Source organism: Rhineura floridana, chromosome 11, assembly GCF_030035675.1.
Source record: "Rhineura floridana isolate rRhiFlo1 chromosome 11, rRhiFlo1.hap2, whole genome shotgun sequence".
In the NCBI taxonomy this organism is placed as follows: Eukaryota; Metazoa; Chordata; class Lepidosauria; order Squamata; family Rhineuridae; genus Rhineura; species Rhineura floridana.
Window position 1 is genome coordinate 15,100,898 of NC_084490.1, and position 72,089 is coordinate 15,172,986.

Genomic DNA, 72,089 nt, shown 5'->3' on the forward strand with positions numbered 1-72,089 from the left:
TCCAATCCTTCACAAAGCTCACATGAATTAAGAACCTAAGAAGAGCCAAGAGAATGAAGCCAGTAGCCCATCCGGTTCAGCATCCTCTTCTCACAGTACCCAACCAAGTGCCCATAGGAAGCCTGCAAGCTGGACCTGAGTCAGTGCAGACAATACTGCGCTAGATGGACCAACAGTCTGACGCAGTATGAGGCAGCTTTCTATCAGAGCTTGGAAAAGTTACTTTTTTGAACTACAACTCCCATCAGCCCCTGCCAGCATGGCCACTGGATTGGGCTGATGGGAGTTGTAGTTCAAAAAAGTAACTTTTCCAAGCTCTGCTTTCTATGCTCCTACAGTTTCCAGCAACTGGTATTCAGAAGCATACTGCCTCTGACCACAGAATTAGGAGCTATCACCAGGACTGTCGGCTGGCCAGAATATTTTAACCTGAAATATGCTGACAGTGACACAAGGATGGTGTCAAGAGCAGAGCTTGGAAGATTACTTTTAAAAAGTAATAAATTACAGTTACATGGCCCAAAAAGTAGTAATTACCGTTACAATTGCTCTGAAAGTAATTGATTACTTTACTTTTACTGAAAAGTAATCACTACAATTGCATTTTAGTTACTTTTTTTAAAAAAATGCCTACAAGGTGGTGGCCTTGGCTGCTGCACATCTAAGTAGCCTAAAACAGCATTAAAAACAAGAACACACACACAGAGGGTAGTAGAATACATTTTTATCTGTAAGATTAACAGAATGGCATAACAGAATCTCACATCCCCCCACCCCACTCCCAGCAATGATGATACCCCAACACACATATAATTCACCTGAAATCAAATGTTACACTTGAAATGCTGCTTTTACAATACATTTCTGTGATGTCTCAAAAGAACCAGATGCTCAAAGAGCATGTCAGACAAGGCAAGTCTTTTTACGGATTAGGTTGCCACCAGTACTGAACAGGCGTTCTACTGCGGCACTTGAAGGCATGCCTGTATTGTGCTGCAAGAAACCACGCAGCACCCCTTTCAACTAAAACACATCTTGATCAATATGGCAATCCCCTATCATCAAAGAAAAATGCAAACTTTAGTCCTTTACTAGTTGCTTTGTAATTTTTTTTGTCAACAGTATAACTTAGAGGTAACTTAATACCAATGAGTAAGTCCCATTGAACTCATTGGGTAGACATGTATGCACAACTGAACTGTCAGAAGCAGAACTTAAGAGACATAACTTAGGTAAACAGAAAATGCACATATCAAAAGTAATCCACCAGCATAAACGTTATCCCTTCTCCTGCAATGAAACATGTGATCTTGCCCAGCATATAGTGAAACTATGGAATTTACTACAGCAAGAAGCAGTGATGGGCACCAACTTGGATGGCTTTAAAAGAGGATTAGACAAATTCATGGAGGATAAAGCTATCAGTGGCACCTAGAAATGATGGCTATGTTCTATTTCCACTGTCAGAGACAGTATACTTCTGAATATCAGTTGCTGGACATACAAGAGAGGAGAGTGCTGCTTGTGCACTCAGGTCCTGCTTATGGGTTCCCCTTTAGGGTATCTGATTGGCCACTGTGAGAACAGGATGCTAGACTAGATGGGCCACTGGTTGGATCCAGCAGGCTCTTCTTATGTTCTGGTATGTGCTGAAACAAACAAAAAAAGTTACTTGTGGGGCCTAACATCAGGGATAGCCAACGTGGTGCCCTCCAGATGTTGTAGGACTACAATTTCCATCATCCCTGATAATTGGTTATGTTGAATTGAATTTATTTTAATTCGGTCCAAGACCAGTAATTTAAGACGAACATAAATACAAACATATAAAATACAATTTACCCAGGCCTAATACCAAGTAGTAAAACGATTAAAACAAAAGTTAAACTGATTGGACCAAGCTCTTCCTACGAGTCAGACCCACACTTCACCATTTCTGCTACCCTTAACACGCATACCTGTGGCATCTTGTATGTATTTAAGATGTTGGCCATCTGTATAATGTTTTGAGACGTGAGCCCACCAATGACAGCCACATGCTGCTGCTTCCTGTCACAGTTGTAATTGGGACGATTCCCCTGTCCCCGGAAGAGAAGATCCAGAGTTTTCTGGGAAGTTATCAATGCATTAAAAGCATTGTCATAGATTTTGAATTCCAGGGTAGTGTTGGGTAAGATATTGACATTCCTGTTGATCTCATGAATGGCAAAAACAAAGGCAAGGGCGTGCTGGTAGTTTTTAGGTATCACCCTGCAATGAAAATCTCATACAATCTCACAAAGTGTTATCAAAGGGAAAAAAGCAAAATTTAGTTCCCTGAAATTTCAGGTGCAAAGTCAAACTCAAACTCTTCTTTTTGCTTTATTTTTCTGACAGGTAGAAATTCTTCCATTGTAGGAATTGCGAGCTATTGAATTTTGCCTGTTTGGCAGCTGTGAAAGGCATTAGATTTATCTTTCCAAACAGTGCTATGCTTACTAGACAAATCTTATGCAGTTCCCATTTTGATGATAGAGGCCACAGCAGGGGAGGATATGTCCGCATAAATGAGAAAGGTTTTTGTTGTTGATGATGATGATTCACTCCCCAGGAGTTATACAGGCACCTCTGTGGATGTGCTCTGTGCACACCCAGGATTAAGCAGTGTGACTAGTTACATTTGCACAGTAACCAATGTACTGCCTTCCAGATGCTGCTGGACAACTCCCATTAGCCCCAGCCAACATGGCCAATGGTCAGGAATTATGGTAATTATAGTCCAGCAACATCCAGAGAATGCCACATTGGCTCTCACTGCCTTAACATGAGCACCAGCCACATAGCATTGACTATTAAAATGATTGTGCTCCAGAAGTGGCAGAGATAGGAGCATTTTCTGAGAAACTCAATATCCCACATGCTATGACAAGCATTTCCCTCAGAGGGAGACTGCCCTCTTTCCACTTCAATAAATTGTAAACTATTTTATTTTCTCGGTGGTGATTTTAAAGTACCTAGTTGTGCTTTTAGATCTTATATGTCCCATTCACACCTATAAATCATCAGCTGTTGCTACAGTCACCAAGTGAGGGGCATTCATGTCTGAACAAGTGACTTACCATTTCTTTTCAGAGGGCTTTGGTTTCGTTGTAAAGCTGGGAAAGAGCACTTCATGTTGTGTTACAGACATAAATCCCCCAATGATAACATCACCTCTGGATCTAGGTAAGTCATGTTGCACAATTGCTTGCTCAGAGCACATAGAATTCCAGCTCTTGCAGTAAGTATGAGGGAACAGCATGTGGAATAAGGGTAACAAACTCATTCTGAATACCAGCAAATTTGGGGCCAAATCCCAGCTATTTACCACCACTACCACATATGTGACCCCCAGTGTGATTATGAGCAGCATCTAGACAGGAGCTACTGAAATCCACCCACAAATGACCAAGCAGCTTTTACCAAGACTTAGGCTTTTGGCCTAAAACACAAAAATATCAAACACTCCATTAGACTGGCTCAGATTTACTTGCTATATCTCCATGGCACATCTTGATTTTGAACAGAGTCTTTAAAGACTAAGTGTAGCATAACTTAATCTATTTAAACTGAATTTGGCTGTGTTATTGATTTGCAAGTGGCCTCTGGCTACATGAGGATTTTCCACTAGCAGAGTTCAATCATAATGATGGTGATAATTATGGGTCAGGTAATCATATTCCCAAAGCCAATACATCCCTGCACAACTAGAGAAAACATTTAATGTGATCTAACATTGCCTGTGTTTACTCTTCTTCAGGGCAGTGACAAGATTCTCTTGGAATATTTGGAACTTAAACTTCTGTGTGTGCGTTGTGGTGGTGGGAAACTGGATTTTTGTAGTTAAAGGCATTCATAGATAACCAGTCCAGATTAATCATAATCAGGGCAATTAATTTATATTTGTTTATTTAGTAAAATGTATATACCACTTAGTAAAGAAAAGGAGACATAAAATATTTATCAAAATAGCAATAAAAAACAACTTTGAAACAGTAGACGTAATGAAATTATCTACATATGCTGTAGATAAAACAGTTTCTAAAACAAAAGTACAGAATGAAATTACATGTCTGGGCAGGCTTGGGGAAAAAAAGGTTTTAGCCACCATCAAAAACAGTACAAGAAAGGTGCCCACATAATATTAATAGGCAGAGAAGTCCAGAGAATAGGTGTTAGCACTGTAATAGCTTTCAACATCAAACCAGATATTTCTTCTCACGCCTCAAAGAGATACCTGAAACCTCAGGTACTCTTCTCCCAAAGCAGCTAAACTGGGTCCTCTTCTCACTACCGCTATGATATTGCATCCTCTACACTTGTGTTTGGTAAACATTGGTCTGGAACCCACAAGTGGGCCTTGGGCCACTTTCACGTGGAACTCAGTGCCATAGCCTGACTCACCTCCAAGCCTTTCCTTTGGACCAATGACATCACCAGGAACTCTTTGCATGCTCAATAAAGGTGGCACGGACGTTCAGAGCTGGGGGAAGGGAAAGGTCCAGAGGAGGTGTTGAAGGGAGTTAGAAAGTGAGATAAAAGTTTAATACTTATTTTTATTATATGATAATAAACAAGTGGCAAAGAATTCAGCAATTGCGGCCATACCCATCTCTTGTCTATTTCATCCTGAGAACTCAATACCATCTCCTCAACAACTGTTTGCATTGAATTGTTTGCATTGAATTGTTTGAAAGGCACTTTGAGGGTAGAGTTGCTGGCCTCCATAGTAGTCTTGATGCCCCATCCACATCTACTGTAGTCCCCAATGAAGTGTCCAGTGCAATGTCTACTGCAACTTCTTGAGAACAATTTCAGTTGATGCAGCCTGATGACGTAGACAAGGTGCTTGTGATGATGCAGCCAGCAATGTGCCCTCTCAACCCTTGCCCTCTTGGCTTATTAAAGCTGCCAAGGGGTTTGACCAAGTGGATATGGGGTGTGGTCAACACATCGTTGTGGGAGGGAGTGGTTCCAGCTGCCTTGAAAGAGACGGTGATCCAACCGCTCCTGAAAAAGCCTACCATAGACCCATTGGTTTGTGACAACTACCAACCAGTGGGTACCCCCTTTTTAGGGAAGGTGATTGAGAGGGTTGTGGTGCAACAATTGCAAGTACTCTTGGATGAAAAAGATTATCTTGACCCACCCTGGCCGGGGTTCAGGCCTCGTTATGGGACCGAATTGGCCTTGGTCACCATTTATCAGGAGAAGGACAGGGGGAGTGTGATCCTGTTACTCTTACTTGATCTCTCAGCAGCTTTTCATACCATTGACCATGGTATCCTTCTGGGTCAACTTGGTGAGATAGGTATTGGAGGCACTGTTTTACAGTGGTTCCAATCCTATCTGCAAGGTCATTTTCAGGTAATAGCATTGGGTGATTGTCTGTCAGCCCCCTGGCAGTTGTACTGTGGGGTGCCAGAGGGTACCATCTTGTCCCCCATGCTGTTTAACATCTATATGAAGCACGTGGGAGCGGTCATCAGGAGATTTGGGGCAAGGTGTCCTGTTCAGAGCTGAGGAACGCAGGCGCACACTGTTCAGTAAGGTTTTCTCTTTTTATTAACATTGCATAAATCTTAAAAGCCTTACAACTCATTCAACTAACTACACTTTCTAGGACAGCCTTTCCCAACTTGTGGGCCACCAGATGTTGCTGGACTACAATTCCCATCATTCCTTGACATTAGCCATGCTGGCTGGGGCTGATGGGAACTGTAGTCCAGCAACATCTGGTGGCCCACAGGTTGGGAAAGGCTGTTCTAGGAACTATTTCCCTGATGCTGTCTAAACTTCTGGTCACAGAAGTTGACTCAGCACCCTCTCCTTGTCACCACTCACTTAAGCAGGTTTCTCTTTTGCATGCAAACATTTGCTCCTTCGAATCACTGGCTGTTGCTCTTCACACCTCTGGATTCTATGAGAGTGGGGGAAGAGGGAATTTGGAGGTTAATGGAAATGGAGATGGGAAAGATCTCCAAAGCAATCATGGCTTTCCTCTTGATGCTCAGGTATTTTCAGACAAAGGGCAATCAAACATTGCAAAACACCAATATGCTGTAGGTCAGGGTATGAAAACCTCAGGCTTAATCCACACTATAGGAATGGGAGGGGATCGGGTTAGGGGGCATTGTGATGAATAGGTTGCTTTGGCTAATCCTGCTAATTTGACATATTGAAAGGTTAATGCCCTAGTGGCAGCTCGTTCTAGCACTGGTGTGGGAAGGTGCGGGAAGGGAAATAGGTAAGGACAGCTAAGTGGCCCCCTTAGGCACCTTTGGAGGTGATTGGCGGTTCCGGAGGCCTGTCTGTCAGGGCTGTTACAGCTTGAGGCCAACTTATCACATCTACCCAAGGGTTATCCGGCCCCAGGTGGGGATGATGTAGGAAGCCCCCCTACTCACCTACAAGGTGTGGCCGGGGTAAGGGGTAAGCACATGGGCTTGCCCTTGCCCCAGGAGGGGCTGGTCGCCCGAGAGCTGTATGGCAAGCTACTTGCTTATAGACAGTTCCCGCACCTAGGTTTCCCTCTGCAGGTCACTTTAAATTGGGTTTATGTTTGTTGTAATTTAATAAAGTGGCCCTTGTTTAACCCAAGCTGATGTCTCTGTGTTTTATTTCGCCCCTCAACTGCAACTGATGGAATTTGTGAGGGAGATATTCAGCAAAACTCTGCATTCACCATGTAGAGTAATCATCCTGCATGCATTTTAAGTTTCTTGTGAATAAGCACAGTCTGAATTGTGGTGGTCCTGACTCTACATTTTTCATTAATACAAACCTGAGCCAACCAATCGAACCACTGCACTGGTCAAATTTTAATATGTAAATCTTATAATACATATATATATACATTCCAATTTCACATTCTTCCTGATCATTTATATATATATAAATTCCAATTTCACATTCTTCCTGCTGTTTTGAGGGCAGTTGTCTTGCCATCCAAATCCAAGATGCCCTGGGTTTGAGAAATCTACCACTGAGCATCAGTATCCTCCGAGACATGCACACTTTTCTCTGACAGTGAGTACTAATTAAAATAAATCAATAAATGTGATCACAAACTGTCTAAACTAAATACACTTTTTTATTTCCTTATGAGTTGTTCTCTTCTATTCAGATCAGGCCTCAGTATAATAATATAGCATTTGGGGAGGAAGATGCAACTCAGCAATCCAGCACCAGAGGTCAAGATGGAGAAGATCTCCACAGCCACCATATATTTCCCTTTAGAGCTCAGGTAGCTTGGGACAAAGGATAGCCAAACACTGCAAAACACCAACATGCTGAAAGTGATCAGCTTAGCTTCATTGAAAGTATCAGGTAACTTCCTGGCAAAGAAGGCTACAGTGAAGCTGATGATGGCCAGAAGCCCCATGTAGCCCAGGACAATGTAGAACATGATGTCTGAGCCTTCATTGCAGCGCACTAAAATCTGATTTATCTGAGAATGTGTGTCTAAATCTGGGAAAGGGGGAGATGTGGCCAGCCACATAATGCAGATGCCAGTTTGAACAACAGTACAGAGAACAATAACCAATACTGTCAGCCTCTTCCCAACCCATTTCCTCATCTTGTTTCCTGGCTTCGTGGCCATGAAAGCTAGAACCACAGTGATAGTTTTGGCCAACACACAAGCAACAGCAATGGAGAAGACGATGCCAAAAACTGTCTGACGCAGAGGGCATGTTGCCTTCTCAGGCCTGCCAATGAATAAGAAGGAAGACAGAAAGCCAAGCAGTAGGAAGGATAAGAGGGTAAATGTGATGCTCTGGTTGTTGGCTTTGACTAAGGGAGTATTCCAGTGCCAAATAAAAGTTCCCATAACCACAACTGTTACCATGGAAAACAAAATAGCAAAGAAAGCCAAAACTACCCCCAAATTTTCTTTATAGGATAAATAGATGAGACGTCTGGGTATGCATTGATCATGTTTCTTATTTGGATACAGATCTTCTGGGCAGTTCTCACAATGATCTGCATCTGAAAGACATAAGGAAGGTATCAGTGCATCCACAATACACGAATATTAACCATATTTATTTGTGATGTACCAGTCCTTGTGTGTGCAAATTCTGGTGGGTCATGAGTTTATGAAGTACAGAATTCTCCAAATTTAGAGTTTGGTGAGTTTGTACAAAATCATATTTGGTGTAATCCCACCTCTATTGTTCTTCTTACCAATCTCAACTGAAATCCTGCCTTCAGGGCACTGAATGCACTCATAGCAACAAATTTGCTTTCCCTGCTGGACAATCCTGCTATATCCAGTGCGGCAGCTCTTTACACATCTGGCATGGGGCGGCATCTAAGAACCATAAGAAGGATGCATATCATTGTAAAAATTGCTGCGATTGCTTCATCACTTTGGAACTGAACAGCAGAAATGTCCAGTCAGACACAGAAGGATAGTTCTTTTAAAAATAAAATAAAATATGGCATTACTGTTTAGAAATATGGGCCATGGAAAGCTGTGAGGTGGATGGACTTCCGGGAAGGGTGACTTAGCCTGTGCCTGCTTTTGAGACGGGCTCCTGCCTCAAAAGAAGCTTATTCAGATATATCAGTCAGTTTTTTCTTTTTTTTTGACTGATTAAACTTCTCCCGGGTAGGGAGAAACGAAGAGATTAACCTCAAAGCCTATTTTTGTTGGGACGACCAGATCTCATTAATTTATGGGACGAGGTCCAGCCGACGAAGGTGGGACGGATTTTCAACAGCAAGCTCTATCTGATAAAGCGAACGTTCACCTTATCTTCTAAGAGAGAACGCACTAACAGGCAAGCACCCTTCTTTCTATATTTTTCTTTTACTTGACTTAAATTGTTGCTGTTTAAAAGAGATTTGCCAGATTGATCGGTTTTTGACATCTCACTGGGGAGCCATAACTTCTCTCTGCTACGCACTAATTAATAGCTTATCTCTGTTTTTGTTGCAAAAAGCTGTCCTGGATTTGCATTCTAAAGATATACACAGAAGAGGGATTTCTATTCCAGATTTTTATTTTGAAGAATATTATATTGTCTGAGACTACTCTCTTTTTGGTCTATTTTATTTTATTTTATTTTGACGAATCTGTTTTCTGACGACTGCCATTAATTGTTTCGATCCTGGGAACTGCATTTTGTTTACTTAACTATGGAGAGATAAGGCTGTCTGCTCTGTTTATACTGTGATGTCACCAAGTTTGGAGTATTAACCCAATTGTTGCTGAAATAAGAAGTGGTTTTCCTATATTTTTCTTTTAAAATGGCAATTAAGAAAGTGGCTGAGAATCTGGAAATAACTATGTTTCAGAAAATAATGGATGAGATTGAGATAACGAAACAAAACCTGCGACAGGGTTGTAAGGAGCTGAAAATTGAATTGAGTAAAATGACGCAGGAGATTAAAGATATAGGGGTCCCTGTGAGAGAGGTGACCCTGGAAGGGGTCCCTGTGAGAGAGGAGACCCCGGAGATTGGAACAAACGTGGAACAGGAAAAAGATTTGGAGTCTATGGACTTTAGAAATAAAATCTATTGTTTGGAGACACAGGAGATTAAAGACATAGGGGTCCTTGTGAGAGAGGAGACCCTGGAGACTGGAACAGGGGTCCCTGTGAGAGAGGAGACCCTGGAGACTGGAATAGGGGTCCCTGTGAGTGAGGAGACCCCGGAGATTGGAACAAACGTGGAACAGGAAAAAGATTTGGAGTCTATGGACTTTAGAAATAAAATCTATTGTTTGGAACTCAATGTTATCTCTGAAGAAATTAATGAAGATTCTAGAGATAAAGTTATCAATGGCATGGATAATCTTCTGGACTGGAATGATGTGATGGAGCCCAATATAGAGGAAATCTATGGAATTAACTGCAGCCATGTGACAATGGAAAAACTTTCAAGAGATGACCCAGTGTATTTTGAAAAAAAGAACAGAGATATGATTTTACAGCAGTATTTCAGCAACCTATTCAGAATGGATGGCAAGAAAATATTTGGGATAGAGGTAATTCCCATCAGACTCTTACTATATGACTATGGCTTTGACAGCAAGATTATTATGGAATACTGATAATGGAAGATTGGATACTGAAATTACTGGACTTAACAAGACTACTGAAGATGGAAGATGGAAAATGGAACTAATAGGGATAATAGAACAATGGCTACTGAAATTACTGAACCTAACAGATTCTGATGTGATGGATTAATTGAAATGTTTATTTTGACTATGGTTATGACAATAAGATTATCATAATTAGTAATGAGATGGGTTAATCGATATGCTTATCTGGAAAAAAAAATTGATAGATATATTTCTTAAAGAATTGAAACCTCTCTTTGACTTTTTGTGGAAAGAATAAAGTAATGTTTATGAGATTTGATGATTAAGTAAGATAACTATTGGAGGAAAGTGATTTTATAATATGACTTAAGAGACAGGATTGTTATATATTATAGACTTATAACTGATCTGATCTTTGACAAATGGGAAGTCAATATTTTACTTTTTATTTTTTATTTTTATTTTTATTTTTTTATTTTTTTTTTTAACTATTTTTGATTTTGTTTTTTGTCTTTGAATGTTTTATGATTTTGTCTTGTATGTTTTATGAAAATTTGAATAAAAATTATTGAAAAAAAAAAAAGGAAAGCTGTGAGGTGGATTTAGATCAATACTGAACAAGTCTGACTGCCATTCTGCTCTCAACAGGGAGTCACGTAGACAATAGAGAATAGTGCTGTTGCAGTGAAAATGTGCCAAGGACACTGATATTGCAGGAATGGAGGGAGGATGGATGGTACAGGGGGGTATAGCATTATTGTAGCAATGTAACTGTTGCCATGCTTGTGACGGAAGAGGTATATAACTGTCTGTAACTAACCACCATTTTGAGGAAGAGAGTAGAGGCCTGTGCTCTACTCTGGCTAAGCGCTTAGCTAAATAAACAACCTTAAAACAGGCTTTGGCTTCATTATTAAATCTCCTCAAAAAGAACTCACTCGTAAATTCCACGACAGCTGTATGACATTAAAACGTACAACTGGTTCATTAAGGTAAGTGCTGTCTATGCCAGTCTTCTTCAGCCTTGGATCCCAGATGTTAGAATGCAAAATAAAGTTTCAGTTTCTAAAGTTTCAACTCCCATCATCCCTGACTAATCTGGCTGGAGATGATGGGAGTTGTAATCCAACAACATTTGGGGACCCAACATTGGGGATGCAATGGGTCTAGACTGAGTCTTAGGAGCTTTCCAAGTTTTCAGACAGCATTCTTACATTCTGCATGCAAAGTACCTGCCTTACCACTGAGCTATGGCCTCTTCCATTAGAAGTATTTCTGCCTGAACAAGGATTTGGGCCCTCAGAATAGTAGTCTGGTGCTCAACCAAGTCTGCTACCCATTTCTCACACTTTTCTCACCTGTTCTTTCTGTTCACCCTTTCCTCACAATTCATCAACATTTCTGTGTCCCTTACATCATTCCCTCTGAATGGTGAAAGTCTGGAATCTATATTTTTCACACTTCAGGCTAGGAAATGTGTCTGTTCTGCATATAGATCATCCTACAAGATTATTCCCCTCCCCCCCAGAGAGATTTATTGGGCAACATAGTCATGTGAGGAAAAAAGCTTTAATAAAACTGGATTAATTATTGTTCCAGGATGTCATATGTGGGAAAAGTAGACTACAGATACAGGGATGATGACAGAGAGAGAGAGGCACTGCACATCATACATTACTTTGCTGCTTTTGAGAACTGTAGTTCATTCATGGGGTAACATTTGAAAAGGACATTCATATATAAAATCTAACATTTTAAAGCCAAAATAATTTAAGAAATTCCTTGAAGTTTCTTTTCTTTTTGTGGGGGTGGAGAATTTGGCACTAAATAAGGTTAATTTAGACACATATACATTATTCAAATGTTACACCTACATGTGCATATCAAGATGTCTCAAAGGACAAACATAGCTGATTAGCAGGGATCCACTATCACATATCAAGAGAAGATAGTTCCTCTTGCTTTCAAAAGAACTCACTATTCACATTCCAGAACTCTGTTAGTATGACTGTATTCCAGAATACTTTAGTGGTATCTCTAGCAACAGAGACAAGGGTTCAAGGATCAAGACCCATGACAGGCATCTCACAATTCTGAACTCTCACAGAAAACAAAATTTCCCTTTTGATCTCAGATACTAATAGCAAAGTGTTCTGATTACAGAATGATTCACACCTGCTGAAACTTGTGATTCCACACAACAGCACTCCCATTAATGGTGAACTCTTTCCCAGGAGGAGCCTGGGGGTCCATCGTCCCAACGCGCACTCTCTTAAAAGATTGATTAGGGAATGTGACCATATTGACAATATCATATCCAGATGCCAAGTCCCAATTATCATCAAACAATATCTCATCTGCTGCAGTATTGTTAAAGCGAACATTCCTCAGGAAAGCATGAAGCTACAAGGAAAAGAAAAATATCAACTGGGTTAATATTATATCTTTGGAATCTCCTGACATGATTTATGGCCCTGCAGAATTAATTAATAGTAAAAGGAGGGTGTAGAATCAGTGGGAGAAGTGGAGAAATCCCATTCATTAATTTCTTTTTCTACTTTCTCCAAATAAGCAATGTAGCCCATGTGAAACACCCATTCCAGATCTCTCATCTTAGTTCTACCTAAAATTGGGGATGCAGCTTTGCTCTTCCTCTCCTTTGTAATCTCTATCTGCAGCAATGGTCTATTTTCCAGGTCATAGACATAAATCATAATGTTGCCCAACTGCAAGACTTGTAATTTCTTCTTTTTCTAAGTTCCCCCCAATCTCCTTGTTTTTGGAGGCTTCTGTATTAACTCCTTACTTAATCTGGATACGGCACTGTTATGTTTAAACCTTGTTAACAGTTTTTGCCAGAGGGCCAGAATTTTATTAGGAAAATTTATGGGCAGGGATTAAACGAAGAAATTTAGTTTAGGTAATAAAATCATCTTTACTGCCTTAGTATGTTTTAATATAGACAACTGCACTGTTCTCTACCTCCTTATCTCTGTCTTACAATTTTGAATAGCCAGGTGCAAGTTCAGTTGCTGTAATTTATTCAAGTTCTTTGAAATTACTACTCCCCAAATACTCAAACTGCTTATGAAAAAGTAGGATACTGCCTCTGGCATATCGCCAAGGCAGAAAAACTGACTTACAAATTGTGGTTAGCAAAGAGACAATCATCACCATTGGACTTTTCTGTGGCATTGGACATATTTGTAGTTAATATTGGATAGCACAGATCCACAACAGGAGAGACAGGGGCATTCTGCAGGTTCTGGGACAAGGACTAGAATGGGGGATGAAATTTCAACATTGGAAAATCCTACTTCTTACATTGGGTTGTACAAATTATTACTGCTATATATTTTCTTTGAACTTAGCTGTATTGACATGTGTAGTGCCATCCTATTGCTTTTTTAAAAAAAATAAAAGGAAAACAAATCAATATATGCTTTAAAAAAGGGAATACCAGTAATGAAGCAGACATTTTTTCTAGACTTTGATTATATATTTCATTGTTTTCATTTCAGTATTACTCTATGTTACAAATGTAGAAGACATTCTTTTTAAAATAGCTTTGAGAATATCAAAGTATGGTATTTAGGAAGGCTAAAACATATAGCTGAAACAAACTACACTTTCAGAGATCCATTACTAACTGCACCATTTAAACCAGTAGCTTCTCCATAGTAAACAGTGGCTTCTACTGTTAAGAGAAATCATGTCTTACCTTCCATGGCTGAATTTTTGGTAGATTCCATCTCTCTACATTTTGAATTGATTTCTGTTTGGCTCTTGACTGCATGGCGTGGAGAGCATGTGCTACAGCATAAACAGCATTGTAAATGCTGTAACTCTGGCCAGACATCTCCATTTCAAATACAAGTTGAGGGAGGCTCTCCAGCTTCTCCTCCCCAGTGCAGGTGCATTCATTTGTTGAATATAGGTTATATTTTGGGAATGAACAGGTAAAAACAGTATACCAGAAATTCTGGATGAAATATATTGAAGAATGATGTGGATTTAAGGAATCAAGAAAGTCCTGAAATCCTGGCACCTTATTGCTGTGAAGTGTGAAAGACAGGGTTCCATTCAAGCTTTTTGGTGTGAATTTTCCTGAACTAAAAGTAACTGTGACATCCCACTGGGCAGTTATGATCCATACTTTCTCCATTGGTAGGTCCAAATGTATTTCATAAATTCCTAGAATGATTCGCAAACCCTCCATAGACTGAACATCCCCATAGACAAGAACTACATTGATGTTGTTTAAGAAGAAGGATGCAGTTATTTCTCCCAACTTCTTATCAGCAGATTTAATATTTAATGTTGGAATTGTTTGTGTAAAAGCAATGCAAATGTCATTCTTGAACAGCCTTAGTCTCAGGGCTTGAAGAAACATTTCTCCGTTATCATCATCTGATATGATGACACCAATCCAATTCCATCTAAAATAGTCCAGAAGGTGAACGATCCCATCAAACTGAGGGGTTTCATTTGGAACCATCCGAAAGAGAGGGAACTGAATTTTATCACCCAACACTGGGTCATAAGAGCCATAAGTCATCTAAAAGGAAAATGCATTTATAAAAAGTTAGAAGTGTTTCTTTGTTATTATTGCAAAAAATCAACATCTCTCATTACATTTCATCTTATGCTGCAAATACCCTTTATAAACATAATGTATTGAAGGATATGTTGATTAATTTATTTAAATAGTCTAGTCCTCCTAATTCTCTTCATCAAATCAATGCCTAGTTGAAGTACTTATTAAATCAATCACTAGTGCAGTATTAATTTATTCCAATCCATATTCTCTAAAATGTTACCCAGACTTCAAAATCGTAATTCTATAATTAGCCCACCCATAACACCCAAGTAATAATTCCATAGTTAGTACTTCAGTTTAGCAAGGTTGGGATATAAATTTAATCAATAAACAATATTAATATTTTAGGTCAAAAGTTACATGTTTAAAAGGGACTAATGTGAATGCAGACTGAATAAAGAGATGAAAAAGTCCAGTTATCTATTTTGAATTCTATGGCTGGGGTAAAGCACAGCTTGGCAGAATATGGGCTAGCTGAGAATAGGACTCTACTTAGTGGAATGAATAGAGTCGCTTAATATTAAAAGTTCTGACAGGGCACAAATAATGTGTTGGAAGGAGACTGTCTCTGAATAGTTACCTAATGGCTTCCTCTATGAATCAATACAGAGAATCACACCTGTGGAAACTTGTAAGTATTTAAGATGTTGGCCATCTGGATGGAGTTTTCAGAGGTCAGCCCACCAATGACTGCCATGAGCTTCTCCACCCTGTCACAATTGTAATTAGGGGGATTCCCCTGTCCTGCAAAGAGTAGATCAAAGGTGGTCCAAGAGACTCTTGGTGGATTAAAAGCATTGTCATATATTTTTGAGCCCAGGGTAGTGTTGGGTAATAGGTTGTCATTCCTGTTGATTTCATGAATGGCAAAAACAAAGGCAAGGACATGCTGGTAGTGTTTAGGGATTAACCTGCAATGAGATGTTAATGTAGTCATATATCCCTACAACTTTATGTAAAAAATAAATAAATGTGCATTTCATTTCCATAAAAATCTAGTTGCCAAAGAGGTAGGGGAAGAAATTCTATCAGTCCGCCTTTAATACCAAATTTATCAAAACTTTACTTTCTGAAACAATCTGAAAAGTGAAACACGGAAATCCTTTGAAATTTGCACATGCCCAGATTTTGTGACGCAGTTTCCAAACAAGCAATGTTTTCTTTAAATGTATTAGGGGAAAGTGTATAAAAATTAATATGTGAAAATACCATACACAAATTAGTCAGAACTACATACACAAGTATATTTATTCAGAAAAAAATCACACCAAATGGTAAATAATTTTAATGAGTATTTAATTTTTTTAAAAAAAACCTACAGATGGCTGCAGAAATGTGGAGAACTAAATTTAAGACTGGAAAAATTAGGAGATCCTTCCAGACCATATAGGTGGGAAAACATATTTGAAAGATATGACAATATTGTCAATTTCTGCAGAGGGAGTTGCAGCTGACTTCTTGTTGTCCTGGTATAACACTCTGTCTTGTACAGCTGCATACAATACGTGCTAGGGATAAAAGGATCTATCATGTTTAGTTCTCTCAGTTTCTCATTTCTCCAATTTAAATTCAGTTCTCCACATTTCTGCAGCAATTCCCTATTTTTTAATTTAAAAACTTCATGAAAATTCTTCAGCATTTTAGTATGAATTTCTCCTAACACATTTTTGTATGCAGTTTTGACTAATGTACACATTTTTGCAAGCAATCCATTTTTGTTTTATTTTCATAAATGCATTCATTTTATTTTATGCACACTTCTACACAATATATGCATTTTATAAACATTGCTGGGTTGAAGAACTGCACTGTAAAATATAGAGATGTGTGAATTTAGAAAGATGTGTATTTTAAGGTTCTCATTGTGTTTCAGAATATGTGGATCTAAAATATTCAGCTTTAGGTGTGTCCTGATTCAAATTTCTCCCCCATCCTTAACGTCTACTCTTAAAAGAAGCAGGAGTGGAGTTCTGTGTAGATGCCCTGGGAAAAGGAATGCACTGGAAAAAAACTCAAGTAAATAGGCTGGCCATATCAAGCCTTTCCCTCTAGCTGTACTTACAGCTTGGTGGAAGCCTGGATGGGGAGGGGAATATTACAGAAGTCAATGAGAGCTATAGAGTCATAGGGAGCTGCCTTTTACAAAGCTGATAATTGGTCCAACTAGTTCAGTGCTGCTTACTCTGGTTGGTCACAGCCTTGCCAAGTTTACTCGGGGATTTCAAGGAATACCAGGCCTACCTGAATGTGCTATGGAGTTGCATGTGCTCTGCAGAGCTTGGAAGAGTTACTTTTTTAAACTACAACTCCCATCAGCCCCAGCCAGCATGGCCACTGGATTGGGCTGATGGGATTTGTAGTTCAAAAAAGTAACTTTTCCAAGCTCTGTCTGTTAGTAAACTACAGCCCTCTCCCTATTGTGCACAGGGTGCAGGTTTGTAGCCCATGAGATTAGCAGAAGCATTGCCTACAAAGCACTTCCATGTACAAGAGATGGTGAGAAGTCACATTTTCTGAACAACTCCGAATTCTGGTGAGCTGTGAAAATTCAGATTCCCCAGAGGGTTACTGTCTTCCTTCCAACTAAAATTCAAAAAGAATTGTTCTCCTTAAAAAGAAAAACTTTGAAAATGCCTATTTTGACATTTGCCTTATAATCATCAAACCTAAAGATCTAATATTAAATGGCTAAAAGTATTAACATATTCTGTTGAAAAGCATTGTCTTTGATGTGGTATCGAAATTTTGATTGTGGTGTTGGACCTTAAATGGCCCATCCACACAAGTAAATCATTACTGAATGCTGAAGTCACCAAGCGATGAACTTTCAGCAGCTGTCAGTCTAAATCATCACTAGAACGGCTGAAATGAGCATGATCTAGTGTATATTGGAAGTATCTAATGCCCCAATGAAGCCCCTTTAATGTTTCAAAGAGTTACATACCACACTTTTGTCCTAGGAGTTGAGTATACTGAGCGTTCTGTAAAATTGTATAATGAAGTCTCCTTAGGAATCACAGTGGATACAAATTCACCAATGATAATATCATCTCTAGAGCAGTGAAAATGATCTTGAACATTTGGTTGCCAACTGCACATGGAATTTAGAGTCTTGCTGAAAGTTGGAGATGGGAGGAGTAGAAAGAGTACAAGCAGCCAAAGCACTTTGAGTGCCAACAACCTTTGAGCCCAATCACAGCTGAGGACCTGCATTGTCACCTACACACCTTCTGTGTAATTATAAGTAAAGTCCAGTTGTAGAAAATCAGCGAGAAGGGAAAAAACGTACTACTTCCAAATCAAAACAATCTAGATTGTGCTTTGGAGTTAAAGAATATCACTCAGAAAGGACAAAACCGTCTTTACAGACATATAGATTTCAATCTGAGCTTTATGGTGGATGAAGCATTAGAAATTCATTTGGCAGAGCTCTTCTAGCTTGAAATGAAACTCCTTTGTCTCTGTGCCATACCCATTTAAAAAGAGTCTTTATAGACTGGCTGTGACTCAGAAGAAACTATTGTTCTGAATTTAGCTGTTATTCTTAACAATTCTCTCTGATGCCTCTAGCAAGTAATAGCATGTCCAGATGAAGATAAGTTCAATTATAGTAATTCCGATAATTATAATTCAGATAATCACATTTCCAGAATTTCTCAGGTCCCTGCACAACTAGAGGAAATTTGCTTGTGTGCTCCCAACATTGTCAATGTCATTACAGCAATGATAGGACTTAATTAGCCCTATCATAGTGCATACAGGGTATCAGCCTTGGCTTCTGAACTGATGATTACTGGACTAACAACTGTTGCATGAAACAGTTGGGAGTACTAGAGATCAACAAGCTGAATAGAAAAAATAGGTGTTTTAATTTATTTATTCCTTATTATTACATTTATGCCTACAGCCATACTACACTGAACATACCTGATCTCGTCTGATCTCACCAGCTAAGAAGGGTCAGGCCTGGTTAGTACTTGGATGGGAGACCAACTGGGAATACCGGGTGTCGTAGCCTTAGAGGAAGGCAATGGTAAACCACCTCTGAATACCTCTTACCATGAAAATCCTATGAATATATCCAAAAAAATTCATTGGGCTGCCATAAGTCATAATCGACTTGAAGGCATGTAACAACATCAATTACAGATATATCTTGCTTTTCCTCCAAGGAGCTGAAGGTGGTGTACATGGTTCCTCTCCTCTCCATTTTATCCTCATAGGTTAGGCTTAGAAGCACTGAGTGGCCCAAGGTCATACAGTGAGCTTGAAAAAACACTAGAGATCCACTTCTTTCTTCTACACCACCTATTCAAGATTGGGTAGCGAGGGAATGAGTCCACTTTTCAGGACCCATTCATCTGTCTCCCATTTACCAGGCTGTGGGAAGGGAATGAAGATGAGGAAGACACTCATTCACCCCTCTTGCACTCACTAGTCATGAAGAAGGAAGGAGTGTGGGCAGGATTAGGGTGGTGGTAACAAGAGCATGATCAAATCAGTGGTGATGGTGACACTGGAGGGCATCTTGTCCAGGGCCCTATCAAGCTTGGAAATGCTGCCATCTGCCTATCAATTTAGTTCCCCATGCTATTCAATCTCTACATGAAACTGATGAATGCGGTCACCTGGGGATTTTGATGATACTCAAATCCTTTTTTCCCTTTTATTTTCAGACAAAATAAAATGAACATACATAATAAAATAACCCACACGATTAGTCTAATAAGCTTACGGGGAGTGGGATAAATAAATAGAAGTATTGTCAACTAAGTTTTACTTAGAGTTGACCCATTGAAATTAATAGCCCTAAGTTAGTAATGGTTATTAATTTCAGTGAGCCTACTCTGAGTAAAGGTAGTTCAATACAACCCATAGAAGAGGCATACATTCTGTTCATACATTGATAAAGCTGTGAGTGCTCTTTAAAGTGTTTCCAACAATATATGGCATGCCAATCTCTTCTTGTTGTTGATGATTCACGTAGGGATGTTAATGCGCTGAATCATTGTCTGGGATCAGAAATGAAGTGTATTGGAAGAACAATAAACTGAAGCTCAATTCAGAAAAGTTGATGCAACAAATGGTGATCTGGACTGGGAAGTGGTGTTCAACCCAACGTGGAAGTGGCTCTTTGGAGCCTGTAACTACTCTTAGAGTCACCTTTTCCCTTAAGAGGCTGGGGGACATCCTCTGTGGTTTGTGGCACCTTTTCCCATTTGAGTCTGGTGTGCCAATTGTGACCTCCTGTGGAAAGAGATGGTCTGGACACAGTTATCCATGCCCATGTAACATCTTGCTTGGGGTACTGTAATGCATTTTATGTTGGGCTGCCTTGGAAGATTCGGAAATTTCAGTTAGTCTAAAATACAACAGCACAATTAACAAGAACTGGACTATGGGACACGTTACCCCAAATCTGAAATAACCATATTTACGGACACAATTCAAAGTAGGAACTCATAACAAAATATTGCAGTATATTCTAAGTCCCTAACAGCATTGCTCCTACTCAGGGCTTCAGGGCATGCTGGAACACTGAAGTAATATCTAGGGCTCATAGAACATAGAACAAACATTCTCCCCCCCCCCAAAGGGTGAATGTAATGTAAAGGAAAGTTTTTTTTAACCTCATGGCATTCATTCTTCCCCCAACACCAATGACAGATGCAGTAGTTTTGGGCTAGGTGCCTTTAAAAGTTCATTATTATCTTATGATTTCATGGGCAGTGATTTTATCATGAAAATGGTGCACGTTGTAGCAGTACTCTTTTGGAAATTAGCCTGCAGAAATCCAGAAGGATTGGTGCAGGGGCTCAGGAGTCCAGAGGGATTGGTGCAGGGGCTCCTGCTGGGTGGAAGGGAGGGATATAAATCAAATAATAAATAAATAAAATAAACAGCTTTAAGCTTGTATTCTTCCCAACTGGCACCGGAAGTCACAAAAACGAAGTGAAAAGGTGATTTAAGAGGAGCAGATGTGTGCAACATGCGGAACAGAGAGGCAGAAGGACTTGAACATTTAGAATTTCCCAGTGATACACCATTACCAGAACCAACAAAGTACACAGAATGGACATGAAAATGATACATTATTCCAACAACCCTCTCCCAAATCACTGTGAATGGAGAGCCCGGGGAGGGGGCAAATCATTCCTTCTGCTAGACATAGCAGTTGCAGCAAAGTTCTCCATCCCTTTTCTCCCACCCTACTGTTTTCCTTACATGACATGAAATACTTCTTGAACACTTGGTGTCTGCAGTTCTTTCCAAGTCTCTGTTGTGCCCTTAATCTCTTCAGATGTTCTTGCTTCAGTTTGGGTCATTTTGGAGAAGTCCTGAAACTGTTCTAATGGCATGTTCCAAATATGTGATTTCTCCACTGCACACTTTTAATATAAGTTAATGTATTTTGACTGGCTCTGTAAATTTTCAAACTGATAGGCACTCAACTACCAGAATTGACTATTGAAGGGTCCAAGAGGTATCTGTAACAAAATGGTGCAGTGTATCCCCAACACATAGGCCATGTCTTTAGCCAGCCTGGAAGAAGGAGCCCAGCAGTGTTGTCCAGGTCATGGGGTGATTGAGAAATGGGGAGGAAAAAGGGGTACCACCTCCCTCTGAGGCATTCCTCTGCTGCAATATATAGTCCAAGAAGGATGCGTGTGTCAGGGAGCCTGGGCCTGGCAACCAAGAGGTCTTCTGTATCTTTAAAAGTTGTGCAGAGGGAAGGGAGAATTCCACCTTGTGGTTTTTCCCATTACAGGGTTGCAAGAACACCTGCACTTTGCTGACTTTCTCTTCTCCTAAAGGTACAGGATCAGTCTCAGGGATTGAACCTGGCAACCCTATAACTAGCCCTCCTCCTCCCCCCTGCATACCTCCATCCACTTTCATAACTCCCCTTACCTACTATCACTGGGATTGCAGCCACATGCATACATTCTCCTAATATATGGATCTTATACACATTTTGACAGTTGTCCAAGGGCCAAAAAGATTAGCCACCTCTTTTTCACAGATGCACACCCTCTTTGTCATACTCATTGTAGTATTTATTACCTGTCTCTTTAAGATCAGGCCTGGACTATAACAGCAGTTCTCTTTCCTTATATTTATTTATGGGTGTCTGCTTCTCTATTTACACAGGCGTGGATGAGTGTCTTCGCTATGTGAGACAAGCTTACATCTTGCCTGCCCTAAGACAAATAAGCAGCAAGAATCCAGGTAACTGTAAGAACCTTCTTTATTCAGGAACTAGAGAGAGAGAGAGAGAGAGAAACAGATCCACGCACCTAAACCAGTACTAAGTAAATGAAGGAGAAAATTACCCTTGCCCAAGGATGAATCCATGCAGATCATACATAATGCAGGCCTGTTCAAGCATACCCTGGAAACACAGAGTGACAGGGTGTCTGGAAGTTCTTCAAATCATTTTTACTTGTAAAAAAAATTGCACATACCTATGCTGTGGAACATGCAGCCAAATCCAAGTGGGTGCTAGAAGCCCTGCTTCCCACTGAAATGAAGTAGAGCTCAAAAGGAAACACTGTGGTAGTTGCATGCATGTATGTATCTGTGCTATATGCATATATTATTAAATTTATACCCTGAAATTTGAATATATACTTTTTTGTCTTAATATATATATATATTCTAAAATACTTGTTTCAAAAAAATCAGAAGGATTATTATAAACATATAGGGTTGAATTCAACTAACATTTACTCAGAGTAGACCCACTGAAATTAATATCCGTGATGAACTTGGGTCCATTAATTTTAATGGGTTTAGCAAACTATCTATATATAACCTATAGGATTTGGCATTAATTTGATTGTCTTATCCATACAGTTATTGTTTGTCATTATAACTTTGCCATTCATTGTTTATCTGATTAATGTGCTGGAATATCACAGAAAATCCCAACTATCTGCCCCAGTTCTAGTGCCAGTTGTTCCTGATTATACTTTTCCAAGTACTAAAACTAAATGTTAGTTACTGCTAAGTGATCTAAACTCATGTCTGCTTTTCTTTTAAAAAAAATAGCCTTGCATGTGTTTCCTGTCTGTTACACTGTATTTGCATTCATTTTTGAATAACAAACTATTCTCCACCTTTCTGATTTATCATCAGGGCCATTTTCAGTAAAATATGTAATATAACATAATACAAATTTATTCAAATAAGCTAAAACTGCATCTCTATAAAAGCAACATTAAAATAAAACTGATCAGCACAAGTAAAAAGCCTGGGAGTGAATCCAACAAAGTTATACTCAGAGTATACTGTGATGCGTCCTTCCCTGGCTCTCCCTGTCAGGTTCCTACCTACTCGTGGTTACTGCCTGTCTCTACGCACCACCAGGGACTCCACCAGTCTGGACCGCTCTCTCTTATGATTTCTCTCCCCGCTCTAGCACAGATCTCAACAGATCCCCCTGCTAGGCAACCACCAGTAACGTCCCAATACTAGTATTCCCAGAGACTCTGAATACTGGTATTGTTATTCTCTTCACCGCTGCCACCATTTGTTACAGTTCCCCTTCAGCCTTGGTCATTACCTTACCCTCCCTTCTGGTCTGTGAAACCCCAGCCAAGGATCAGGCCTTTGGTAAACCAAATTAAGTATTTATTACAGATAACAAAGCTAACAAGATTAACAAGATTTCTTCTTAAGGCACATAAGCATATGGTTTTACTCAATACTAATCCGAACTCCACCTCCCTCCTGGTAAACAACTCTCTAAACCCCACCAAGCAATCCACTCTTTCTCTTCTCCCCCCAGATTCCACAATTCACCACCTCACATTCCCCCAGATTTACCTGTCATCCTTTCATTTATACTGTCAGCCATTTTAAACATTCAGCCAATCATCAAGCATTCTATTGCCCATTCACTCCCCCTCCTCTTTCACTACTTACCATGTATACTCTAAACAACCAGCACTTACCATATATACACTAATATATAGGAACATCACATTTCCCCCCCCCTTAAACAACGGCAGAGTATTATTCCTATTCCAGGATTTATACGTCGCGTTAACAAATAAAAGTCTCTATGGGGAAAATGTCTTTCTTTGTTCCTCTGTCTGGTCACGTCACTGCAGTCCCAGCCACTTGCCTGGAAAGTCCATCGGCCAGTACATTGTCCTTGCCTTTGATGAACTGGAAGTCCACTTGATAGTCCTGTAGGGCCCAGGACCACCTCTGCAGCATAGTGTTATGGTTTTTCATAGTCTGCAACCATAACAAGGCCCGATGATCCGTAGTCACTGTGAATCTTCGTCCCCACACATATGGGCGCAACTTGTTCAGTCCCCACACAACCGCTAGGCACTCCTTCTGGACCGACGAATAGTTTTTCTCCCTCGGCGTCAGCTTGCGACTCAGATACGCACTGGATGTCTGGTGCCTTCTCTCTCCTGCAGCAAGACGACTCCCAGCGCGAGGTCTGACGCATCTGTAGCCACAATGAATGGTTGCTCATAGTCTGGTGCTATTAATATGGGTCCTTGGCACAAGGCTTGCTTCAGCAGATCAAAAGCCTTCTGACATTCATCCATCCATACCACACGCTCAGAACACTTCTTCTTGGTCAATTCATGCAAGGGGGTTGCTATTTCCCCAAAATTTCTCACAAACTTCCTATAAAAACCAGCCACACCCAGAAATGCCCTTACTTGTTTTTTGGTTAAGGGGATCAGCCACACTTGTATTGCCTCCACCTTGCTCCATAAGGGGGTGATTTTCCCACTCCCCACCTTATGTCCTAAATAGATTACTTCCTTTAGTCCAAACTGGCATTTCTTAGCTTTTATTGTGAGGCCTGCTTTTCTTAAGGCCTCCAATACTGTTGTCAGGTGTTGGACATGCTCAGGCACCGACTTGCTAAAAATGGCCACGTCATCGATATAGGCCACTGCAAAATCTGACATGCCTCGCAACACAGTATTGATTAGCCTCTGAAATGAACTTGGTGAGTTCCTTAGTCCCGTGGGTAAGGTCACAAACTCATATAACCCATCTGGTGTACTGAAGGCAGTTTTGGCTCTGGATTGCTCATCTAGTTCCATTTGCCAAAATCCTTTACAGAGATCTAGTGTAGAGATAATGGTTGCTGCCCCCAATAACTCTAACATAGCGTCTACCCTAGGCATAGGATACGCATCTGGGACAGTAATTTTATTGATTAGCCGATAATCAATGCAAAACCTTGTCGTTCCATCTTTTTTCGGAACCAGGACAATACTTGAGGCCCAGGGACTGATGGATTCCCTGATCACTCCTAATTCCAGCATATCTTCCACCTCCTTTTTGATCTCATTCAAAACTTTCCCATTCACACGGTACGGAACAGATCTGATTGGGGCATGATCTCCAGTATCAATGGAATGTATAACTATACTGGTTCGGCCAGGTTTGTTGCTAAAGAGATTCCTATAGGTTTTCAAAATTCTCAGAATCTGTTCTTTTACTTCCTCCTCTACCTCCTCTGACCATTCCACTTGATCTACCCCTCCTTTGTCTTTGCTTTCCTGTACCAAATCTGGAAGTTCAGGCCCACTTCCCTCAGGGAATAAGGTAACTTGCAACACCTGTGCATCCCTGGTATGGTAAGGCTTCAACATATTTACATGAACCACTTTGCTTTTGTTTAATTGGTCTGTGGTGATTACATATGTCACTGTGTCAAGCCTTTCTCTGATGGTATATGGTCCTTCCCAGTTAGCCTGTAATTTGTCATGTTTCCTGGGTATGAACGCCATAACCATATCTCCCACATCATACACACGTTCTCTGGCTGTTCTGTCATACCAGTAACTTTGCTTCTCCTGTGCGTGACTCAAATTCTCTTTCACTACTTCCATCATTGATGTTAATTTATTGCGGAAAATCTACTACAGAAGTTTTGTACTCTCCCAGAGTTCCTTCCCATGAATTTTTTAGCAGTTCCAAAGGTCCCCTCACTTTTCTAGTGAACATGAGTTCAAAGGGTGAGAAGCCTGTTGACTCCTGAGGGACTTCTCTGTATGCAAATAAGAAGCATCCCAAACGTTCATCCCAGTCTTGTGGGTGATCTTGAACATAGCTTCTTATCATGCCCTTCAAAACTCCATTGAATCTCTCAGTTAGCCCATTAGTGGCGGGATGGTAAGTAGTGGTCTTTAGATGTTTTAGACCACAACATTTCCACATACATTGCATCACTTCTCCCATGAATACACTGCCTTGATCTGTCAGCACTTCATGAGGGAAACCCAGCCTCATAAAGATTTTTAATAAAGCCTCTGCCACTACAGGGGCTTCTACAGATCTCAGTGCTTCTGCGTCTGGGTACCTGGTGGCAAAATCCACCACCACCACTAGATATTTCTTGCCATGCCTTGTGGGTTTGGAAAAAGGGCCCACCAAATCTATTCCCACTCTATAAAAGGGTTGTCCAATTATAGGAAGGGGCTTTAAGGGTGCCTTGGTCTTTACTCCACTCTTTCCCACCTTTTGGCATATTCCACAAGATAGACAATGTTGTTTTACATCCTTGGAGATATTTGGCCAATAATAATGTGCAGCCAATCTCCTCTTGGTCTTTTTTATTCCCAGATGTCCTGCACATGGGACATCGTGGGCTACCTCTAGCAGTCTGGTTCTGTATTTGCTAGGTACTATCAATTGCTTCACTGGTTCACATTCATCCTTTCTTTCAGCAGGCATCCACAGTCTATATAAAATCCCATTCTCACACACAACTTGATTCCTCAGTTTGTCAGTGAAAGGAATCTGTTGGGTCAGGGCTTGTTCCTTTACCTGCTTCAAACTGATATCTTTATGCAGCTCTTCCCTGAATTGCTCTGCTTCTTCCCCAGAGACCACTTGATACAGTTTGTCTTCTTCAGCAGGCCTGCTAGTGGTTGCTATGGTGACCTGAGGCTGGTTAACAGATTCCACCCTGTTTGTTTCAGCCCCCCTTAATATGGCTTCTTTTTCTCTGCCAATTTGCTATCTGGTCACTACATAGATCTTTCCTTGGGCGCCCATTACATCCCTTCCTAGTATTACTGGTTCTTGTTGCTGGGCATTAATGCCTACTTTATATCGGCCTTCTCGGCCTCTCCAAGTCATTTCCACCAGGGCCACAGGCAAACTTTCTGGTTGACCCCTCACTCCTTGGATAGTCACAGTTTCCTGAGGTAATATTACCTCAGATTTTATTAAATCTGGCCTCAGTAATGTCTGAGCGGCACCAGTATCAAGCAATGCCCAATAATTTGCCCCTTGTACTCTCACTTCCTCTCTCAGACTTGAATCAAGGTCTGTTACTTCTGTCCAGTTTATCTGGCAAAACTGAACCTTTTTCGCTGTTTCTAAAGCCTTGGGCTCTGTTTTCACTGCCCTTGTCTGAGCAGGATTACTAATGGGGTTGGCAACCTCACATTGAAAACGTAGGTGCCGTGGTCTACCACATTTGTAGCATAATTTCTCCTCACTTTTAGGGTACACAGATCCACTCTGGGGTGTCCTGTGCCCTTCAGATTTTAATGGAGGACTCACTCGCTGTGGTACCACATCCCTTCTGCCAGCACTATATGGTCTGGGTTTAAACTCTCTTGATGTTTTCTCCACCCAGCCAGTTCTATTGGAGGTGAAGTGATCCGCCATCTCTGCAGCCTCCTGCACAGATGTAGGGGAACGGTCTTTGACCAGGAGCCTTATTTCTGGTGGTAACTGATGGTATAATTGATCCAGTATCATGAGGCTTTTCACCTCTTCCACTGACTGAGCTTTGGCACTACTCATCCACTTTCCAAATATATCCATCAACTTTGCTCCCAGTTCCACAAAAGACCTCCCTGTCTGTATCTGGCAATTTCTGAAAAGCTTTCTAAACTAATCAGGCCCCAGTCTGAATCTTTTAAACACTGCTTCTTTGAATTCAGCATAGGTGACGGGCTTGTCTGAGGGGAAATATTGGTATACCTCAGCCAATTCCCCTTTAATCAGGTTTGATAAATACTGCATACTTCAGGTAGCCCCCACAACTGAGCTGCTTTTTCAAAGGTGCTGAGGTAAATTTGAGGATCTTGACCAGGCTCATAGACAGCAAAGTCCTTTGGAGTAATTTTTATTTTTGCTCCATGTCTGTCTTTCCTTGTCTCCTCAGAGTGAAATTTCTCTCTATCAAATTTTAACTTTTCTACTTGTAATTCAGCATCCAATGCTCGTTGCTTCTCCCTCTCCTCAAACCCCAATCTCATTCTCTCAATTTCCAACTCCCTCTGTTTTTCCTTCTCTGCACCTTCCATCCTCAATCTCTCAGCTTCCAACTCCCACTGTTTATCTTTTTCCTCAGCCTCCATCCTCAATCTCTCAGCTTCCAACTCTCTCTGCTTGTCTTTTTCCTCAGCCTCCATCCTCAGTCTCTCAGCTTCCAACTCTCTCTGTTTTTCCTTCTCTGCACCTTCCATCCTCAACTTCTCTCTCAAGTACTCTATATAAGCGGGATTGCTTAAATATCCTTCTGGGGTCTCTTCTCTGACAGGTTGTTTTTGCTGGGCAGTTGCAAATCCTATAAGTGCTACCCTCAATTCATCTACCCCTTTACCCTCATGAGGTAAATTGAATGTTATGCACTTCTCCACCAGCTCCTCTCTTTTCATTTTTATGTATTCAGCCATGGTGTTTGAGTTCACTCACTCTTTGCCACACACTCTTTGCCAGTCACTCTCACAAGAAATCTTGTTTTGTTATTTCTGTTTGCCACACAACTATTAGGGATTGTCTAGTATTCGTATCTCACTGCTACAGCCAACACCTGTGACGTAGTCTCCTTTGTCACCACATGTCTTTGGGACTCTCTTTGGTTCGTATCTGGATTCTCTGTTGTTTGTATCCCACCGCTACTGACACCACATGTGATGCGTCCTTCCCTGGCTCTCCCTGTCAGGTTCCTACCTGCTCGTGGTTACTGCCTGTCTCTAGGCACCACCAGGGACTCCACCAGTCCAGACCGCTCTCTCTTATGATTTCTCTCCCCGCTCTAGCACAGATCTCAACAGATCCCCCTGCTAGGCAACCACCAGTAACGTCCCAATACTAGTATTCCCAGAGACTCTGAATACTGGTATTGTTATTCTCTTCACTGCTGCCACCATTTGTTACAGTTCCCCTTCAGCCTTGGTCATTACCTTACCCTCCCTTCTGGTCTGTGAAACCCCAGCCAAGGATCAGGCCTTTGGTAAACCAAATTAAGTATTTATTACAGATAACAAAGCTAACAAGATTAACAAGATTTCTTCTTAAGGCACATAAGCATATGGTTTTACTCATTACTAATCCGAACTCCACCTCCCTCCTGGTAAACAACTCTCTAAACCCCACCAAGCAATCCACTCTTTCTCTTCTCCCCCCAGATTCCACAATTCACCACCTCACATTCACCCAGATTTACCTGTCATCCTTTCATTTATACTGTCAGCCATTTTAAACATTCAGCCAATCATCAAGCATTCTATTGCCCATTCACTCCCCCTTCTCTTTCACTACTTACCATGTATACTCTAAACAACCAGCACTTACCATATATACACTAATATATAGGAACATCACATATACCCACTAAAATAAAGAATATTTGTCACGTCCACTGACTACTAATTGTGTATAATAGGTTAAACTATGGAATTTGCTCCCACAAGATGCAGTAATGGCCACCAGCTTGGACGGCTTTAATAGAAGATTAGACCAATTCATGGAGGACAGGGCTATCAATGGCTACTAGCCATGATGGCTGTGCTGTGCCACCCTAGTCAGAGGCAGCATGCTTCTGAAAACCAGTTGCTGGAAGCCTCAGGAGGGGAGAGTGTTCTTGCACTCGGGTCCTGCTTGCAGGCTTCCCCCAGGCACCTGGTTGGCCACTGTGAGAACAGGATGCTGGACTAGATGGGCCACTGGCCTGATCCAGCAGGCTGTTCTTATGTTCTTATGTTCTTATGTCCTACTGACTAACATTTGACAAAATGCTGGAAAAGTACAAAAAATAAAAAGTTTTATATAGTACTAAAAAGACATCAGAGTGTGTACAAGGTAAGCATGTCTGAGGAAAGCATTCTAAACTCAAGGCACCACCACAAAAAAGGATCTCTTCCGGGAAGCCTGAATTGTACATCTTAAATACAGTTTACAGGATCTGCAGGCATGTGACACCGAGATTATTTGGTAATGGATGAGTCTTGCAGGTGTAGAAGGGAAGTAGAAAGATAGCAGTAGAGAAGGATAGGCTATAGTGAACAAAGAAAATAAGACAGAGCTCAAAAACGAGGGGGATCATGACTAGTATTCCAGGAGAAGGGCATCATGAGCAGAATCAGCGTAGACTTATTTGCTTTTTTAAAATCTTGCTATTGTACTTTGGTCTATATTGTGGAGACCAAATGAAATCCATGGATTGTGCACTCTCCAAACGACCTGATAATTGCTTTCATAATGAATTTAGAAATACAATAGGGGGAAACCCTGTCATTATTTCAATAAACAGAAACATTGAATGAGAACATGCTTTTAACATAACACATACTTTGGTCCTAAGTGTCACTTCTTTTTCCTTACTAGCAGATTTCTTGTATTCAGATCAGGTCTGAGTATAATAATGAAGCATTTAGGAACAAAGATGCAGCCTAGTAATCCAGCACTTGAAGACAAGATGGAGAAAATCTCCACAGCTACCATGTATTTTCCTTTAGAGCTCAGGTAAGTGGGGACAAATGACACCCAAACACTGCAAAACACCAACATGCTGAAGGTGATCAACTTGGTTTCATTAAAAGTATCAGGCAACCTCCTGGCAAAGAAAGCCACAGTGAAGCTGATGATGGCCAGAAGTCCCATGTAGCCCAAAACGATGTAAAACATGATGTCTGAACCTTCATTGCATTGCACAATGATCTGCCCAATCTGGGAGTGCATGTCAAACTCTGGGAAGGGAGGAGATGTGGCCAGCCAGATAACACAGATGCCAACTTGAATAAGAGAGCAGAAAAAAAGACTGACATCGCCATCCTCTTCCCTATAAATTTCCTCATTTTGTTTCCTGGCTTTGTAGCTATGAATGCCAGCATTACAGTGATAGTTTTGACCAACACACAAGAAATTGCAAAGGAGAAGATGATACCAAACACGGTTTGCCGGAGCAAGCAAGACATCTTCCCAGGCCAACCAAGGAAAAGGAAGGAGCATAGAAAACAAATCAGGAGAGAAGAGAGCAGGGTACAGGTGATGCTCCAGTTGTTGGCTTTGACTATGGGAGTGTCTTGGTACCGAATGAAAGTCCGCATCACTGCAATTGTGGTTACAGAAAAGAAAAGGGCACATGAAGCCAAACCTGCTCCCAGGTATTCTCTATAGGATAAATAGGTGATGATTTTGGAAATGCATCGATCCCGTTTCTCATTTGGATACTGATATTCTGGGCACTTCTCACATAGTTTTGTATCTGAAATGGATAATAAAAGTATTGATACTTCCAGAAGATTATTGATATTTCCAAAAGATGCAAGTTAATTATTATTGCACACATATACTTCTCATATGACTGAACTCTCTTAAGGTAGAAATATGTCCAAAAGATGCTAATATTCTCCAAATGTATGTGGGATTTATGCACTATTCTTATTTATACTGCCCATTATCTGAGAAGCTTACACACCTTAAAAGTGCATAATTGAATACAACATTTAAAGTAAGAAGACACAGAATCCTATTTTAATAAAACAAACACAGCTATAATGAACACATCATTTAGAACATGCATAAAAATAGGGGAATAAATTAGAGCAAAGATTTAAAAGCACTAAAATAGATCTATGGCTTATAATTAAAGATACACAAATCAGTCTGGTTTGGTCCATGACATGTTCAGCACAATCAGTTTTTATTATTTTATTTGCATGTTGCTTTTCCATGAAAAAAGTAGTGCGTCTTCACGCATAAGTCCATATATGTCCCTCTTTGCTGCTCAGAGTAACGGGGTGTTTTGACGGGTAACAGAAAGGGTAGAGCATGCAAAACATCAGTTCTTCACACAGATAATAGTGAAAATGTGCACATGAGATTGAGCCCCTCATGGAGTGAACCCACCAAAGAAGGGATTCAAGGAGTTGGTGTGTTTGGGATACAGATCCTCCTTCTCACAGATCCCACAGTATTAATAAATTAGGAGGGCACGAGGTTCAGCAGAAAGTGTGCAAACTTGCAAGCCTTGGGGGATATGAGCATGGAGTGTACACTGATAAGGTATTTTAAAAGAATTCCTTAAATATCCTTATATTCCTTATGTCCTTAATCTTACCCATTTGATTTGAAATCCTCCCTTCAGGACAAGGAGCACAGTCATAGCAACACACTTGATTCCCCAGCACAGCAATCATGTTATATCCAGGGTGGCAGTTCTCTACACATGTGGAACGGGGCAGCACCTGTATTTCCATTATCATCAAAAAATATTTCTTCTCCAGCACTATTGTTGAAGCGGGTGTTTCTCAGAAATGGGAGAAGCTACATCAGAAGAGGTATAGTTGATGAATCAGGTCAAACATTTTGAAATGGGATTAACATTTTCTTTTTGTAATTTGCTGCGTTGTGGCCCATTTGCTCTTTGACTAATATAACCAATTGTGAAGATGAAACATTTTCATATTTTCTAAAAAATTCCAACTTTAAAAATGGCTATTTCAGCCTTTCCCAACTAGTGGGCCACCAGATGTTGTTGGACCACAACTCCCATCAGCCTCAGCCAGCATTGCCAATGGTCAGGAAAGATGGGAATTGTGGTTCAACAACATCTGGAGGCACACTGGTTGGGAAAGGCTGGACTCTATTTTGAGTATCAACATTAGTGATATGTGGAAGAAAATTCCCAGGGGGAGAGGTGAAACACACTGTTTTCAGCTTAAAGAAAAGGCAAGTAAGTAGTGGTGGTGATGGGGAGTCTGATTGAGGTGTATAAGATGGTGCATGGTGTGGAGAAAGAGGACAGAGACATGTTTTTCTCCCTCTCTCATAGTAGTAGAACTTGGAAACATCTAATGAACTTGACTGTTGGGTGATTCAGGACTAATACAAGCAAGTACTTCTTCACATATTATATAATTAAACTATGGAATGTGCTCCCACATGATAATGGCCACCAACTTGGACAGCTTAAAAGGGTATTAGAAAAATATCACGTAGAACAAAGTTGTCAACAACTACTAGTGTTGGCTGTATACTTCTTCGAGTTCCTGGGGTGGTAGGTTTCTGAACACCAATAGTTGGGGATGATGGAAATGATTATTGCACTCATGTCCTGGTTGTGGGCTTCCCATAGTTATCTGATTTGCCACTTTGAGATCAAACCATTGCCCTAGAGAGGCCTTTCTTTGATCCAGCAAAATTCTTTTTATATTCTTACACACATCTACTTGGAAGTAGGTCCTACTGAATTCAGTGGGGCTTACTCCCACATAAGTGGTTATAAGAGTGTAGTCAAGGAAGTTCACAGAAAGTGCCCCATCCTTCTACCTTCAGTCAAGAGGGATCAGGAAAACGGTAATTCTCCATGTGAAAACATGTTGGCAACAATGCCCTGCTACATGGAAAGAACTTAATAGCTAGCAGTTTAGAAAGATAATTTCAATATCTCAGTATGAGAAAATTACTGTTTAAAATGAATATTAAATTAAGAATATTCTAGCTCCTGTCTCCAAATAAGATAACAGATGAAACAAAAATAGTGATTAGTAGTAGAAACAAAATCATAAAAACAAGCACACCCTTCAGTTGATAGCAGTCTGTGATGTTTGCAATACACTTCGAGGACAAAATTAGTCACATTGGCTCCAGTCTCTGTTCTACAGTTCAATGGTGCAACCTGTGGAAGTGTTCAGACTAATGTCTGAAATTATTTTTTGGATGACATACAGCCTGAGAAGGTGCTTGCCCAAATCTGGCCGATCAGTATTAAGTATGATCTTTAACCCTCTTGGTTTCTGCCTTCAAGCAGAGGAGTTGGGTCCAGGAAATGGTAAATGCCTCATTAAGAGAGGAAGCTATTATACACCCATTCCCAAACAAACACAAGCTGAACCCAGAAGATGCAAACAAATACAGACTGCTAGCCAATATTTCATTCTTTAGCAAGGTGTTCAAGACAGTGGTTGGCACATACTCCCACATGCCCTTGGATGAAACTGTTTTTCTAGATCCATTTCAATCAGGTGTCAGGCCTAGCTTTACAATGAAACCTTTCCTGGTCATCTCTGCTAGATAACCTTTCTCAGAAGAGAGATGGGGGAGTGTGATCCTTATTATTTTCTTGGACATCATAGTGTCTGCAAATTATGCAGCCAAGTTATCCACATTTGGGGAAATCGCAGAGGTCAGTACAGTGGGTGTGCAGAGGTCAGAGGGTGCTATAAACGAGCCTCACCCTGGGAAAACTGCCTTCTTGATCATGGTATCTCTTCTGCCTTCTGAAGAGGTTAATCATTGTACCCTTCTGGAGAGGTTAGCTGAGGTGAATGTAGGAGCTAATGCTTTTCAGTGATTCTGCCCCTAGCTGGCTGACTGATTTCACAAGGTGATGCAGGGAGATTATGGTGCAACCACATCACTTTTGACCTTTGGAGATTCATAGGGGTCTACTGTATTTTCTGTGCTCTCTAACATCTACATGAAACTGATAGGTGGGTATATCTGGCGATTGTGATTACAGTGTCACAAATATCCCATTATTTCCCAACTCTTTCTCATTTAACCCAATGGGTGTACTAAATCATTGCCTGACCGCAGCAATGGACGAGGTGAGGGGTAATACATTGAAGCTCCATCCAGACAAGATAGGGTGCTGCTAATAGGTGGTTCATCTGTCAAAGTGGTTGGTGTACACAAGGTCTGGAAGGGATTGCAATTTCCCTAAAGCAGGAGTCAGCACCTGTAGCTCAAGGATGCTATGCAGCCCGGAGCCTAATTTCATGTATATTGTAAAGAGGAATCAAATATTGGGGATTTTTAATCTTTGATTCACCTCAGTGAACCAGAGTTTGGAAAACCTGCAAGAGCAAAGATTCCTGGGATACTCCTCTCTGTGATCCCTGAGTACATATCTTGAAAGTCTAGGGGTATAGACTTCCTGACACCTGTGCAAATTTGGGGAATGTCACCCAGTAAGAATCAGGTGCTCCTTTCAAACAAAGAAACACTTTTCATAAGGTTTATGATAATCTTAACCTTTAGGAGAAGACAGAATAATGATTATCATGATGATGTAATGATTTACAGCAGGGAGATTGCAGCTATTATCTGGGAATTAATTAGGGAATGTTTCTGGGGGGAAATTCCTTGACCAGTACTCCTAAACTCTTTCATTGTTCTGATCTGTCAAGTCCACATCTTCCTGGTCAGGTTCGCGTTGGGGCCAGTTCAGTTAGAAAAGGTATAAAACATGAGGGGTTTGAAGGGGTCAGCAGTTCCTCTTCTGGAGGGCTCCTACGGCTGCCTTATTTATCAACACTCCCCAGCATCTTCAGGACAATTGCAGAACGTCAGAGCTAAGGATTTGGGTGAGATCTTTCAAATCTAGCACTGGTTACATAAGGACGGAGCCTTGTCTCATTGGGCTAGATACAAAGTCTCTGTCTCAGCCTTAGACTTGCAGCAACTCTCCAGGAAAAGTTTACACAACTTCTTGGTTTCTTTCTTTTCTTTCTGTGTTGGTGAGCTTGATGTGAAAGTGTGCATAAATTTAGTCTCTTTGTTTTAGTCTGTCTAGCCCTACAAAACGCATGAATGAATAATAGTTAGAAAGCTGCTCATTGTTAATTGTAATTGTAAACTGCAGTATTTTTCCTTGTTTCTTCTCTTAATAAAACCACTTGATTACGTTGATCCATATGTATTGTTTTTATTCTTGTTGTTCGTCGCCTAGAGTGTCCCTAACCCGGACAGATAGGCGGCTGAAAAATAAAATTTATTATTATTACTCTTTATTTTACTTTCTGTGTGTGTGTCATTGGGTTAAGGGTATATTTATACACACTTTAGGGATGATGTGCAGGTAACTCCAGCAAAAGGTCCTGCTGCACTCACAATAGGGGAACTTGCATTGCTAGTGAACTATGCTCATGAGGAAGTCCAAGATCCATTCATAAAAATATGCAGGTGGAGAGAGAGGGGGAAGAACTGGGGGAAAGTTGCAACTGGTGGAGCAAAGGAAGGTGAATGGCTGGGTGGTGGTGATCCACTGCAAACAATCCGTTCAGTCCCCTGCCAGCACTTTACTGAGTGTGGAGGGCAGAGAGAGAGAGAAAGAGAGATGAAGGTGAGCTGAAAGAGACAATAGGAGGAATAGAAGGATGTATTGAAGGGCCTTCCACTGCTTCCTCAATGCTTTCATTTCTGGTGAAGGACTATATATATCCCTCAGATTTGCATAAAATCAGAAAACTGCACGAGCACATTTACATTACCTGACTTTGTGCTTTTGCCCATTTCCTGGGCAAGGATTTAAAAAAAAAAAAAAAAAAGGTGCCTGCCCAGTTGTCTGTGTACATGTCATGTCAGTATGTAATCAGCATAATTAAATAAAGAAATTAGAAGGCAAGGACAAACACAAAAGGGAATGCCTACTGGTATGATCCACAAGGGCCAAATTGTTCCTCATATATAAATTTAAATACTTGTGGGTGTGGACTACTCCTGTCTAATCTGAATGGGCAAAATCTGGATTAACAGCTAAAAATGCTAAAATGTGAACAAGCCCTTACTCATTGGAAGTTTGCATTTAGCTTGAGTTTAAATCTGGTCTGTAAATGCTATATTTGTTCAAATACGATGAGCAATTTATGGCAGTTGACTTACCGCTTTGAGGAATAGAAACTTACTTGCCATGGCTGAACTTTCAGAAGATTCCACTTGATTCCATTCCCCACTGCTTTTAGTTTGGATCTTGATGAAAGCATGGCATGGAGAGCATGTGCTACAGCAAAGACTGCATTGTAGATAGCATAGCTCTGACCAGACATCCCCATTTCAAACACAGAACTGGGAAGGCTCTCCAGCTTCTCCTCCCCAGTGCAGTTTTCCTTGTTTGGCATATATAGGTTGTATCGTGGGAGTGAACAGAGAAACACACTGTGCCAGAACTCATTGATGGGAAAAAATGTCATTTTTAAAGGATTTATAGTCTCAAGAAAGTCTTGAAACCCTGGCACCACATTTGTGCGGAGGGTAAAGGACAAAGTGCCATTAAGGGATTTTGAAGTGAATTTTTCCCCAGGCAAAACAGTTGCAACATCCCATTGAGCTGTAATAATCCAAACCCTCTCAATTGGAACCATCTGAGATTCACAACATTCTAGAATTATTCGTAAACCTTCCATAGATTGACTGTCACCGTAAACAAGGATCACATTGAGTTTCGTTGACCAGAGAGTAAAAGCTATGCTATTTAGATGTTTAGTAACGGACTTATTTATAAAATAACTTTTTACTATTGGAACGGATTGTTTAAAAGAAATGCAAATATTCCTCTCAACAAGCCTCGGTCTCAGAGTTCGAAGAAATGTTTCTCCACTGTCATCATCTGGGATGAGAAGGCCAATCCAACTCCATCCAAAATATGCCAGCAGCTGAATAATACCATTATACTGAGGGGTTTCACTTGGAACCATCCGGAAGAAAGAGGGGAACTGAGTTTTGTCACTTAACACGGGGTCAAAAAAGCCATAACTGAGCTAACAAGAGTGTGGGGACAGAAACATAGTTTAAAAATTGCAAATGACGTTTTTATTCCAAAACAAAATTCAAAACAGAAGTGTGCAGCCCAATAACTGATAGTTGAAACTACTGTGATACTGAATTCAGACACAAAGCAGAATTCAAGAGAAAACAGGCTACAGAGAATAGTGGCTGAGTGATTACAATTAAAGCACAGGAAATATCACAACAGGATTGTCAGCTGAGTATTCTCTTTGTTCAAACACAAGTATTTTCACTATATACATTTTCCCCTGTAAGATTTTTACTTATTAATTTGTTTAATTATAAGAATTTTAATTCATAAATTTATTTATAATATACACTCAAGAAGATATCATAAGTACAAAAATGTTTTTACCAACAGTAATCTAATATGTTCGCCACAAGCTTGGTGAATTAAATGCATTTGATAGCTTCACAGTCTTGTGAAAAAATTAATCATTACACAAATTTATTTTGCATTAAATTCATATTCCTCAATTACATAAATTTCCCCATCAAAATATCTGGATTTGCTGAGTCTTGTACTTTATTATTCCAATATTGAATAAATATGCTCCACTTCTCTATAAAAAACCTTTTCATATTGTCTACCCTCTCTAACTTTAATCAAATTCATGAGCTTTCTGATACATGCCATATCCCAGACTTTGGTTAGCCAAGAATCTAAAGAGGGATGGCTAGTATTTTTCCAGTTCTGGCATACTATTTCATCCTGCTGTCAATGGAATGCATTTTTATAGTAATGCATATAGGGCATTGAAAAGGGACACACACTTCTGTTTCACAAAGCTTACACTAATCCAAAAATATATGAGCACACACCTGAGGAATCTTGAATGTATTTAAGATATTGGCCATCTGGATGGAGTTTTGGGAGGTGAGCCCACCAACGATGGCCATGAGCTTCTTCTCTCTGACACAGCTGTAACTGGAGGGATCCCCGTGTCCTGCAAAGAGTAGATCCAGAGTGTTGTCATAGGTTCTCATTGGATTAAAAACGTTGCCATAAATCTTGAATCCCAGGGTGGTGTTGGATAACAATGTGACATTCTTGTTGATTTCTTCAATGGAAAACACAAAGGCAAGGACAAGCTGGTAGTATTTAGGTATTAATCTGAAAAATAATGCAGTCAGTATGAAATATACTTGCACAAACTTAAAGGGTTTCAGAAAAGGCCAGAGTCCATCTGGCATGGTATAGTGGATAGAATTTCAAACTTGGACATGGGGATGCACACTGAAATACCTAGCCACGAGACACTCACATAGTGGCTTTTGAGAGGTTATACACTCTCTCACTTTGCCCTATCTTACAGAGTTGTCCTTCTGAAGATGAAAATGAAGGTTAGAAAACTGAATACACCACCGAGTGCCTTGGGGAAAAGGTGGAATATAATAAGATCAGAAAACAGACAAGCTAAGAATTATGAATGAAAGCTTCATTGCTCCCCCTCTACACCCTGCATCCTCCATGTCTACCTCTCTGAACTCTGCTTTCTGTATCAACCCCATTGCATAGACCCCATTGAACTGATTGTGTATGGCATGATATGAACATTTTAATCACAGTACTACATCTGCATTGGCCCATTGACACGTTCTAGTCATCACTGAATGCTGCATTGACCAAGTGATAAGGTTTCATATGAAAAGCAGCCTTCAGTCTGATTCTACACTGAAACAGTTTTAACATAGACTAAATTACTTCAGAATTATGCAGCCCATTTTCTATCTAATCAGAATTATTTAATGGAACCCATTTTTTTATTTCAAAGGGTTACTTACGCTCCTGTAGAAATTCCATGTGGCTTTACCATAAAGTTGGATAAAAGGATCTCTGGAATTATCATAGATACAAATTCCCCAATGATAATATCCTCTCTGGAGCTAGAATAATTATATTGACCTGTTGGCTGCCAAATGCACATGGAGTTCAAACTCTCACTGAAAGTCTGAGGGGGGAGTAGGAGAAAGAGTGGCAGTAACAAAATAATCTTGAATGCCAGAACATTTGGGGCCTCATTCAATTTTGGTGCTGACATTGCTACCTACACTTAACCTATGTGATTATTTGCTAGCCTGGAACTACAGAAAATAGCCCATAGGTTCTCTGGGTTTCATAGGAGCCTTTCCATTAAAAAGTCTCCAAACTGGGACTTTGATTCAAAGGGTGAAGCATCCAGGCACCATTAGACAAAGCTCCCTGCCAGCCGCAAGAAACATCTCAGATCTCTGTAGTTTGAAAAGAGTTTTTATAGGACTTCCCAGGAGGATCCCTACGCCTGTGCAGCCTCTGAGACGAGCTCCATCTTGGATGAAACTTATTCAGTCTAAATTCAGTCAGAAGGCTCTTTTCTGACTGGGAATAATTTCTTCCGGTTAAAGAAGAAACGTGAGATTTCCCACATAGCTTTGTTTTGATTGTTGGAGTCTAGAATTCGTCAGAATTGTCTGTCTTCCAGCAGCTCAGACAGAGCGAGGATTTTTATGCTAGCTCAGCTGGATAAGTGACCCGTTTTTTTTTATACGGATTAACAGGCAAACATCCTCCTGTCTACATTCATCATTTTCTTATCTATATAGCTAAAGAGATTTGTCAAAGTAACAGCAATTGAGATAACCTAGGTGAGGTAAGACTTTCCTTTTTTTATTCACGGAACTAAGGGGGAAGAAAATATAAATAGCTTATCTTTTTTTTATTGCAAAAAGCTGACATGGAAAATAGCATTTTAAAGATTACAACGGACGAGAGATTTCTGATTGGGAGAGATAAGAAATCTTTTTGATGTATGGCTGGGATTATTTTTCCTGATCTACTTTTTTTTTGATGAATCTGCTCATTCTGTCTGCTACTAGCTATTTCGACGCTGTGAACTAAAGCCGTTCTTACACTTCTGGGCAGATAAGAGATAAGGGCTGTCTAGCGTGTGACGTTAGTTTGTTGGAAAGATTAACTCCTTTGTAACTGGTTAAAGAAATAAGCTGCTCTTTGTTTGGGACATTGAAAATTGAAGGAGTTTTGTTCCTTTGGCTTTAAGAATGACAATTAAGAAGATCATGGATGTACAAGAAGGGACTTTATCTCTAGACATGTTTCAGAAAATAATGAATGGGATTAACTCAATAAAACAAGAACTGAGAAATAATAGACAAGCGTGGAGAATTGAATTTCACGAAATGAGACAGGAGCTGAAAGAAACTCAGGATTCTATGAGAAAGGAGAATAAAGATAGATCTGGAAAACAAAAAAAGGATGAAAGAGAAATTAAAGGCAAGGTTCAAACTATGGAGATTGGCTTAATTATGGACATGAAAAAAGATTTGGATTTCCTGGCTCTGACGGATCCTGGAGACAAATATTATAGTTTGGAATTCAGCGCTGTCCCTGAAGGAATTGAAGAGATTGGAGATAAAGATATTATCGGTTCAAAAAAATTCCTGGACTGGAAGGATTTGATGGAATTTGAAATGGAGAAAGTTAACAGAATTAATCCCTGTTTTGTGTCAATGGAAAAATCTTCAAGAGATGTACTAGTGTATCATGTGGAAAAGAGGAACAGAGATGCGGCTTTGCAGCAATACTTCCGTGATATGTTCGGAATTCATGGCAAGAAAATATCTGTGATGGAGGAAATTCCTATCAGACTTTTATTATATGACTATGACAGCAAGATTTTTGGATGCGTGGAGATGGAAGATGGAAGATGGACCTAATACGGATAAAGACAGAAGAGCGATTTGAAATTACTGGACTTAGTAGACTTGATGAGTTGGATTAATTGACATGTTTATTTAGGGGGGAAAATTGATTGATACATATCTCAAGGATTGGAAACTTCTCTTTGACTTTTTGTGGAAGATTAAAATGATATGATGTTAATGAGATTTGAAACCAATTAAGATAACCGCTGGAGGAAGGTGATTTTATAATCTATTAAGAGATAGGTTTGTTATATATTATAGATTTATAGCTGAACTATGACAAATCAGAAGTCAATATTTTTATATTTTTTTTCTCTTCTTTTCTTTTTTTTTATTGTATTAGTTATTGATTTGTGGGTTTTTTTGTATTGTTTTGGTTTTGAAAATTTGAATAAAAATTAATTGAAAAAAAAAAGAAAAAAAAAGAAAAGAGTTTTTATAGCCTGAGTGTAACATATTGATTTTAACTTGGTGGTTTTTGCAATTAATGCTGTATGTAGCTTCTGGTCAGCTGTTGTACAGGAAACCAAGTTCAATCATAGTGGTTTTATAATTACAGGACAGGTAATCACTTTTCCCAAAGTCCCTAGACAAGGTCCCTATACTTTTCAAGTCACTACACAACTGGAGAAAACATGTGTCACCCCACCAAAGCCAATATCTACCCTTCATCAGACAAGGCCAGTAGCAGAGTTCAATTCATTCCCTGGGTGTGTATGTTGGGTTTCAGGCCTAAATTTCTGAACAGGAAGAAAAGGAAATGTGTAGAAAGGGCCATAGTCCTGATGTGTAACAAGTATGATTTGTCCATTTAACTATCAGATCAGATAACCTTCTGCCACCTCCAAGTGCTTATCAGAGCATGTATCTCTGCTCTCTCTCCCCAAAAGCAGGCAGGCCATTGTTGATCGTTACCAGCCCCTTTGTCATGACAACTTTTCATTGGATTGATTTCCAGTGCAGGGCTAAACTGTATTTGTGCAACATCAAATGGTGGGTGGGTGGGAGGCATGAGATGAAAGACCATGAATGACATGAGGGAGCGCTTAATGATGATGATGTCATCTCCCCCTTTTTTCTTTGAAAAGTTTCCTGTGAGGGAGGTTCACTGTTGTTGTTTTTTGTCCCTACAACATCTGTTAAAAGTAAAACCTATGTGGCTGGAATTCCTGCCCTACAAACGAGTTAATGTTGTTTCAGCTAGTTTCATGGAAGAGCTGGTCCTGTCTCTTCCATCCCTCTAAGAAAACTCTCTCTGTGCCAAAAAGCATTCCATGCTGTCATCAAGGTGGGCTCCAGTGATGTTTGAAGTAGCCCTCTCATACACAAAAAAAGCTTCCAATCCCCATGAATGGCCAGTGAAAAGCATCCATCTCTGGACTGCAGTCACACACTCTTTAACTGCCCACTAAACCACCCAATATGGCTTCCAGCACTCTCCCCGTAACTTAATGATTAATTTGATCTGTTGGCCTATTTATAACATCTGTTTCCAATTGCAATTGATTTGTTTTTTAAGGATGTACATTCACAGTGGATATAAATTAAGTTCTGTAGGAGCTGTGTTTATCTTCATCTTTTCATGGGAATTGATCAACAGGAAAATGGGCAGTTTTTTATATAGAAAAAAATCCAATGTGCACTCGTGGTAAGAATGTTTAGTCTGTATGTTGTTTAGATTATCAGTGCATGGGATAGCAGTAACTATGAGTTATATTTAAAGAGAATGGCTTCGTAACAGAAGGAGCTTTGGTATTCACTGACAAATTGGAGAAACAATCTGGCAGTGTTCCCCTCTGAAGTTCAACTTGATAAGTACTTTCCCAAGGAATTGGAATAGGCTGTACAAAGACTATATGAAGTTGAAAGGGAATTTTAACAACTTTTTTGGTCATTACATGTTCCGTTTTACATGTTTGTATTTTTCAGGGGGGATTTCAGATAATTTCAACTATAACGTTCTAGGTCTTCCTGGCTGCTTTTCTTGAATGTTTGCTAAAGCCCTTCCCCAGATTCAGATAAGGGCACTTGACCCATCCTTCCTGGCTACAGACTGCCTTGCCCTTGCCCCTTCCTTGCAGCCATATGAGCTACCCATTGGATTGCTCTCCAGAGCAATAGGATGGGCCGTAGCTCAGTGATAGCACATCTGCTTTGCATTCAGAAGGTCCCAGGTTAAGTCCCAGCATCTCCAGGTAGGGCTCCGAGAGGCCCCCTTCTGAAATCCTGGGGAGTTGTGGCTTGTATAAACAATACTGAGCTAGATGGACCAGTGGCTTGACTCGGCATAAGACAGTTCCCTATGTCCCTATGATAAACAACTCAGACTTAGTCTTGGAAGGGCTGCTTGCAAGACCTTATAACATAAAAACAAAAGGATGTAAGAATAGCCTGCAGGATCAGGCCACTGGCCCATTTAGCCCAGCATCCTGTTCTCACAGTGACCAACCAGATGTCCATGGGAAGCTCACAAGCAGAACCTAAGTGCAAGAGCACTCTCCCTCCTGCAGTTTCCAGCAACTGGTATTCAGAAGCATACCACCTCCAACAATGGAGGCAGAGCACAGCCATCGTGGCTTGTAGCCACTGATAGCCTTATCCTCCATGAATATGACTGTTCAAACTTAAAAGCACCTTAATGTGAATTTTAACAATATGACACATTTTCATCTAAAATAAATGTAAATATACACAGTGGGTTCATTTGAGTCACATGGTAAAGAACTCACAGCTCATTTTCCTCTCCCCTTCTTTTACTCTCTGATCCTGTAAAGGGCAGGTTCCAGTTTCCCTTATTGTACTTTTTATATTTTATTGTCAATCCCCTCTGCGTGTGCCACTCCAGCAGGCTTATCACTGGAACAATGCCACATTTGTTTTTACTTTATTATTTTATTTTAAAAAGGATGTCCTACACTTTGAGAAACTCCCTCCTCAAAGCAGCTTACAATCTCAAATAAAAAGCAACTCCACTTGACAATAAAATGGCAATTGTCCAGAGGTTCTGTCACACCTTCAGTGTTTCTGGATAGTTATAAGTATATTATTTTTTTTACTAATAAATGCATAAATATATAATTAGCCAGTACTTATTGATATCTTGGAAGAAACTGGGGTAAAATAATCTTTTTGAAATGCATGTTTCCTATCTTGATAATTTTGTGACAGGATCCCTTTATACAAAAAGGAAATAGAAAGCTATTTGGTAGGAAATAATTTTATATTGAAGAGCTATGGAGAACTGTTCTAGAAAGTAAATAAAATAAAGTTGGCTTTCCAGTGCAGTGAGTAGATTGTTTTTCTTATTAAACATTGCTCAATAGTACTTCTCAATAGGGATACACTTCATTTTATTTATTATTATTATTTATTATTGAATTTATATCCGGCCCTTCCTCCCAGCAGGAGCCCAATGGAGAATGGATCCCATCGTAGGACATATGGAGATACTTATAAACTAGAAAAATAGAATCTTTGAGATTGCATGGGGGAAAAGAAGCATCATACATTTTAAAATATTTCAAAAAATGCAGCCTTTTGTGTGTGTCTGTCTGTGCATGTATGTATGCTTAATTTAATAAAATAGATACATTAATTATATAATGTATATGCACCTTGGATTACCCCAGATGATGACCTATGAGTTTAAAACATATTAGGACATTTTCAAAAATAGTTTTGTTTTATTCAGTGCCTTTCTTTATTTCCATTGTGGCTTTGTATTTCCTTCAAGAAATAAAATCATCTGAAGAGTCAAGTTTCACATTTATTTTTTCCTTACTAACTGCTCTTTTGTGTTCAGATCAGGTCTCATTAAAATAACATAGCACTTAGGGAGGAAGATACAGCCTAATACACCAGAACTGGAGACTAAGATGGAGAAGATCTCCACAGCTACCATGTGTTTCCCTTTGGTACTTAGGTAGGATGGAACAAAAGACACCCAAACACTGCAAAAGACCAACATGCTGAAGGTGATCAGCTTAGCTTCATTAAAAGTATCGGGTAATTTTCTGGCAAAGTAGGCTACAGTGAAGCTGGTGATGGCCAGAAGACCCATGTAGCCCAGGACTATGTAGAACATCATGTCTGAGCCTTCATTACATTGCACTATGATCTGACCAGTCTGGGAATGCATGTCAAACTCTGGGAAAGGAGGGAAGGTTGCCAGCCACACAACACAGATGCCAGTTTGAATAAGAGAACAGAGAATGATGACTGATACTGCCAGTCTCTTCCCAATCCATTTCCTTATCTTGTTTCCTGGCTTGGTGGCCATGAATGCTAGAACTACAGTGATGGTCTTGCCCAACACACAAGAAACTGCAATAGAAAAGATTATTCCAAAAACTGTTTGTCGGAGAAAACAGGTCACTTTCTGAGGTTGGCCAATGAATAGGAAGCAACACAGAAAAGAGAGAAGCAGAGAGGAGAGCAGGATACATGTGATGCCCCAATTGTTGGCTTTGACAATGGGAGTGTTGTGATGTTGCATGAAGCTCCCCATCACCAAAACTGTGATAATGGAAAAGAAGAGGGCAAAGGAAGCCAAAACCGCCCCCAAAGGTTCTCCATAGGATAAGTAAGTGACAGTTTTGGAGATGCATTGATCCTTTTTCTCATTTGCATACTGATCTTCTGGGCACTTCTCACATTGGCCTGCATCTGAAATTAATAAGGAATTCAGCTAAATTTTATTGACCTTGTTGAGGATTCTCAAAATCCCTCAGCCTCTCTTCATCGCAGAAGAGGCTTTCTTAACTGTTTGCTGCCACCATTTCATACAGAATATTATCACCCTCCTAGTAGCGTGTATGGAAGGCTTTAGGTGTGAGATGGTCATTACCACTGAGAAACATTGTAATTCTTAAACTATGTTCTATGTTTATTAGAGGGATGCTATTTACAAAGGGGATACTATTACTTATTTTGGGTCTTTAAAGGTGCTTGCTAATGGTTTCTAAAGATTCCAGAGACACCGTTGCTGACACCAGTCTCTAAGTGGCTTTCAGGCCAATTTCCACGCAGCCACATACTCCCACAACCCAATTCAGTTACTGGGGCCAATCTGCCTCTGTACCCCAAATCTCCTCTGGTTACACTCCCAGCTGTTTGGACAGTTTAGCCAGCATTGTAACTCCACTTGTTCCCTCTGGCAAGACCTTTCTTCACACCAGCCTTTCAGACCACCTCACCAGCTCCATCCTGATCTTCACCAGACAACAATTATCACCACCCTGGTTATTAATATATAGCCTCAGTTCTTCCCTCAGCTATTCTTACCAACCAACTCCTCATTCCAGCTATCTTCAACTCCAACTGCTCTCCCTAACAGACAAACTCCCTACTGCCTGGAACCTTCAGCCAATCAGAAATAATCTACCTTTTCCAGGCCCCCTCAAATAGAATCTTAAAGCGGTCATTTCTGTCACCTCTCAGAACCTGTCACCAAGCAATCACTGCCAAACAGGCTTGCAACAATGAAATAACCCAAGGCCTCGTGGCAGTCATATAGCATTTCTTTAAACACAAACACATATATAGCATCTCTCCACAGACCTTAACATGGTTCAATATGTTTTTCTGCATGTATGCTGTGGTCACAATCACAGTGCATCATGGGTATGATAGCATTTATAGTGAAATACTGTAGGTGTTGCTCATGTATGCTTTGGGTACAGATTGACTCCTCAGCATGCATGTCAGATTTTAGGGGGGGCCTGAGTACCCTCAGTGGGGGACCTCATTATTGAAGTGGGTCCTGTCCCTTATTAATGTGCATTGGGGACAAGTAGCCGCTCTCCTGCATGGCTACAGTGAGCAATATTAATTCTGGCACTGAGAAGCTTGCTGATTGGCTGCAATGTGTGAGAAAGCTGCCATTTTAATCACTCCCAGTGTCCCCAACATAGCGTCACTTCAGAGAATGCTGCACTGGGGCAATGGGAAGGGATTAAAAAGACAGTCTGTCATTTATTTATTTATTATATTTATTATATTTATATCCCGCCCTTTCTCCCAGTAGGAGCCCAGTGCAGCAAACAAAAACACTAAAAACATGTTTAACACATCATAAAAACACGCTTTAAAATATATTAAAACAAAACATCTTTAAAAACGTTTAAACATTTATTATTGATTTATAAAAATATTTGTATACCGCTATTTTGTTAAAAACATCAAAGCAGTTTACATCATGTTTAAAACAACCATAGATTTTTTATATATAAATAAACATTAAAATACAGTTAATGTATTTAATTGTAGCCTATGGCTTTGAGCAATAAGAATCATTTCTGCAATTAAAACAAAGATCAATTGTTGTGAAAAGACTGCCTGGCAAACTGTCTGCATAAGCCTGGCAAAACAGAAAGGTTTTCAGTGGGTGCTTAAAAGTTAAAACAGAAGGAGCCTGCTGAGTCTCTGTTGGCAGAGCATGATAGAGAACTAGGCCGATGACACTGAAGGCTCAGTTTTGTGCCATTGCATTCATTCAGCATGTCTCTTAGTCTTAGCTCCAGCTGGCAAAGGAAAAATATTCTGAAAGGGACCTAGACGGGTCAATTCACAGGCAGGCATCACTAGTAGTGGGCTCTACTGGGACCTTGGTGCATTTTCATTTGCGCAAGTCCCCTGCATGCTGGCGCCACGTGTGGTCATATATAGTGCTCTATAAAGTCATTACAAATTTTGATGTGATTATAAAAGTTGGCTTTACTGTATATAAAGAGGTTTGAAGGATTTAGAGAATGGAGATATTGCAGGAATACAAAATTGTTTCTCTTCCTTGAACTGGTCCTAAAATGTATAGACCATTACTTAGAGAAGCATGGATTGGGTGCACTGTATTAGTGGAAATGGAGGGAGAAGAGCTTCTAGTGCATGTATATGACCTTTCATTGCCTACCCGTTTGCCCTAGATGGGGTGGCCCTCCAGATGGACTAGATGGACCAAAACCCATCAGCCCCAACCAGCATTACCAGTGGTCAAGAATGATGGGAATTAGAGTACAGCAACATCTAGTGGGCCACAGATTCCACTGCCCTGACTTAGAGACAACATGTTGTAATTAGAGTAGGACTAAATTTAAAGAATTTAGATTTTTTTTCTCTTGTAGCTCAGTATTTTCATCCTTACCAATCTGACTTGAAATCCTTCCTTCAGGACATTGAGCGCAATCATAGCAACACACTTGTTTCCCCTGCTGAACGATCCTGCTGTATCCAGGCTGGCAGCTCTCAACGCATGTGGCACGAGGCGGGATCTGATGGTAATCACAAGTTACAATGATTATGGTGGAAATAATATGGTTTCTTCCCACTGGTATAATTCTCAACTCCATTCTTTTTGCACAGAAAAGAGTGCCTGAAGGAGAGTGGGAGGCTACCCCAATTCATCAAATCGTCCCACACTAATCTACTTTGGTTTTTCTTATGGCATTTATGTAGAATACATATGTACATAAATCATTAAGACAAGACATTGCTTGCTGTTTATTGTTTGATTTGCTACATTATTTTCATTTGCATCAGTCCTTTTTTGTAAGTCTCTCCAGAGTCCCTGAAGAAAAGAGCCTTAATGGGAAATATACAAAGCAGACTAAAGTTTTGTAAAGATTTACGTAGGCACTCAAATGGTGCCTATTGGTGCCAGTGTGCTTTTCAGTACCTCCTATGGCACCTGCAAAGGGTATCATAAGTATCCTCTCAAAAATGCACAATGCCAGAGAGACCATTTGCTATTACTGCTCAGTTCCTGTTTGCACTGACTCAGCCTCTCCTATATTGAACACATCTCATTAAACATGCCCACGTTTCATAGGATCCCACTGTCTTTTCTGTTCTGGACAGAGGTGAAGTGCAATAAGTTTCTCTCTGTGACTGAACTTGGTGGTGGCTGATGTTCATACTTTTTCCCATCAATGAGAAAGGACATGCCTGTATAATTTAAAGTCCTTGTCTCTTTTTCTGCTCTTTTTGATATGGCATCAATTTTGTCTTATGCTACATTTCCATGGCAACAATATTCTGTTATGCCATACCCACATGACAGTTTTCTTTAAAAAAAAATGTTATCCATGGCATTTTCTCAAGTTTTTAAATGTGCTCAATGGCCTCAAAAAGGTGGTGACCCTGAGCTAAGGTTTGAGAAAAAGAGATTCAATTAACAGAGAGACAGAGGATGGATCTGAGGAAAGGAGCAACCAAACAGACAATGGGCTGGGAAAACAACTTCAAACAGAGGTTTACTTCACTGTTGGCAGGAAGGGTGTGGGCACCTTTGGAGAAAACACAATCTTTCTTATTCTTGAAAGCCCCTCTTATGGGGGAAAAATCTTGATTACTTTGCCAGCTTTATCTCGGATCTGCCACACGTGGAAATAAAATGTAGATGAATACTGTGTGCACCCGATTCTCATATGGCTGGGATGAAAACCTTCAGGTGTTCTAGATGTTGCTGGGCTACAACTCTCATCAGCCTTAGCTAACATGGCCAATGGTCACAGATGATGGGAATGTTAGTACAACCTCATCTGGAAAGCTTAGCATTTTTTTTTTGCAGATTTCATTAGTGAGTGAGGCTGTGCACATCTACAGTAGCTAACAATCAGGATACAAAGCCCTATGCTGGTTGCTTCCAATAGTTCTCAGCTGCTACAATGAATGGCATGACTGAGTAGGGGTGCCATCAATATGCAGATGACACCCAGCTATACCTCTCTATCCCACATGCATCAGGAGAGGCAGTTGAGGTGCTGGACCAGTGCTTGGAGGGAGTGATGGACTAGATGTGAGCCAATAAATTGAGGCTGAATCCTGAAAAGACAGAGGTGTTATGTGCCTAGAGTTCTCATGTCCAGGAGGTGGGAGGACAGCCTGTTCTGGATGGGGTTGCTCTTTTCTTGAAGAAGCAGGTCCACAGCCTGGAGATCCAACACTGTCACTGGAGGTTCAGGTGGCCTCAGTGGCTAGGAGTTGTTTTTCCACCTCCATCTGGTTCAGTCCCTTTTGGACAAAGAAGACTTGGCCACAGTGCTCCATGCTGTGGTACCTTCCAGACAGGATTAGTGCAATATGGTCTACATGGGGCTGCCCTTGAAGATGACTTGGAAACATTAACTGGTCCAAAATGCAGCACTCAGATTACTGACGGGGTTTCCTTTTAGAATTTATATAATCCCTGCTTTAAAACAGCTGTATTGCTTGCCAGTTCATTTCCAAGCCCAGTTTAAGGTACTCATGTTAAATGACTTATGTCCTAAATATCTGAAAGACGCCTCCTTCCCTACAGACCCTCTCAGGTGTTGAGATCAGCAGAGGGAGCCCTCTTGGTAGTTCCACCTCAGAAGCTAGAGGGATGGTGGCCTAGGAGAGGGCATTCTCTGTGGCAGCCCCTAAATGTTGAAGAAGGACCTCTTTACCATGGTCTTCGGCACTTGAGATGTATATTTTTAGGACCCACCCTATTTTCTGTGATGTTGTGTAGGTTGTTTTTAACTCTTTTTAACTGTGTTTTTAAAATGTTGTAACCTGCCCTGGGACCTCCGGGTGAAGGGCAGGTATTATTGTTGTTGTTGTTGTTGTTGTTGTTATTCATAATTGACTCTTCCCCAAATGTCTCCCCATGCCTGACAGGAGAGTGAAGGTGGGTGTTTTCACTTTGCACACTATTCCCTGGTTTCTTTTATGAGTTTTAGAATGTACATAAGGCCATCAGAAGAGCCCTGCTAGATCATGCTGAAGTCCTATATGGTTCAGCATCCTTTTATCACAGTGGCCAAACTGATGTTACATGGGGATGACATTTGAAAAGGGTGTATGGAAGGCATCTAAAATCCAACATGCATAAACTCAAATTGTAGTCAATTTCCATATTTTTGGCAGGATACCAGTGACAGAATTTGATGGATAATTTTAGACCTATGCCCCCTAGTCAAATGGCATTTGCATTCACAGATGACTGCAATTCTAAGAGGTAGTACAAGGGACACACAATGGGAAGGCCAGGAAGGTGCAGTCTCACTCCCACTACACAGTATGGATGGGATCTGTTGGCCAGTGCAGGTTCGAAAGCAATCCATCAACCTGAAGCTGGCATTGAGTTGAGTTCATTCTTTGACCACTAGTGGCAACTTTTACCAATCCATCCCCCCCCCTGAAAAAATATTGATATTAATGTTGATATTTTAAAGGAAATATCAATGTTTTGAAAGGAAATGTTCATGAATTAATTGGGTGGAAATTCTAGCACATCCCTATTACACAGGTAGAGAGAAAGCAGGAGAAAGCATTATCATCGAAGCCAAGGTAATGTTCATGTTTGGTAGCTGAGTTCTTGTGTTATTCAATAGTATCAAAGGCACATGAGAGAGGGAAGAACTGGGTGCACCATCAGCAGCATCACTCTTTATATTTGATCCATGTCATTTATAGATCTATTCATCCTTCCAACCGTAAAAACGATGCATACCTGACTAAACTTGTGATTCCACACAATGTTCCTTCCATTAACGGTGAACCTTTTTCCTGAAGGATCCTGGGGTTCCATCTTTCCAACTTGGAGCCTATGGAAAGATTTGTTAGGGAACATGACCCAGTTGATGATATCATACCCAGCTGCAAAATCTCCATTCTCATCAAAAAAGATTTCTTCACCTGCACTGTTGTTAAAATGGACATTCCTCAGAAATGGGCGAAGCTAGAGGAGAGGGGGGGAGTTTAGAAAACAGGTCATAAAATGGGGAAAGGAGATGGAGCATTACTCAGTGACAAATCACATGGTTTGCATGCAGAAGGCACAGGTTCAATTCCTTCAAGCTCCAAGTAGAGCTGGGAAAAGACTCCCACCTGAAACTCTGAAGAGCCATTGCCAGAGTAAACAGCTAGCTACATGGACCAACGGTCCGGCAGGATAAGGCAGTTTCCTTTATTCCTGGAATTTGCTACATTGTGACCTTTGAGAATAAAAAATCTACTTGCCACTCTATTAATTTCATCAAATGTGCATTTGCAATATTTTGTCATTTGGAAAATGCCAGGCATTTTACACTCTGTATTGAGGAACAGATCAACATTATCAAAGGTATGAATGAGTGCAGCCTATCGCTGGAATCCCCCAGGTGCTTAGGTGTCTTCCTGCTCAGGATCTTATTCCTCTGAGAAGAACGTTGTGCTGGAGTTGCTGGTTTATGATCTTTCACATGGGAGCATTCAGATAAACTCCCTAGAAGCCTCCCCCATGTGGGTACACATCCAAGATGGCTCTGTCCCTATATAAGGACCTTCTCGGGTGCAACTTGAACATGCCATCAGACTACAATTTGTATGGGGAGGTGAACTAATAAATTACTCAAAAGGGCCTAATGAAGTATGTTAAAGCATGTTGTAAAGCAGAAATAATGCCATGTAGAAGATTCAAGGAACAAAAACAGAAGGAAGCAATACATATGGAGAGCATAATTTTTTTTGTCCAGCATCCTGTTCTCACAGCACTCTCCCCACTCATGATTCCCAACAACTGGTATTCAGAGTCATACAACCTTTGATCCTGGAAGTAATATAACCATCATAAAAACTAGCCATTGATAGCCTTATCCTCCACGAATTTGTCTAAACTTCTTTTAAAGCTGTCCAGTTTGGTGGCCATCACGGCATATGGGGTAGACAAATGTACACATTAACAAAGAGAGTAGAACGGAGGAAACATTTCAAATTAAGCAGATTTATTACAGAAAAGATAATATGAGAGTGGATCCAAACTGGTCCATCCTCATCAACCAGAAACAAGAAATCAGAAATGAGAAAGCACGTTTTTACAGAGTTTCAACAGTTTGACTGAGTTAATTGGAGGTGTTCCTGGAGCATCCAATATTCCTCTCCATCAGCGGGGATGGGGAACCTCAAACCCATGGGCCAAATTAAGCACAGAAGTCTACTCCATTTGGCTAAGGAGGCTGTTACAGTCAAGACACATCCACACCAGTTATGAAACAAGATGTGGAGTAGGTAAAAATGTGGCTACCTACCAAAAATAGGGTTTCTGACACCACCAATCAGTTGATTAATGGTATCTGCAAAGCCTTGTGTCTTTTCAAGTATGAACATGATCATAAGTACTTGCAAAGGCACAGTGCTTTGCAATAGCCAACGATCAGTTGGTTGGCATCACACGCAAAGCTGTGATTTCAATCCATGTCAGCAAAGGAAAATGGGTCACTTGATGTCGTTGTGATGTCAGGTTACTGACAGGTGGATGCCCACCTGACAAAGTTGGCCCACAAGATGAGGGACAGATCCAGTTCCTCCTCCTCCACTGCTTTATGTGTTTAAGACCCTAGAGCTTTTTCTTTACAAACAAATCATCAGTTTGTCAATTTGATATATTGGTGTCATGTCAGTATAACTCAAGCAAGCATTTCATGTGTGAGAAAACTGAAGAACATAGCATAACACGCTGTCAGAATGGACAGGTGTTTGTCCCTTCAGCAGCGTGCCCAATAATTTTACAAAATCTCCAAACTGTTGAGCATCCTCTTTCATGCAATTTCCTAGAGAATATTCCTCAGTATAACAGTGAACTTCAATTTTTACCTAAGGCTGTACATTTAAAACCTCATTTAAAACTTCAGACATTCTGTATATTAATCTTGAATTCGAAGAACAGAGTATTGTAACATGCCTTCAGCCTAAAAAGCCAATATGTTACAGCATGATTGTTATTTTTTTTAATTGTGTGGTTTTGCCTGCAATCCTACACACACTTATCCAAGAGTAATCCTCTTTGAATATAAACAGACTTACTTCTGAGTAAATATAGCATTGTTAATTTATAGTATTCTTAAATTATAATATTTTGAAGTTATATTATTAAAGGAGAATGAAAAAAGTTACAAAATAAGTGTGTAAGTATCCAGTTATAAAATCAAGACACAAGTGACCAGAAAGCCATTATACTAGCCTTATTGTGATGAATATGTTGTGTAAAATGTGTTTTGAAAAATGCCATTTTACTTTATCAGACAATGAAATTGCAAGTTCAGTTTTGCTCTATCAATGTGTTTATTTGTTCATTTGTTACATTCATTTTTGTTCAGTTCCCTGTATCAATATGTAGAAGATTATTTTTTAAATGGTTTAAAGATATGCTTTTCAGATGTGAAGGATGTTGCATAAATGAAGCCTAAAGGAGATATATATACCTTGTGGATTATATTAGTGATACTTCCATAGTACCCATCATCATCTAGGGAGGGTGGAGGCTCATATCCAGCTATTGGGTGGTATCTTGAATCCAAAAGCTCTGAGCAGTTCATTACACTCGACTGGAAGCCAACAGGAGCCATATCTTACCTGCCATGGCTGAACATTCACAACATCCCCTATAGCTTTGTGCTTAGATTTTAATAAATATATGGCATGGAGAGCATGTGCTATCACATGGACCGCATTGTAGATACTGTAGCTCTGTCCAGACATTTCCATTTCAAACACAGCTCCAGGGAGGCTCCCCAACTTCTCCTCCCCGGTGCAATGTTGCTGGTATGTCATATTTGCGCCATCCATTGGGAGTGAACAAGAAAATGTACTACACCAGAATGGTTCGATGAAATAAAATGAAGACTGGTATGGATTTATGCTCTCAAGAAAATCTTGAAATCCGGGAACCACATTTTTGTGGAGTGCAAAGGACAAAGTACCATTGAGGGATTTTGCTGGAAATTTATTCCAAGTGAAAATAGCTGTGAAATCCCATTGAGATGTTATGAGCCAAACCTTCTCCTTTGGACTCAGATCCACAAATTCACTGTAATCTAAAACTATTTGGAAACCGGCCATAGAGTGAGCATCCCCATAAACAATTATGACATTGATTTTATTCAACTGGAGTGTTAAAAATATCTTTCCATAGTATTTTTCACGGCTTTCAAGCGTGTGACTCGTCACTACTGGAATCGATTGTATTAGAGCAATACAAATACTGTTCTGGGAGAACTTTGGTCTCAAAGTTCGAATAAATGTTTCTCCACTGTCATTATCTGAGATGAGAAGGCCAATCCAGTTCCAACTAAAATACTTCAGGAGCTGAACAATCCCATCATACTGAGGGTTTTCATTTGGTGCCATCCGGAAGAAAGAAGGGAACTGAGCTTTATCACTCAACACAGGGTCAAAAGAACCATAAGTGAGCTAATAAAATATACAGATATATTTTACACTGTGAAATTATCTTTTTTGCATTTGAGCAAAAACATTACTGCTTGAATTCACTGACTTGATCTTCCAATGCAAATATTACATTATAATTGTATAATTGGAGTAGCAACAACTGCTGCTATCCAGGTTCATTCTTCAGTTAGATTCTTAGCAGGAAGTGTAGATGTCCTATTATTTATGCTTCATACTGTTGTGATAATGAATTGATTGATGATATATGCTGTGATAATGATAATGGAGTGTATCGCAGCCTAAACAAAAATGGGCTAGGGAGAACTGAAGCCTTCTCATTTCAAGAAACACACAAGAACTATGAATTGACTATTGAACCATCCTGAAAAGGACTGAAGGGAGTCTCTGACCCTTAAAAGTCTAAGGGGGGCATAAGAGGGGTGTTGGAAGGGAGCCTATGCTACTCAGTTGCATCTATTTTGAGATATCTGTATCTAAACTGAAGGCACATACCTGTGGAATTTTGTAGGTATTTAAGATGTTGGCCATCTGTATTGAGCTTTGAGAGGTGAGTCCACCAATAGTAGCCATTAACTTCTTCTCCCTGCCACAGTTATAATTGAAGGGAGCCCGATGCTCTAGGAAGAGAAGATCCAGGGTGGCCCAATAGGTTAGCATTGAGTGAAATGCGTTGTCATGGATATCTGATCTCAACGTGGTGTTTGGTAAGAGAGAATTATTCTGGTTGATCTCTTGAATGGCAAAAAGAAAGGCAAGGACATGCTGGTAGTTTTTTGGCATTAACCTGGAATGAGATTTTTCACAGATTGTGTAATCTCACAACCTTTCATGAGATAAGTGCATTTTATTTCCATTAAATCTTAGATGCAGGCCTTGCATTCACAGTTCAGATATTGTCATCAAACTTTTCTATGCCTGTCTCTCCCCCCCCCAGCACACAAAAAGTCAATTAGTGTCATTTCTCCGCTAATTGCTAAGGCAGGACCTCTGGTTTAAAGTTCCAGGGCCTGCAGACCAGAGGGGACGGTGTCTAAATAACCAGCCAGAGAGTAGCAGATGATGAAGACAGTAGCAAACAGTCCCGACATCAACACTTGGGCCATCATCATCATCATCATCATCATCATGGACATGTCAGGCTCATCTTTAAAAAAAACAGTGGTGCATGCATTAGGTTACAGGAACAGCAACAAAACAGTCTGCCAAACACAAGCCCAGCCACCTCATCCATGTCCCTGGGAGGGCGCGCACCAGAGGTCCGCACACACACCCCGCACTCCGGCTAGTGACGCTGCTGCTGACTTCTGCCCAGCTTTCATCTACCTGTTTGAGCTGACTCCATTTTGTTTGGATGCTAGAACAGTTAATAATTGAAAATTCTTTAGAATTAGTGTATGGTCACCCATGCAGGGACAACATCAGATCTCTCAACACCCTTGATTGCTTTACATTTTATTACTGAGACTGAATGTGGAAACAGATGTTGTAAAAATGCAGTGTGTTCAATGGGATGTGAAGGTTTTCACTATTATATTTGATGTGTCCATTCAGACATAATAAATCATAACTTTTTGCTGCAGTCATCAAGATATGGTTATCTGAAGCAACCATCACTCTGAACCTACATTTGAAAGGTTCATATCAGACCTTACAAACTTAGACCAGATCAGAATTAGATAAATGGGATCAGGTTTATCTTAATAAGCGAAGCAGTCCTTACTTACTTACCATGCCATTGGCTTGGATTCTGGCCGATTTTTATAGCTGGGTAACAACATTTCAGCAAGTACGACAGAAACAAATTCCCCAATGACAATATCATCTCTGGAGCTGGGAAACCTATTTTGAACTTTTGCTTGCCCACTGTAAGTAGAGTTTAAACTCTGACTGCAAGTTGGAGGCAACAGGAGGAGGAGGAGCAGCAGCAAAACCAGCCTGAATGCCAGCAAATGTCTCCCCCACTCCCAGCTGTGCACCTGCATTGCCACCTACACATCTGTTGTTATGATTGCCACTGCAATCAACAACTGTCTTGGTGGGAACTGCAGAAAACCACCCATATGGGACTAAGTACCCTTTACAGATGCGCAGGTAACACTGATCTATGCTGGGGACTCCCTCGAGTTGAAGAGAGGATTATAAGTCCTCAGACCCTTTAAGAAATAAATTCCAACCTGAGCTTTTTGTCTAAAGAATGAAGTCAGAAAGATCCATTGAACAGGCCCTGCCTGCCTCAACTTAGCCTCTCTCGTCTCTGTAACATGCATTGATCTGGCAGAAATCTTTATAGACTGTGTATGTATAGCATATCTTAAGGTACCATGTTGAATTCAGATGTTTTTCTTGGTAATTTTGGCTGGCAATGAAGTGTTCGTGAGCAGCAGAGTTCAGTCATAGTGATTTTGATAATTATAGGGCAATTTCCCAAGAGTGTTAAATCCCAGCACAACTAGAGAAAACAAGTTTGTGGGATCTGAGCAAATGACTCAGTGCCAACTTTTCAGTGGAGCAATTGCAAGTCTCAGTTAAATCTATTACAACCATGGTGCATGCTGGGTATTTTGCCTAACTTTCTGAACAGATGAGTGGCCTATGCATTGTGGGAAGAAAGACCCTCCCCCTCAAAAAGGGATCACTGAGGATGAGTCCAGATCCTTACAGAGCAACCCTGGCCCTTCTGGCCAAAAGTAGCTTAGCTATCCTCCCACTCATAGTAATTGTAGGCTGTATGAATTTTTTCGTTATGAGTAGGCCTTGCCGATAACATCAGTTCCCTTTCCTTATATTTATTTTACAGTTCTCCACTGTATTCCATGTATTGGTAACCTTGAGGCTGGATTACTGCAATGTGCTCTATGTGGGGATGCCTTTGTGTCTGATCTAGAAGCTCCAGATAGCACAGAATGCAGCAGCTAGACTGCTGGTGTGAACAGATAGCCAACAAGATGTGACACCATTGTTAAAACATCTGCACTGGCTGCCTGTCTGCTACTGAGCTAGATTCAAGGTGGTTGTATTAATCTATAAATTCCTGAACAGTTTATGAAGTTGTGAACCCTTGTACCTGAGGTTTGTCACTGAGATCACCTACAGTAGCATGTTCGGCTGTTCACCAAGTTGGTGGGGCTCATCTCATTTCAAAACAAAACTGAGCCTTTACTGTTATCAGCCCAGTCTTGTGGAATTGTCTTGCAATTGTGATGTGGCAGGCATCGTCAGCAGTATTTTTAAATTGTTCCTGAAAACTTTTCTATGGTGTGAGGCTTAGGCAGATAATTAAAGAAAAAAAATTCTTCAGGTTAGTTCTTGACCTGTGATTTGGTTTGCATGCATTTTTACTGTGTGTTAAGGGGAATGTAAGTTGAGTGGTTAGTGTGTATAATACTTCACTATTGTGCACATTGATGAAACCTTATGTAGAACGTGTACAGTAACCTTCCATGAAGAGGGAATTGTGCTCATTTCACTGTAAATATACATAATCCCTTGAGAAATGTGCATATATCTACTGAATTTTGTACATTCTCCAGCTGCTATGCATAATCTCTAGTAGGCCTTGTGAAATGTACACATCTCAACTGCATTTTGTGTATTGCCCAGGCAATATTCACATTCTCCAGCATGCATGGTATCCAAGAAACATGCCGCTTACCCCTCAATCATATTCAAAAGTGTGCAGTCTGCACCCCCGGGGCTACTTCTGGTCCACTACCGAATCTTGCATGACCCACAATATACCCTCCCACAGATCAGCTGAACAACAGGAAGAACGTGTGCAGCTGCAGAAAAAGATAAACTTTCTTTCTGCTTTCCACTCCCCTTCTCATCACGCTCCCATGTTTCTCAGTCAGCTGAGCAGCACAAAGGGGGTTGCAGGGAGAGGAAACTTTTGAATCACCTCCCCCTCCCATGATTCTGATGGCAGCAGGGTGGCAATTTCCATCAGAATCATATCTCTCAAAAAGGAACATCCAAATAGCAGACATTGACAAGAGGAAAAAAAAGCTTTCATCCTGAGGTTTTTATGCTGAGAGTGGACCCATTGTGGTTAATGGATTGCTAATGCCAATTTGTAAGTAATGTCCATTAATTTCAGTAGGTGTATTCTGAGTAGGACTAACATTGTTACAATTCCAGGAAAATTCAAAGGCTTTACATGGCAGATGGAAAATATCAGAGTGGATACCAAGCAAGCATCTCTGGGGAGAGCATTCCAAACTCAAGGTGTCACCATAGGAAAGTCACTATCTCTAGTAGCCTGAATTGTACATATTAAATTGAGATGTTTAGGACCTTGCAACACTAAGGCTATTTGGTAATGTCTTGTAGGTATAGAAGGCAAGTAAGTGGGCAGAAGTAGAATAGGATACACTATGCATGGAAGCTCAAAAATGAGGGAGGGATCATGACCAATGTCCTGGGGGGTGGGAATCATGAGCAGTATCAACCTAGACATATTTCGTGATATTGAAGTCCACATGGTATATACCAGATGAAATCCATGAGTTGTAAACTTTCCAAACTTCCTGATAATTTCCTTACCAATGAATTTAGAACTACAATAAAGAGGCAAACCTCACAGTTATTTGAATAACAGAAATATTTAATGAAAACATGCATTTAACATAACATATAGTTTAGTCTTGTTATTTCTTTTTCCTTACTAGGCTCTTTCTTGTATTCAGATCAGGTCTTAATATAGCTCTTTGGGAGAAAGATAAAAGCCAACAATCCAGCACTTGAAGACAAGATAGTGAAGATTTCCACAGCTACCATGTATTTCCCTTTAGAGCTCTGGTATGTGGGGACAAAGGATACCCAAACACTGCAAAACACCAACATGCTGAAGGTGATGAGCTTGGCTTCATTGAAAGTATCAGGCAACGTCCTTGCAAAGAAAGCCACAGTGAAGCTGATGATGGCCAGAAGCCCCAAGTAGCCCAGGACAATGCAGAACATGACATCAGAACCTTCATTGCATTGCACTATGATCAGCCCAGTCTGGGAGTGCATGTCAAACTCTGGGAAGGGAGGAGAGGTTGCCAGCCACATACCACAGATGCCAACTTGAATAAGAGAACAAAAAATAATGACAGATATTGCCAGTCCTTTTCCTATAAACTTCTTCATCCTGTTTCCTGGCTTTGTGGCTATGAAGGCCAAAACCACAGTAACAGTTCTGGCAAACACAAGAAACTGCAATGGAGAAGACAATGCCAATTACTGTTTGCCGGAACAGGCAGGTCACCTTCCCAGGCCAACCAAGGAAGAGGAAGGAGCACAGAAAACAAAGCAAAAGAGTAAAGGTCAGGGTACAGGTGATACCCCAATTGTTGGCTTTGACTATGGGAGTGTCTTGGTACCGAATGAATGTTCCAAAAACTGCTGTTGTGATTACTGGGAAAAAAAGGGAACAAGAAGCCAAAATTGCTCCCAAGAATTCCCTGAAGGATAAGTAGGTGATGATTTTGGAAATGCACATATCTGTTTTTCATTTGGATACTGATCTTCTGTTTTCATTTGGATACTGGTCTTCATGCACTGTTTTTCATTTGGAGTCTGATCTTCTTGGCACAGCTCACATTGCTTTGTATCTGAAATGCATACTGAAGGTATCAATATTTCCAAAAGATGCGAAGATGCAAATATACTCCATATGTATTTAGGGTTTATCCATTGAACTTATTTATTTGTTTGTTTGTTTATGATGCAAACTGAGCAATGTACATTAAAAGTACCTAATATAATACACTATTTAATGTTAAAAGACACTAAATTTAAAAATAGCTATAATAAACACAAAGAGAACCTCTTAAAAGAATTTGAAATCAGCATAAAATCAGCAAGGACAATAATTTATTTGTTACATTTATATACCGCCCCATAGCCAAAGCTCTCTCGGCGGTTTACAAAATTTAAAAACACTGAACATTAAAAACAAATATATAATTTTTAAAAAAACCATACAAAGTTTAAACAATGAAGCACAGATAAACAAGGTAAAAGACCTGGGGTCAGAGCTCAGCACATGCTGTTAGAATACCTGGTAGAAATGCCTTTACAATCATGAAAGTAGACAGCACACTGTATGTGGAGCTTGATTCTAAAAAAAGAGAAGTCAACTTTGGAAGCAGGTAGGAAAGATGCTACAAGTCACTCAGCTCAATTCTTTTTCCTTACTAGTTGATCTCTGGTGTACAGATCAGGCCTCAGTACAATAATGTAGAATTTGGGGAGAAAGATGCAACCCAGTAATCCAGCACTAGAGGCCAAGATGGAGAAGATCTCCACGGCCACCATGTATTTCCCCTTCACACTCAGGTAAGTTGGGATAAAGGACAACCAAACACTGCAAAACACCAACATGCTAAAGGTGATGAGCTTCGCTTCATTAAAAGTATCAGGCAACTTCCTGGCAATGAAAGCCACAATGAAACTGATGATGGCCAGAAGTCCCATGTAGCCCAGGACAGTATAAAACATTGAGACTGAGCTTTCATTGCTTTGCACAATAATCTGATCGATCTGGGAATGCATGTCAAACTCTAGGAAGGGAGGAGAGGTTGCCAGCCACACTGCACAGATGCCAGTTTGAATAAGGGTACAGAGGATGATGACTGAGACTGCCAGCCTCTTCCCTACCAATTTCCTCATCCTGTTTCCTGGCTTGGTGGCCATGAAGGCCAGAACCACAGTGATGGTTTTAGCCAATACACAAGAAACAGCAAGGGAGAAGATGATGCCAAACACTGCTTGACGGAGAAGGCAGGTCACCTTCCCAGGCTGTCCAATGAAAAAGAAGGAACATAAAAACCAAAGCAAAAGGGAAATGAGGAGGGTGCATGTGATGTTCCAGTTGTTGGCTTTGACAATGGGAGTATTCTGACATTGAATGAAGATCTGCATTACTGCAAGGGTGATCAGAGAAAGGAAAAGAGCAAATGAAGCTGGAAGTATTCCCAAAGGCTCTCCATAAGACAGATAGCTTATGTGCTTGAGGATGCACTGATCCTGTTTCTTGTTTGGATGATGATCCTCAGGACACTTGTTGCAATGCTTTGCATCTGAAAGTTAGAAGTCTCAATAGTTAAAATGTATGTCTGGACACTTAACATAGATCACATCAACCATTCAATATTGTGTCTTGAAATAAGACTTTAAACGTATACCACTTAGAAGAATTGGTATGATAATCATCATGTTCAACTTTGTGGGAAAGCAATGGGATGATAATGGCACTGGATGAATCAGTTAATCTGTGGTTATTATTTGGAGGCATTGTGTATTTATCTCAAATACTGATTTAATACAGAGCAGCATTCATTCAGAACTGAAAGTTGAATAGAGGACACAACATATAAATAGATTCCTTTAAAGTTTAGGAATTTTATTCCCAGTGTTAGGAACCAGCAATGCTTCTTTTCAATGTATTTTCATGAAAGCACTTTTAAATTAAACTTTCTGGAGTGGTCAATTTCATAATCATTAGCTCTCTATTTGTAGAAAATAGATGAGCATCAACTGGCCATAGGAAGGATCTTGCATTCCATGGTTTATTTTCAATCCAATAAGCTGCAAACTGCAGCACTAAAGGAACTCAGCTTTGCTATCTCTTTAAAGATTAAGTGATGCAATCATGCTGCCACATAACATAGACTTTTCTGAATGACTTCAAGGAAGAAATAAAGAACAACTGAACTACAAAATAAAACCCAATGCCATGAAAAAGGAAAGAATGCTTACATAAATACATGAAATCAGTACTCAGTATGCACCTAACTTAAAAACAGATTTTAAAAAAAGGAAGATCCATATTTCCTAATTATTCACAAGGCTAGGGTGAATGAAAATGTCTTCATCTCTTACCTGGCAAAGATGACAAGTAATTCTCCTCTGGAAACCTATTTCATAAGAAGGGTGCCACTACTGAAAAAGACCTCACCCTAGTGGTTGCCCTCCCCTCCCTTTACTCAACAGAGAAGTATCTCTGAACACAAATTTCTTTCTCTCTTGTAGAAATCAGGGATGTACAATGTGCTGAATCTAATATGTTTTTGGCACCTTTTGCCAAGGAGTCTCCCAATTGCAGATTTTTATGCAAGTCTGTATCATCCAGAAGCACCAAAATAGATTCTGCATTATAATTAGAGATCTACAAATCAGTCTATTTGGGTAATTTTCAAAAACTAGTTTGTTCCTAATTAGCACTAAATTCCAACAGGGAATAGAGGTAGCCGGCTCTGTTAGCTGTGGTAACTGATTCTTTAGAAGAACGTCCTGCCATGGATCCTGATCTATAATATGGCAGATTAAGTTTGTTCTAGAAGGAGGTTCTATCAATTTCCCTTTTTTCTGTGTTGAAATAGTTTTCTGTTGTTCATCTAGAGAATCTCTGAGCGTATTCTTTCCGGAGAAGTTATCCTGAGGCGTTTTTAAGTTCTGAGGCCCCTTTTTAGTAAGTTCATCCAGGATCTTTAAGAGTCTTTTAAAGTTCATCTTGTTGTTTCGGTATGGCTTTTGAGCCTTCATATTTTTGCTCTTTTTTGGCTGGGTTGTCGGGTGCCTCTTTACCTTTTTTGTTCGCATAGGATTCCGACGCCTAGGTTTATTTATAGCTAACCGGTTTGTTGGAGGGACCTGGCCAGTAGATGGCAATAAGACCTGGGAATTATGATGTATTGATACTAAGGTGGTTAGAAGTGAGTTACATTCCTTCATACAGATTTTTAAATGTTCCAGCTCCGTTGCCAGCATAAAAAGCCATCCTTTTACAGGTAGTCCATTTAAATCGTCTAGTATACCACTCTGGTTCACTTTTGGAGCTTGTGTACCCGTTTGATCTACTAGATTGATAAAAGAGGAGTCTCTGCCCTGCAAAAATCGGGCATCTGTTTCTAGGGAGTCAGCAAGGGACTTTATATCCACTGTTGGAGTTTTGGCCAACGCCGAGTGTTGTGGGGCCAAGTCAGCCTGCACTTTATTATCTATAGCGTCTCTCAGTTGTTTAGCATCATGTTTATCATGCCTGTCAGCTAGCCTGATTTCATCTGCCAAGTTCATTGCCAGAGACTCCCTCTCCGGGCTACCTGGAAGTCCCTTATTTGATATAGACCAGTCCAAACAGGTTATAGTGTCTATCCATTCTCGTCCAGCTTTATTTTGAGAAGGAGAAGTAAAATAGCTTGTAATTTTTTGCTGGCCCTTTAACTCTAAGAAGGTGCTTTCGGCGTGGTGTAATGGAGATGAAAAAGCGGGCTGGAACTTTCCGCATTTTTCCCCCTTTTGTTTATTTTCTTTGGATAAGCTCTCTGAAGGGGGAGGAAGTCCTAAAACTTTCCTCTCCTTTCTTGTTAATACCATGAAGAACCTTCCGACTTCAAAAGTGAGAGTGCAGAAAAATAGAGAGGCTTTTTATTAGCTGATAGTGAAGAGTGGGAGGAATTCAGGCTTGCTCGTTTGTTTGCAAGCAGCCAATTTTCTTTTTAGACTCTTTTAACTCCCACTAGTTCTTCAGGTATGTTTGTAAAAATAATAAACCTTCAGAGAGATGGATTCATGAGCTAATTACCCATATATTACTGAGCCAACTAAGCCGCCGAGGAAAAGCTCACCCTTCGTCAGTGACCGGAACCGGAACATTCCAAATCAGTCTATTTCTGGCCCATGACACTTTCACCACTATCACTTTTTTTCTGTTTCTCTGCTGATTTTCCATGGTACCTGATAGCTCATAATTCATCTCCATCCGTAAGTCCATCCATGTCCACCTTTGTGCTTCTTTGAGTAATTGGGGTCTTGGGTGAAGGGGAAAGAGGAGAGCATGGAAATGATCAATCCTTCACACACATAGCATTTGGGATGCACGCAATAGATTGAGCCCCTCATGGAGTTAACTCAGAGGAAAGGAGGGATCCAAAGAGCTGGATACAGACCCTCCTTTACACTGAACCCACAGTCAAGGAGAGTACTGGCGGGACAGGAGCAAGCATACAAAATCACAAGCCTTGGTGGATGGGAACTAGAAGAGCACTAAAAGTCAAGCTCCTTTGGGCCACAGTAAAATACTCCTCTCCCTCCCCCCGCTATGGAGATTAAACCTGTAGAACATTTTCTGGAGGTGCATGTGAAAGGCATATTGGAAAAGCAAAGATGTTAATTGTAAAACTTTGTCAGGACAGTTACAATAATTTCTTAAAGATAACTGCAGGACAAGGAGACATCTGTTTGTAAATCCATCCATTCTAAATGTTTGTGATAGAGAAAACTCATAGGAATTAGAATAAATATATGCGTCACCATACCCATTTGGTTTGAAATCCTCCCTTCAGGACAAGGAGCACAGTCATAGCAACACACTTGATTCCCCAGCACAGCAATCATGTTATATCCCGGGTGGCAGCTCTCAACACATGTGGAACGAGGCAGCTCCTATATGTATCCACAAGGATGTATATATGATGAGAATAAACTTGCTAATCCTCATTGCAATGAATCTCCCTTCATCAATTTCAAACAAGAATACAGTAAGGTCTCCTCAGCTATGCTTGAACAAGGACTATTGGGCAGCTCAGGAAAACTTCCCAGCTAGAGAAGAATTGCCAGCTTCCTCTATGCAATGTGATGGAGTTAATTTATTTTTTCATTCATTTGTTTAGGGAGGCTTTAGCAGAGCTTGGAAAAGTTACTTTTTTGAACTACAACTCCCATCAGCCCCAGCCACCATGGCCACTGGATTGGGCTGATGGGAGTTGTAGTTCAAAAAAGTAACTTTTCCAAGCTCTGGGCTTTAGACCACTTTTTTAGGCAAAGTTGCCTCTCAAAGTAGTTTACAACCATGTACAAATATAAATCCATACATTCCAACAATAAAAACAGATAAAACAATTCAAATACCCAGTTTTAGATCCTACAAACCAGCATAACAACTAAATAACCCATCTAGATCAAAATAAAAGAATCTGAGAACCTATATTAGCCCTCAAAGGTCATGACAAAAATGTGTCTAAGGCCTATTTAGCAAAGGATGGGACTTACTCCCAGCAGTGTTTTATAGGATTTCTGCACCTCAGTACAATCCTATACATTGAGTTCAATGAGGTTTCTCACCTGTTTAAATTTGTGATTCCACACAATGGCACTTCCATTAACAACAAATTCTTTCCCTGCAGTAGCCTGGGGATCAATCCTTCCAACTCGGACTTTCTGGAAGGATTGATTGGGGAATGTTACCATATTGATGATATCATATCCACCTCTCAGGTCTCCTTTATCATCAAAAAATATTTCTTCTCCGGCACTGTTGTTGAAGTGGATGTTTCTCAGAAATGAGTGAAGCTATATTAGAGGAGATATAGTTGATAAACTGGGTGAAATAGTCAGAAATGGGAATAACATTTTCTTTCTGTAATTTGCTGAGTTGTAACCTGTTTACTCTTTGATTAATATCACTGATTTTGAAGTTGTGACAATTTCCTGTCTTCCAAAAATGCCAAACTTTAAAAATCTCTGTCTTGAAAAGAAATATATATATACACACACACACACACACGATATGTGAAAACTTTTATGGCACTTCCTCAATGAGAAGGGGGATAAATGCACCCTTTTTAGTTTAAAGAAAAGGTGAGTATGTGCAGGGAGGGGAATCTGATCAAGGTGTATAACATTATGCATGGTGTGGAGAAAGTGGACATTAGGGATACATTTTTTCTTCTCTCTAATAAGACTAGAACTTGGGAATATCCAGTGAAGGTGAAGGTTGGAAGCTTCACTGCAGACAAAAGCCAGTACTACTTCACACATAGTACGGCTATAGGTTTAGCTGCCAAACTGGATGGCTTTAAAAGGGGATTAGAAATGTTTGTGGAGGATAAGGATATCAATAGCTACTAGTCATGGCTGTACGGTACTTCTGGTATCAGAGTTGGTATAGTTCTGAACACCAATAGTTGGGGATCATGAGTAGAAAATGGCTATTGTGCTGTGAAATAAGGAGACAGCCCTGATCTTATTTGCCAAAGGAGCATTCTATTATAGAGCCAGCTCCCTTGAATGGCCTTCTTGTCTCAGGGAAACTGGAAGCTAGTGACATTGCTAGCCTCCCACAGTCTAGGGAAGAAAGGGTAGGAGATCTTGATCTTTGAGATGGAAGAGGCAAAAGTGAGTAGAGCAACACATATGAAGTTCACATTTGTACAATGGGGTAGTATGGTGTATTGGCCAGTATGGTGTAGTGGTTAGAGTGTCGGACTGGGACCTGAGAGACCAGGGTTCAAATCCCCACTCGGCCACAAAGCTTGCTGGGTGACCTTGGGCCAGTCACTGCCTCTCAGCCTAACCTACCCCACAGGGTTCTTGTTAGGATACCATCGGGGGGACGAGAACCATGTTTGTATGCCACCTTGAGCTCCTTGGAGGAAAGGTTTGATATAAATGCAATAATAAAATCAATAAATAGTTTCTTTATGGGCTCAATGCCCTCTGTATCCTCGATCCAGACAAGCAAGAAGAATTATTAGAATTCATGGACACATTCCAGTCAGGCAAAAAAATGCTCAAAGAGGCCCTAAAGCAAGGCAGGTGAGGGGTGTGGTTCTGGAGGGTGTGTGGCCTGAAGAGCATCCTGAGGACCAGATACAGAGGCCTGAAAGACCATGTTTCATCCACAGTTCTGAGGTTCCCCCTCCCTGCCTGGTACAGTAAGCAATTCATTTTACTTCACTTGCCACTGTGAGGAATAGAAACTTACTTGCCATGGCTGAACTTTGAAAAAATTCCAGTTGACTCCATTCCCCATTGCTTTTGGTTTAGATTCTAATAAATGCAGGGCATGCAGGGCATGGAGGGCATGTGCTACAGCATAGACCGCATTGTAGATGCCGTAGCTCTGGCCAGTCATTCCTGTTTCAAACACAGTTCCAGGTAGGCTCTCCAGCTTCTCCTGCCCAGTGCAGTTTTCCTTGTTTAGCGCATATAGGTTGTATTGTGGGAGTGAACAGAGAAACACACTGTGCCAGAACTCATGGATGGAAAAAAATGTCATTTTGAAATGATTTATGGTCTCAAGATATTCCTGAAATCCTGGCACCACATTTGTGTGGAGGGCAAAGGACAAAGTGCCATTAAGGGATTTTGAAGTGAATCTTTCCCAAGGTAATGTCATTGTGACATCCCCCTGAGCTGTTATAATCCAAACTCTCTCAATTGGAACCATCTGAAATTCATAACTTTCTAGAATTATTTGTAGACCATTCATAGACTGTCGGTCCCCATACACAAGGATCACATTAAGGTTCTTCAACCAGAGAATAGAAGCTATGCTATGTAAAATTAATTTAAGAGACTTGTTTATAATGTAACTTTTCACTATTGGAATGGATTGTGTAAAAGAAATGCAAATATTCCTCTCAATGAGCCTCGGTCTCAGTGTTCGAAGAAATGTTTCTCCACTGTCATCATCTGGGATGAGGAGGCCAATCCAACGCCATCCAAAATATTCCAATAGCTGAACAATCCCATCAAACTGAGGGGTTTCATTTGGAACCATCCGGAAGAAAGAAGGGAACTGAATTTTGTCACTCAACATGGGGTCAAAAGAGACATAACTGAGCTAACATGGAGGAAGAGAGAGACACATACTTTAAAAGTGCCAAATGTTATAGGTTATTCCTGAACAGAATACTCTTTTCTAAATTCACTGAACTTCACCCTTGTAGCAGGCCAAATCTTCCTTTTTGCATAGGGACTACTGTTACTCTCAAGGTAAATACTCATATACTCAGAATGGATTCTAGGCAGCTCAATCAACTAATAGTTGAAACTGCTGTGATACTGATTTCTGGGACAGAGAAAAAGCAGAGCTCATGAGAAAACAGGCTACAGAGAATTCTGGCCCTCTAATTACACCTAACCTACAGGAATCATCACAACAGGACAGTCAACTGAGTACTCTGTATAATATAATCAAGTATTTTCACTGTACTATTTTTTCCAGCTTTCTAGCTAAGACACTGGTAGGGGACCCACTCTTCTTCATATCCCAAAGTGTGCATCAATTCACATATGTATGAAGACACACCTGTGGAATCTTGTAGACATTTAAGATGTTTGCCATCTGGATGGAGTTTGGGGAAGTGAGTCCACCAATTATGGCCACGAGCTTCTTCTCCCTGACACATTTGTAACTGGGGGGATTATCTTGTCCTGAGAAGAGTAGATCCAGAGTGTTGCTATAGGCTATTATGGGATTAAAAGCATTTTCATAGATCTTGGATCCTAGGGTGGTGTTGGGTAACAACATTAAATTCTTGTTGATCTCATGAATGGAAAACACAAAGGCAAGGACAAGCTGGTAGTATTTAGGCATTAATCTGAAAAAAATATAATCATAATTTGATATGCTTGCACAAATGTACAGGGTTTCAAGAAAGGCCAGAGTCTATCTGTTCTGCCAATGGGAGCTGATATTCTTTTAAACAGATCCAGGTAGGCAATGAAATTTAATACCAGATGAGGTAATTAACAAGGTTTGTTCATGAGATGAGAACTAACATATTAAACGGCACTAACAGAGCAGATACAACCCAACCTCAGCTGCTGGGAGACCCCTTAGTAGTTGTTGTCAGAAATGGTTGAACTTCTGTGGAACAGGAACAAGATTTGGAGTCTATGGACTTTAGAAATAAAATCTATTGTTTGGAACTCAATGTTATCTCTGAAGAAATGAATGAAGATTCTAGAGATAAAGTTATCAATGGCATGGATAATCTTCTGGACTGGAATGATGTGATGGAGCCCAATATAGAGAAAATCTATGGAATTAACTGCAGCCATGTGACAATGGAAAAACTTTTAAGAGATGACCCAGTGTATTTTGAAAAAAAGAACAGAGATATGATTTTACAGCAGTATTTCAGCAACCTATTCAGAATGGATGGCAAGAAAATATTTGGGATAGAGGTAATCCCCATCAGACTCTTACTATATGACTATGGCTTTGACAGCAAGATTATTATGGAATACTGATAATGGAAGATTGGATATTGAAATTACTGGACTTAACAAGACTACTGAAGATGGAAGATGGAAAATGGAACTAATAGAGATAATAGAACAATGGCTACTGAAATTATTGAACCTAACAGATTCTGATGTGATGGATTAATTGAAATGTTTATTTTGACTATGGTTATGACAATAAGATTATCATAATTAGTAATGAGATGGATTAATCGATATGCTTATCTGGAAAAAAAAATTGATAGATATATTTCTTAAAGAATTGAAACCTCTCTTTGACTTTTTGTGGAAAGAATAAAGTAATGTTTATGAGATTTGATGATTAAGTAAGATAACTACTGGAGGAAAGTGATTTTATAATATGACTTAAGAGACAGGATTGTTATATATTATAGACTTATAACTGATTTGATCTTTGACAAATGGGAAGTCAATATTTTACTCTTTATTTTTTATTTTTGTTTTTTTTTTCTTTTTTTTTTTTTGTTTAACTATTTTTGATTTTGTTTTTTGTCTTTGAATGTTTTATGATTTTGTCTTGTATGTTTTATGAAAATCTGAATAAAAATTATTGAAAAAAAAAAAAAGAAATGGTTGAACTTCTCTGACACATCAGTCACACACTTTCCCTCCTGCTGTTATTACATTAATAGCATGTGTTGGAGTCCCATATAAGCAGTCAATTGCTATCACTTATATACTAGTGGGCTGTTCCACCCCTTTGGCCTCATAGGTTGCATTAAGCATACCCACTCATGTTATTGGCCTACCAAAGCCAGTGTCGTGTCAGTCAAAATGAAGAATTTCCAAGCAGGAAGCCAAAAGAGATAAGCACATTCCATTCCCATATTTGCACTTCCTGGGCACATTCCTTTCCCATGGTTCTTCATTTGGGCTTCCTGTGGGCACTCCTTATATGATTCTTCTTGTCGTGCACTGCCCAGCCAGCCCCCACTCTTCTTGACAGTCTCTGTGGCCTGGAGCCTCCAGCCCCTTCCCAATCTATCTTTGGGCCTCTTGTACACAGGCCTTATATGTCTTTTCTTCCTGGATGTTTGACTCTGCCCAGTAGCCCGCACTGCTCCTGCTGTATGTGACACCATCCATTCTTACACTCAGAATTAACTCTTTACAGGATACCACGTTAGGGCTTCTACCTAATGGCATATGCTTGCGTCATATAAATATATATATTATTAAGCAGTTTCAGACCCTTATTTGGGCTCCTAGTGTGGTATAGTTGTTAGAGTTTCAAACTGGGACTCTCAAGATGGAGGTTAAAATCTCTAATCATCCATGAGACTCCCACATGTTGGCTTTAGACAGGTCACTCGCTCTCTCACCTTTACCTAACTCACAGGGATGTTCTTTTGGGGATGAAAATTGGGGTTAGAATGCTGCATACACCGCCTTGAGCTCCTTGGAGAAAATGTGGGATATAGATAAGGTAGTTGAATAGATAAATGAAACCTCAAAAAATTTCATCATATGGAAGAGAGAGCACCCTGTAGAGGAAGCACAAGAGTCTCCGCTTGGTTTAAATTGACTGGCAATATTAAACAGTAATACCTGAACAGCAGCAACATTTTCTAGCATAATGGCAGTTTACTGAGGGAGTTGAGAGTTACAGGCCACATTCACACCAGACATTTATTCCACTATTATTCCACTTTAAACAGTCATGGCTTCCCCCAAAGAGTCCTGGGAA

At 40.2% G+C, this 72,089-nt stretch overlaps 3 protein-coding genes and 2 pseudogenes across 3 annotated transcripts; 1 reads left to right on the forward strand and 4 right to left on the reverse strand.

Annotated features, from left to right (window-relative positions):
• Positions 1-7,111: 7,111 nt before the first annotated feature.
• LOC133367473 (vomeronasal type-2 receptor 26-like) lies at positions 7,112-21,033 on the reverse strand. The gene is made up of 6 exons (XM_061591576.1): positions 20,900-21,033; positions 15,294-15,585; positions 13,796-14,632; positions 12,250-12,477; positions 8,206-8,332; positions 7,112-8,007 (listed from the first exon to the last, which is right to left on the reverse strand). Exons 1-6 carry the CDS (start codon positions 21,031-21,033, stop codon positions 7,112-7,114), a joined length of 2,514 nt encoding a protein of 837 aa, XP_061447560.1.
• LOC133368168 (5S ribosomal RNA) lies at positions 18,574-18,692 on the forward strand (annotated as a pseudogene).
• Positions 21,034-30,268: 9,235 nt separating the features above from the next.
• LOC133367474 (vomeronasal type-2 receptor 26-like) lies at positions 30,269-39,324 on the reverse strand (annotated as a pseudogene).
• A 5,618-nt stretch (positions 39,325-44,942) lies between these two features.
• On the reverse strand, positions 44,943-57,141 carry LOC133367475 (vomeronasal type-2 receptor 26-like). Its single transcript, XM_061591577.1, has 6 exons — positions 57,092-57,141; positions 55,856-56,147; positions 54,527-55,363; positions 51,648-51,875; positions 48,315-48,441; positions 44,943-45,841 (listed from the first exon to the last, which is right to left on the reverse strand). Exons 1-6 carry the CDS (start codon positions 57,139-57,141, stop codon positions 44,943-44,945), a joined length of 2,433 nt encoding a protein of 810 aa, XP_061447561.1.
• Positions 57,142-61,525: 4,384 nt separating this feature from the next.
• On the reverse strand, positions 61,526-68,948 carry LOC133367476 (vomeronasal type-2 receptor 26-like). The gene is made up of 4 exons (XM_061591579.1): positions 68,112-68,948; positions 66,470-66,697; positions 65,665-65,791; positions 61,526-62,427 (listed from the first exon to the last, which is right to left on the reverse strand). The coding sequence occupies exons 1-4, from the start codon at positions 68,946-68,948 to the stop codon at positions 61,526-61,528; spliced, it is 2,094 nt and encodes a 697-aa protein (XP_061447563.1).
• Positions 68,949-72,089: the final 3,141 nt, after the last annotated feature.

Bases quoted from the DNA above. Each gene is read 5' to 3' on its own strand.
- LOC133367473 (XM_061591576.1), bottom strand. From the start codon at position 21,033: ATGCCATTAGAACAGTTTCAGGACTTCTCCAAAATGACCCAAACTGAA. The intron at 14,633-15,293 runs GTGTGATTCTCT...TTTTCCTTTTAG, and splicing joins ATACTTACAAGTTTCCACAG to ATGACTTATGGCTCTTATGA. The intron at 8,333-12,249 runs GTGTGAATCATT...TATGGTTCTTAG, and splicing joins GGAATCACAAGTTTCAGCAG to ATGCCGCCCCATGCCAGATG.
- LOC133367475 (XM_061591577.1), bottom strand. From the start codon at position 57,141: ATGTTGTTACCCAGCTATAAAAATCGGCCAGAATCCAAGCCAATGGCA. The intron at 55,364-55,855 runs GTATGTGCCTTC...ATATTTTATTAG, and splicing joins ATACCTACAAAATTCCACAG to CTCACTTATGGTTCTTTTGA. The intron at 45,842-48,314 runs GTAAGGATGAAA...TATTAATTTCAG, and splicing joins AAGGATTTCAAGTCAGATTG to ATGCAGGCCAATGTGAGAAG.
- LOC133367476 (XM_061591579.1), bottom strand. From the start codon at position 68,948: ATGTTGAGTGACAAAATTCAGTTCCCTTCTTTCTTCCGGATGGTTCCA. The intron at 66,698-68,111 runs GTAAGTTTCTAT...CCTCTAATATAG, and splicing joins TCAAAGTTCAGCCATGGCAA to CTTCACTCATTTCTGAGAAA. The intron at 62,428-65,664 runs GTATGGTGACGC...TCTAACTTTCAG, and splicing joins GAGGATTTCAAACCAAATGG to ATGCAAAGCATTGCAACAAG.